The sequence below is a fragment of the Spea bombifrons genome, chromosome 1 (assembly GCF_027358695.1).
Source record: "Spea bombifrons isolate aSpeBom1 chromosome 1, aSpeBom1.2.pri, whole genome shotgun sequence".
Classification (NCBI taxonomy): Eukaryota; Metazoa; Chordata; class Amphibia; order Anura; family Pelobatidae; genus Spea; species Spea bombifrons.
Genome location: NC_071087.1, coordinates 61,249,367 through 61,319,090, shown reverse-complemented (window position 1 = coordinate 61,319,090; position 69,724 = coordinate 61,249,367). Strand labels below are relative to the sequence as shown.

At 39.2% G+C, this 69,724-nt stretch overlaps 3 protein-coding genes across 3 annotated transcripts; 2 read left to right on the top strand and 1 right to left on the bottom strand.

The window, feature by feature from the left end:
* Nucleotides 1-12,056: 12,056 nt before the first annotated feature.
* LMNB2 (lamin B2) lies at nucleotides 12,057-31,495 on the top strand. The gene is made up of 12 exons (XM_053462192.1): nucleotides 12,057-12,523; nucleotides 17,013-17,149; nucleotides 18,443-18,599; nucleotides 18,865-18,990; nucleotides 19,078-19,248; nucleotides 19,850-19,975; nucleotides 20,183-20,403; nucleotides 26,588-26,927; nucleotides 27,281-27,388; nucleotides 27,814-27,933; nucleotides 28,321-28,419; nucleotides 30,887-31,495. Exons 1-12 carry the CDS (start codon nucleotides 12,293-12,295, stop codon nucleotides 30,926-30,928), a joined length of 1,878 nt encoding a protein of 625 aa, XP_053318167.1. The 5' UTR covers nucleotides 12,057-12,292; the 3' UTR covers nucleotides 30,929-31,495.
* Nucleotides 31,496-36,797: 5,302 nt separating this feature from the next.
* Nucleotides 36,798-41,216, top strand: TIMM13 (translocase of inner mitochondrial membrane 13). Its single transcript, XM_053462179.1, has 3 exons — nucleotides 36,798-36,970; nucleotides 38,292-38,360; nucleotides 40,771-41,216. Exons 1-3 carry the CDS (start codon nucleotides 36,848-36,850, stop codon nucleotides 40,867-40,869), a joined length of 291 nt encoding a protein of 96 aa, XP_053318154.1. The 5' UTR covers nucleotides 36,798-36,847; the 3' UTR covers nucleotides 40,870-41,216.
* Nucleotides 41,217-42,129: 913 nt separating this feature from the next.
* Nucleotides 42,130-68,093, bottom strand: TMPRSS9 (transmembrane serine protease 9). The gene is made up of 20 exons (XM_053462167.1): nucleotides 67,993-68,093; nucleotides 61,280-61,434; nucleotides 60,465-60,592; nucleotides 59,654-59,721; nucleotides 57,382-57,554; nucleotides 56,454-56,495; nucleotides 55,601-55,714; nucleotides 55,095-55,266; nucleotides 53,963-54,237; nucleotides 53,603-53,739; nucleotides 52,800-53,139; nucleotides 50,539-50,710; nucleotides 49,365-49,636; nucleotides 48,724-48,860; nucleotides 47,502-47,931; nucleotides 46,138-46,251; nucleotides 44,872-45,043; nucleotides 43,674-43,939; nucleotides 42,964-43,100; nucleotides 42,130-42,737 (listed from the first exon to the last, which is right to left on the bottom strand). The coding sequence occupies exons 2-20, from the start codon at nucleotides 61,419-61,421 to the stop codon at nucleotides 42,576-42,578; spliced, it is 3,453 nt and encodes a 1,150-aa protein (XP_053318142.1). The 5' UTR covers nucleotides 61,422-61,434; nucleotides 67,993-68,093; the 3' UTR covers nucleotides 42,130-42,575.
* Between the last annotated feature and the right edge of the window lie 1,631 nt (nucleotides 68,094-69,724).

Sequence of the window (69,724 nt, the reverse complement as noted above, 5' to 3'; positions counted from 1 at the left end):
TACAAGACAAAGATCCAGATCCCCTGCAGCGCTGCCAGAGGATACTCCTCTCTGGCAGCTGGTGAACCTCTGCCCGATGCTGCCAGCACTTCTGCCGGGGCTCCACCATAGAAGCCCCAACGGAAGTCCCGGGTAGCAGCAGAGGTTGTCCGCGCGCATCGTGCAAACGTCCACCGGCTGCCCCACTTGACATCAGGGAGTCTGGAGCACGGAGGGCAAATCTAGGGATGCATCGGTAATTCGAGAGGGGGGCTGCACATAGGGGGGTATAAGGCATATTGGGAGGGCATATTGGCAAATAGGGGGTATAAGGCATATCTGGGGCAGAGTGGCATACAGGGGGTATAAGGCATATCAGGGGGGCAGAGTGGCATAAAGGGGGTATAAGACATATCTGGGGGCAGAGTGGCATAAAGGGGGTATAAGGCATATCAGGGGGGCAGAGTGGCATATAGGGGGTATAAGGCATATCTGAGAGGCAGAGTAGCAAGCCATGGGGCAGATGTGCAGAAATAGGGGCAGTTTTGTCCTTGAAAAAACAATATGTAATTTGTGTGTGCACGGAATATTAAAAAGTATAAAGGTGATACTATAGAATGATACTATGGTTTCTATTTTGGTTTCTGAACCTGCATGAAACAAATTTATCAATATTTCAATCTTACCAATAGATGGCGACATATTAGTGGAAGTGTGTAACATTTTTTTACGTCAGCAACTTACAATTCATGGCAGGGTTAGCCTAAAAAACAATCCACCGAAAAATTGTCTTCTGTACAGAAATACACCAACCATGAAAACCTTAGACACGCCAACCATCATATGGCAGCTGGCTGTGCATGACCATATTTAAGGTGTAGTAGCCAGGTGTCTGACTGTCACTATGACTAGATCAGGAGGCATCCAGCGACACCAAACACTTACCTTTAGGTGGGCTGTGACCGCTCCGGAGAGCGGTCACAGCCGCAGCTGCCGGTGATCTTCGCCATCAAGTAAGATGGCCGCCGCTCTGTAAAAAAAACAAACGAGAAAAAGTTTGCTAGATGGTCTCCAGACCCTCTAGAGAACTGGCTCCACTTGCTGGTTGAATACAGGTACTGCATTCAACCATGCAAGTCAATGGAGCCCAGCTTTCTAATCACTATGTGATTAGTAAAATATTCAAAAAAAAATAAAAAAAATGGGGAAAAAAAAAATGTGCTAACATTTAAAAATAATTATGCAGTGATGTCACTTTCAAATAGTTTAGAAGAGAAAACTTGTACCCACATCCCTCTGCCAGTGGTAGCTCCACTGATGTCCTCCTCTTCTCAGAATGTTTGATATTTACATCACAGGGCATATCACAGGGATGTATGCCCTAAAAGTCACAATAATGTGTAAAGGAATGAAAATAACTGTGTTTAGAAATAAAAATGTGTACATAAAATGCATTATTATTTTTAGCTACTGTCTTTGAAATGTGTTGAGATGTGTGGGTTCAAGCTTGTTAATAATCCTCCTAAAAGAATGTGAAGGACTGATCTTGGTGCCCTTTTAAACTTACAACTGAAGGGCTATACATGGCTATACAAGAAAGAGCCTGTGTTTCTTGATGGATCCAGTAGTTGAACTGCAGCTTTCATGTTGATCTCCCCTTTTTTTTTAATAAATACATTTACCATAGATGCATCGCATCCACCATCCACTCAGGTCATCGCTGCATAGTGTTCTTGTTTCTATTGGTCTCCTCTAACTGAATCTTGGGTATCATCATCGGACTGCTTCCCCTGCTGCTCTTTCCTGAGGTTGCCTTCATCTTTCTTTCCCAGACCTGGTGACAGAAAGAGTGGTGGTGTAGGCTTCGTACTTCTTCCAACATGCAACCTTAAACCTATGCCCCTTTCAACCCTCATTCTTTTTCACGTTGGAGATTCATGCTAAACAGCTATTCAAACCTCTATCATTACACATTGCTGTTGTGTACTGTCCCCATAGTCCTTTTAACCCCTTAAGGACAATGGGCGGTCCCTAAACCCATTGAAAACAATGCATTTTGAGCCTGTACATGTACGGGCTTTGTCATTAAGGGATTAACCCCTTCGCGACCTTTGCCGGTTCAGGACCGTCATGACAAGAAGGTCACTAAATGACCTTTGACGGTCCTGAACCGTCAAAAAGTTAAATAAGCTTAGAAAGTGATCAAGGATCACTTTCTTCGCTTAAACGGCCTTGCTGCAATGCCTCGATGTCGAGGCATTCAGCAAGGCCGAGATCGGCATCGGGGGCCATGTCTGGCCCCTCCCCGGGGCGTCAACAGCCGCCATACATTGTATGGCGGCGGACGCCCGTTTTAAAAGCGTTTAGGAGGCGATCAACGATCGCCTCCTAAACTTAAATGGTGTCGCTGGAATGCCTCGATCAGGAGGCATCCAGCGACACCAAACACTTACCTTTAGGTGGGCTGTGACCGCTCCGGAGAGCGGTCACAGCCGCAGCTGCCGGTGATCTTCGCCATCAAGTAAGATGGCCGCCGCTCTGTAAAAAAAACAAACGAGAAAAAGTTTGCTAGATGGTCTCCAGACCCTCTAGAGAACTGGCTCCACTTGCTGGTTGAATACAGGTACTGCATTCAACCATGCAAGTCAATGGAGCCCAGCTTTCTAATCACTATGTGATTAGTAAAATATTCAAAAAAAAAATAAAAAAAATGGGAAAAAAAAAAAATGTGCTAACATTTAAAAATAATTATGCAGTGATGTCACTAGATGAACCATCCAGTACCAGCAAAATGTGTAAAAAAATATAAAAAAAGTATTAAAAAAATTAAATAAAATAAAAAAATAAAGTTTATTATTTTGAGCAAGTGCTAAAATTTCTCAAAAATCTCAAAGAGTTAAAATAAAAGCACTTCAAATACCCAAGGGGTGTCTAATATATATAAAAAATGGCTGATGGGGTAAATTGGAGTGGCCTAGCTCACAGATAGGGCATAGGTACAGACTGACCAAAATGGAGAAAAAAAGCGCACTTCCCAAATGTGGCATTTTAAATCTGAAACAACCCGACAAACCCATGCATGTCGGGTATCACTTGCACTCAGGAGATGTTCCTGCACACATATTGGGGGGTTGTTTGACAGTGACATATACCAGAACCTGTATATCTATAACTAAAGTACAATTTGTGTGAAAAAAATTACTATTACAAAGTTTGACAAAGTGTAGTTCTATAATTGGTGCATGGAAAGGGTTAAAATAACAGCATTCGGAATACCCTGGGGTGTCTAGTTTTCCAAAATATATGGTTTGAATGGGTTAAATTGAGTTAACCGGCTTCAAAGATATTCCAAAGAGGAGATGGAGGCAGAATGACCAAATGACCACCTGGATTATGCATGCCCCAAAAGTAGCCTTTTACCAGCCAAACAATCTGACAAACCCATGCATGTGGGGTATCGCTGTACTCAGGAGATGTTCCTGAACACACATTGAGGTGTTGTTTGATAGTGACATATACCAGAACCTGTATATCTATAACTAAAGTACAATTTGTGTGGAAAAAAAAATAAAAAAAATTACTATTACAAAGTTTGACAAAGTGTAGTTGTATAATTGGTGCATGGAAAGGGTTAAAATAACAGCATTTGGAATACCCTGGGGTGTCTAGTTTTCAAAAATATATGGTTTGAATGGGTTAAATTGAGTTAACCGGCTTCAAAGATGTTCCAAAGAGGAGATGTAGGCAGACTGACCAGATTTGTTAAAAAAGATTTGGAAATCATAAAACGCTGCTTGTACTTATTGCCCTATAACGTACAAAAAACAGCAAAAAAACATAAAAACATTGGGTATCTCTAAACTCAGGACAAGTAGTAGAATCTATTTAGCTAGTTTTTTTACTTGCTTTTTTAGGTGAGTAAAAGATTTTTCAAATAAAAGTCATAAAATGTCTTTTTTTTCAATTTTCACCAGGTTTTTTTTTATTTTTTTTATAGTAAATAAGATGATACGATCAAAATAATGATATCTGAAGAAAGCCCATCTTGTCCTGAAAAAAACAATATATAACTTATGTGGGTACACTAAATAGGTGAGGAGAAAATTACACCTGAACACAAGCACCACAAAAGTGTCAAAACAGCCTCGGTCCCACAGGGTAGAAAACGAAAAATGAGCCCGGTCCTTAAGGGGTTAATATCTTTCTTGATCACTTCTCAGCATGGCTCACGCACTTCCTCTCTACTGTGTAGACGTCGGATTTTCCCCATGCCTACTAACTGGTACTAAATTCATCTCTATGACTGAAATGGGTAAATCACACTTTAACCGTTATGTTTCAATACATAAAATCAGTTTACATTAGTGTATCATGTTACCTAGCAACATTCTACACACAAAGGGGAAGTTTGCAACGCAAAAGAAGCTATACCACAAGCCATCCTCGTGATTAATGTCAACCACAGCAGTGTCAGACTTGTAAATTTGTGGTTTCATGACTAATCGAAACAAGAAATGTTTAATCTACACATAGATGTACACATTATGGGGGAACACCTTCAATGTAGATGCCTGTAACATTATACAGATTGAAATCACTACATTCATTTTACCAAACATATGACTGATGTCAGTTAATTTATTTCTCTAAATTCCAGTGTTTTTGAATGGTAATGAGGCTAAAGAAGATGGGAGTTGTTAATATATTGTAACGGGCATTAAAGAAGACCCTGAATCATCTGCAATATGGGGAGGCAAATCATGGGGCTTCTTAGAGCTGATACTAATTGTTTATCCTGCTACCGACTTCTGTAATTACTTCTTATCAGGTATGTGCAAGGTTTTTTTAATCATGTTACTGGCTAAGCAAAAGACAGGATATGTGATCAGGTAGGGGGTTGGTGGACTAAATTCACAATCATTGGTTCAGCTTAAAGGGCACACTGATGTCTAAATAGGTGTTAGGTTCTTCTAAATTTTCACTATATCCACTTTTCGCATGCATTTGCCCCTTTGCCCGCTAGCCAGCCATCTTACATGCAAGAAATGTGTTTGGCCTAAAACATCTCCTTGCACATAATAGACGTACCCCTCAGTAAGCTCCAGCACTGGCTCTGCAAAGATCACAGTGGGTAGAATGACTCCACCGTGCGCGTGAGTTGGAATCGCTCACATTTATTTTAATTGTGCAGCTTTTTCACGAGATAAGTACTTTGTTTTTTAAGTACTTTAATGTGTCCATTCTTCAAAGACACTAAACTGCCCCTTTAAGTGAGTTAATCCAAAGAAATATAAGACAAAGAATTCTCACGTAAAACACTTTTGTGAAACACCAAGACTCATGCAGGCCACAAATTCTGGATATCCCTGCTTCAGCACAGCTATCTCATATAAAATGACAACTCTCAATCTAGCAATTGAATAAAACAATGATAGTTTGCAAAAAAAGGGAACTGCTTCATTTTGGTTCTGCCTTGGATCCTATACAGAATAGATTGTTTTGTTCTGATAAACCAGTTATTTTATGTAGATTCCATTCTCAATAAGTATTTATTTTTCTCTGCTGTGAGTACGTTTACACTAGCAGTTTCAAACGTCTGAAAACATTAAAAACTGAAAGTGTTTTTTCTCCGTTCCTTAAGACAGTTTTGGTTGAACAAGTGCTTTGTGCCGAATACAGACTATATCCATCTGTTGAGCAGAAGACAGATGTCCAGGAATTCAGGGGCCCTTTTAGGGAGTACTGCCAGACAAAGTATACAATATCCATATTTCCTGTAGAAAAAAAAGCAGACCATGTTTAGAGGTCTACGGGGGTTTGAGTATACATATTTAATATTACCATGCAAGATGATCTTAAATACATCTGTATTTAAAGAAAAAAAAAGCGTCTTATGCCGTTTAGGGAAATGTGATGACACAAGAACAAATGACTCAAAATGTTTTCATTTTCTTGTGAGGCTTAATTGGCTACCATTGTAAGTGTTTGTTCTTTCCATTGAGTACAGCCCTGATAGCGATATATGAAGAGATATCACACACAGCACTCACTGTGTGTACTTTTCAAGACACAGAAAACATATACACTGCTGAGCCTGAGAAACCATATTAAACACAACAGGAAATGTAGTCTATGGTCAATGGTGATACCTTTTATGGTGTTAACTTTCAAATGTCGCTTCTACAGACAGAAGAACCATGTATTGTCTAAGTTCTCGATGTCTTGAAAAGAACATGCCCTGCAAGGTGGCCCTTGCCTCACCCAAACAATACTGAGGTGGGTGTGTTAGTGGGCAGCAACATACCTGCACACGGGTACTAACCCCTTAAGGACAATGGGTGGTCCCTGAACCCATTGAAAACAATGCATCATTAAGGGGTTAATATTAATATTTATTAGTGAGGTAAAATATAGCAATGGAATCTGGGGAGGTGACATAGCAGAGCCATAGCCCGGGGGTGCTACAAACCCAACCATTCTTCGTACACATAACATATAATAGAACTTGAACGCAGAGCTGCTCAAGCTGTGGTCTGGTCACACACGGTAAAGTGATCACATATCCCCTTTAACTATGGAAGCCATTTGGTGCTGAAATGGTTAAAACAAATTCCTGTGCACCACGCCCCCAATCCTGCAGCTGCTTGTTTATATCGTAACTGTGTAACCCGCCAAGATTCAAATTTCATGAGTGACACCCATCCACATGAGGCATCTCAAGAGTTTGAAAAGTCAGCTTTGCAAGAGGACGCTGGGATCTGTAGTTTTTTTTTTCCTGGAGCTGCGCCCACAGCAGAGGTGTGTCTTGATGTCCTGACATCAAACTGCATTTTTTAAACCCATGTGCTGGAATTCCTAAAGCCAGCCAATTGAAAGTTCCCAAAACATGCAGCTACAAAATAACAGAACATAACGTACAAGTATCTAATTTACTTAAAACAATTAGACGCTTTAAGGGAAATGTTTTGCTGCTTTGAGAAATTCCTTTTTATTGACGATGTTGTGAACTTTCTATAATGTTGCACTAAAGGAACTGAGAATACATGGATTTATCTACAAAAGCCTACTTTTTTTGTGGTGGAAAATATTAATATACAATCAACTATATTTTTGTAGCTGACAAAATTATGCATTCAATGAAAAATTGAATTGTTTCTAAAAAGATTTCGGAATGTCATGCATATATTGTTAACTAAAACGAATAATTTTAAACCCTAATATTAACAAATTTACTATGTAATGTATTACAGATTGCTCAATTTATGTTAAATGTATACATTTGACACAACAGTGTATTTAAAACATCTAAAAATAATCATCCACCGAATCGACGAGGGCCACACGTGATGAAGAGGAGATCTCTACTTTGCCTCTTTTTTGTTCTGCAGCCATCCCTTTGCCCTCACTTGTTTCAGCACCTTCATACACAGTGCTTTGTTCCCAAGAGTCAGGATTGATGTTAAACGCTTTGAGAGGAGGACCGCTGTCCTTGCTGCAACTGTCAAGATGGTGAAGATGCCTACTTGGGCAAGTACCTCATTGTCCAGGATCTTGTGCCTGCCACTTGATGTTGAGGATTTTCCTGAAGCTTGTTTTGTGGAATTGGTTTAGCATCTTGGCTGAACACAGCCCATGTTTCATTGGTATAGAGCAGGGGTAGGCAACCTTCGGCACTCCAGATGTTGTGAACTACATTTCCCTTGATGCTTTGCCAGCATTATGACTGTAAGAGCATTACGGGAGATGTAGTCCACAACATCAGGAGTGCTGAAGGTTGCCTACCCCTGGTATAGAGCAGTGTGGGAAGAACGACCAACCTTGGGAAAACTTGTCTACGCTGCATTGCATGTCAGCTTCTGGACCAGCATTGAGTATACAGTCATCAGCAAACAGGAAGTGTCTGATAGGATCTGTCATGACCTTGGTTTTCATATGGAGCTTCCTTGGGTTGAACAGTTGACCCATTAGAGATGCTGTGGAATGACTTCAAGAGAGCCATTCACAGGTACAGGTGAGAACACATGGCATCAGGATGCATCCATGGAGGCTCCACCTCTCAACTTGTCTTGGTGCCAGATACCGCAGTATACCTTCAGAGGTCTAGTGAAGTCCATGCCTCGATGGGTCGTGTCTGGTTTGGCGGCAAAAGAGAGACCTACACAATATTAGGCAGGTGGTCATAATGTTATGGCTGATTGGTGTGTGTGTGTATAGTGTTATAGTAAATGTCTGTTGTTGGGCAGCGTGTTTATGTATAAGTATATGGTGTTTGAGTGTGTGCATGTGTATTAGTGTGTTGTTAGCGTGTTGAGGGGGTGGTACTGTATGGCGTTAGCAAAGGTGTGTATGTCAGCATAGCCTATGCTATTGTAAGGTGTTAGTGTTTGGGAGCATATGGTGTTAGCATCTGTGTGTCTATTACTGTATGGTGTTAGATTGTGTTCTAGTGTATGGTGTAAGTGTGCTTAAGTGCAAGGATGAGCCTAAAGAGTTGTGCCACACAAACATGCTAACCTCATACACTCACCATACATTAACACATGCTGACAGCATACATTCATACATGCTAACACGTGACGGGTGGTATGGTTCTTCGGGAGACCCTTTTTTCATAGGAGTAGCACGTTTACTCCAAGAACCAGAGCAGCTAGCCATCTTGTAACTGGCTTTTGCTACAAGGAAGACAGTAATGACAGCTAGGGACATCCTGGTAAACCCAATTTCCAATTACAGATACATTTACAAATAAATACTGTGGCAAGGTAACGGAGTCTGTCTATATCAGTGGCAGGTTGGAGCGCTCTATACTCCCAGCATGAGGGGGTTAATTGCTGGAAGTCAGCAGGTGGATCCAATTAACCTGCACTGAGATGCTTAAAGGGCGGCCGTTAGAGCCATTAGTTGTCTGAAAACAGAGAGAGAGGCAGTTAAGCCGGAGGCCCTAAGACTTTATGAAAAAGGTACGGTCCAAACAAACAAACTTGTGTTGTGCAATAAACCACATTTTGCTTTTATTCTGCTGGTGTTTTGAGTTTCTTGTTTGTAACCAGGCCATCCTACCACAATACACACACCAACTCAAACACAATACACTCTTGCATACGTATATGCAACAACTCGAACATCACACGCTTACACATACATATATACACCTCTACTTGCCTCATGCACAGAAGCCCGGAGGTTTCTCCTATTCGTCTGATCCTTGTTAATGCACTCCTGCTCCCCTTTTTAGACCCCTGGCTATGTGACCCTTGGCTTGTTCTATGTGCCTGTGATACTTTCCTGCCTGCCCCGAACTTGGACCACTTGACCACGATTCAGCTTGACGCCTTTGGACGTTGTTGCCCTCTGCCATAGGTTTCCAGACCCATCTAGTGGAAGCAGTCCCTTACACCTGACACAGTTCACCCTCCCTCTTACCTTGCTGCTGCTGCCCTACCACAGGGTCACATAATGAATAGTCGATAGTAGTGTATGGTGTTAGCACAAGTAGGTGTGTCTGTTACTACTCAGTGTTAGCATGTGTGTATAGGTGTCAGTGTATGGTGTCTGAGTGCGAAGGAAGAGTCTTGGCACGATTATTGACAGTCCTGCTGAATGGAGACATCAATTAAATAGAACCTGTTTTGCAAAGTGAAGTAGGCTAAAAGGTCTCAAAAAGCAGCAGTGTTCTAGATTCTACAATAAGAAAATGGCATCAGTAGGAGAGTTGCAAGGTGAAAACCAATGCTGAACAAAAAGAACACAAAGACTTGTCTCACATTTGCCAAAAAACATCTTTTTTGTTCCCAAAGACTTTTGGGAAAATATTCTGTGGACTGATGAGTCAAAAGTGGAACTTTTTGGAAGACATGGGTCCCGTTATATCTGGTATAAAGCCAACACAGCATTTCACAATAAGAAAATACCAGCAGTCAAATGCATTAGAACTAGTGTTATGGTCTGGGGCTGCTTTGCTCCTTCATGGCCTGGGCATCTTACCATAATTAATGGAACCTTGACTTATGCTCTCTACCCAGAAATCCTGAAGGAGAATGTCTCTTGGAGCCTTTTTAATCTCATTGGTCCAGGACACTGCCATCTGGGTAAAGACATGCTGCCTTTCAAAATGGATATCGAGTTATTTCAGCAACACTGGTTGATCACTTCCCAAAGTCTTTCCAGCAGCGGGGGACATTGTAAAAACTGAAAAGAGAGCTTGAATAAATTAGGTTGGTTATGCAACTGTATATTAAATGTTATCTGAGGGCCAGATGGAGAAGGGAGACTGAATTGTAGTTAGATGGAGATCTAGGTACATTTCTTACTGGGTGATGGGTGGACATGATGATATCAGAAACCATGCCAGGACTGAAGCAGCTGAGGGTGGCAGATGGCAAAGAGAGGGATTGAGGCCCCATGTACATAACATTATTAGGGAGAATGGTATCCTTGATTCTGTTTGTTTTTTTTTAACTGGGTAGCAAGATCTTGATCAGAAAAGTTGTAAGTGGTGAGAGGAGATGGAAGATTGAGAAGGTTTTCAAAAGTAAGAAACATTTAAGGCATATTACGGTATATGGAAGATAATATTAAAACAAAGTAAATTTTGGAAGGTGGAGAGCAGAAATATAGGAACAGATCATGGATGTTTTCTCCACTGTTGAAGTTCATAAGTAGTGGTTTCAGGAATTAAAATATGTTTACATGATGTGGTAAGATGAGGAGGGCTGTTGATTATAGTGGGCTGTTGAGAGGGTAGGGGTAAACTGTAGCTTTAAGGGCCCTGGAAATCAACAGACAGCATAAAAGATGGTAATTTTGGTTTAGACATAATCGTATGGATCAACTGCTAATATTCTTTTTGCCTGTATTATGTGCTTATGGTGTGTTTATGAAACAGCCTCCACTGTCTCCCTGTAAAACAAGCAGCATGTCACCAGCTGCCTCCAAATGTCAGACAACATTGATGGGCTTGTGCGCACACACAATACATATACCTTTCCTCAACATCTGTTCAATACGCATGCTACCCTGACTGACGGGCAACAGGAGGGGCCAAGCAGTTCTTCATAGTGGCTTACAGAGAAACACTTAGCAGAGCAAAGAAGGGGGGCACTAGGGTAGGGGACTAGATAGCTCCATTTTTCATGGGGCAGCCCTTGATTGACACTTGGAATTGTGACCTGAAAAAACCTTAAGTCTAAATATAAATTGTATTTCAAAAGCAACTGTTTGCTCACAAAAACCTCGACACTGAATTTGATTTATGTTTCAATGAAAAAAAATTATTTATGATTACACTTGCTTTGTTACGAACGTATTTCTCTTTTTTAACCCACCAAACACTGTGTATCAATAAAGCATTAAAAATGTCTCCAAATATTCGAGTACACTAAGATGCTTGTGAACAATTTAATTATTCATATGTTCCTTTTAAATGTAGTACACCTTTAGAGGAATAGTGATTACAGTATTATTATGGATATTATTATTATTTATTGTTTTAAATAGCACCATCATATTACATAGCGCTGCACAATCTATGTATATTAAGCATTAATTTAAATTTGGTAGTCATAATTGAATGGTCCCATTATAAAATCCATTTTTGGCAATATAAACTTAAAATATATTTCCTAATATATATTAATTTACGGTCTCATTCCAAACAAAGATATTATAACATGATGCTGTTTAATGGATATTTTGTTTATAATCTAAATGCATTATGGTATTTATTCACATAACGTTGGCTGAGAAAATATAATTACCTCAGTGTCCACAGACAAAATGACAACAAAAAATATCACAATACTAATTAGGAAAACAGATTGTTCCCACAAGCTAGCAGCATGCCAACCCCAGACACTACAACTCCTTGAATCCCCCTCCCTGTCTATGGTTAATCACTGGACAGCTATAAGCTTGCCCGCCATTTTGTTATCGGGCACTGACTTAATTTGCAAAACTAAACAAAAATAAAAAAAAATAACAAATGCCCTTTATGAGCAACCACGAGAACGCAGCTATTTACTACAATATACGTTTGAAAACCCACGTGAACAAAATAACAGAGTAGGCTCTTCGAGGGTTAACGAGAGGACGGGAAAGACATAGGACAGCAGGACTGACTTGCCCAGAATGCACATGGCTGCTGAAGGCATTGTGATCGCTCAGTGGTGATGACGTCACCACGGCGCTCCTGTTCTATTGGTTGGCATAGGCGTCTCCCGCCGTTGAATGAAACTGACCGTTGCTCGAGGAGAAAGGCTCTGCTAGGCGTACTCTGTGTGTTATCTTTACTAGTGTTTATCGGAAACCTTACAACATGGCTACTTCTACCCCGAGTCGCTCAGCGGCCTCCGCTTTCCAGTCTCCGTCCAGGGGATCCTCCACTCCTCTCTCGCCAACTCGTATCACTCGTCTGCAGGAGAAGGAGGAGCTGCGGCACCTCAATGACCGCCTGGCCGTCTACATAGACCGGGTGCGATCCCTGGAGCTGGAGAATGACCGGCTGATGCTAAAGATCTCCGAAAAAGAGGAGGTCACCACTAAGGAGGTAAGAAGAGAGTTGAGGCTTAATAGAAAGCAGTCAGTGGGCAATACGGGGTCGGGGTGGTGTGGTAGGTTGTCTCAGATGTCTGTTGGCGAAGTTAGGGAAGAGTCGCGGCGGAGACCATCGGAGAGAGGATGTTGACAGGTACTGCTGCGGTCCTTTGTCTTATCACGTGACGGCCTTGGTACCGCAGGGGGTGAGCGGTGGTCGGCACACAGCCCCGGCACTCCGAGGGTTACGAGGAGGCTTGGGTCTGTCGTTGTGTTTCGTATTGTCTGGCCTGAGGTCAGTGTATACTTCAGCGGAAGGCTATAGTCTATTGATGCGATATGCGGGAAGGGGCGGCTTTTACCTAAACACTGCGATCTGTTCAGCGAGGGGCTATTTGAGGTAGTAATTGCCCCCGTTTTTATGCGCCCATTCAGACGTTTTAGGGACAATACGGTCGGATATTGGCTCATGTCATAATTGCCGCCTTATTAGGAACTGATTTGGGATTTGAAGTTGTTTTAAGCCATTCACTTTTATTCGTGAGGAAACATACTAAATGTTACAAGTGAAACGTCCACGTGGTTACAATGTGACAAGCAGCATAGTTTTTTGTAGCTGTCTCTTGTGTGGTAATTATAGTGCGAGTTGGTGTGAAAAGTGCTTTTTCAGCAGTCCAATTAAACAATGCATTATGCAGGGCCAACCTTAGTAACTTTTGGTTTCCTTTATGCTGGGGCGGGTGAGCCTTGTTAATGACTCGGTGAGGGGTCACTGGCTGCCATTCTCAGTGCAGAATAAAGTGAGGAAGCTGGGAATACAAACTCTTTAGGCTGATGTTGGTTACACATCCATTATGCATATTCTTCTATACCAAATAATTACACATAGATGACTAATCCGGTAAACCATGGCTCTGTCAATAAACCAGAAAAACTTTTTTTTTCTGATGTTCTCACCTCCTGTAATAGAGTGATAGTCTGGAATAGGCAGCGGTCTGTCAGGTACTGCTAGCCCCGGCATGACAAACATTTAAGGTCTTCTGTTCTTTTAAAGAACAAAGGAAGAACTAAAGCTCTTAATATATATGTTTTCCTTTTGTCTTTAATCTGTGTGGATTTTGCTTTTAACATAAGAATAGGATAGTTTAGAGATTCTGTTCTCCTGTCAGCTGTCATCCACTGTGTTTGTATCGCTTGCACAACCAATTTACTGTCAGGTTAAGTCTGTGTCACACTTTTGTTTCCAGTTTTCCACATAAACAGCATTCTGTCTCCATAAACATTTCTCAGATGTCTGGCTTTACCTAAATATTATCATTGGCCAAACCGAGGTCGTATACATTGTTTCGTATCAATTTTGAGAATTTTTATTTTACAGTTTTATAGCATGTTAACAGGACAGCCTCACCAACAAAGAATACATACTAAAGTACTTAAATATGCATTCTTTAACCTGTTTAAAAAAATAAATTAAATAAATAATAATAAAAAAAAAATAGTTACCTTTAGGAGAAGCTCCAGTCGCAGAAAAGCATAAACATCTCCTGCAAGCTAAAGGAAAAATGGCAAATGCATATGGGAGAGTTTCCAGAATCCCTCAATGCATTTGCAAAGAATAATATATATATCTATATATATCTATCTATCACACTCGGCTATTATTTGCATCCCTTTCTAAGTTTTATTCAGACTTCAAGCTCTTGCTGTAGAGGTTCACTGGAGTCTCTCCAGTCGGCTCCCTTTTTAGCGAGCCGAGTATCAGGAGACACTGGAAGGCAGGGTGACAGACGCCCTTGTTAATGTAATCCGAGAGATCCAAGAGAGGAAAGTAGTTTAAATATTTTTTTTTAACATCCGTTCTTCCACCTTATTATGTGATGACTACTTATTACTTAACTGCAGTCACATATCTTTCTAATCTTTCAAAACACCCCTATACTTGTGCCTATAGAACGGTTAAACTTGCCGCATATTCCCATTGTACAACTCTGCATACTATGACGGTGCTATATATAAAAAAGCCCATCTGAGCGTGTTTTGACATTATATTGTTATTTAACAATTTAACTATTCCACCTTCTTTCCTCGGATCAACACTTTTTTTTTACAAAAATCCTTACCAAGTATTGCCTTATTCTCCCCCCTCCCTCAGGGAATACTTATTTGGCATGTGACACACGTGTCTGATGTCTGGCTTTGCCTAAATGTTATCACTGGTGGGCCTTCGTAATGCAGATTGTTGAGAATGCAATCTCTGACTTTATTTTTTTACTAGTTACACAGTCATGCATTAGTGTATGCAACTTCCTATACATTAATTACTCTAAAGCCAAATATCTCTCCCTTTCATCGCCCATTTCATCTAAGCCTCTCACCCTTGTTTGAGTTATGTCCCAGTTCACAAGCATTTCTACTTTGCCTAAATTTAACTTCCCTCTTGTTACAATGTTTATCATCCTGTCTATCTTCTCTTTTTCAAGCCATACACATTGAAAAGCCTTACTTTTGAGACCCTTTGTAACTGTAACCACACAATTAAAAAAAAAAAAATTAAAAAAAATGTCATACGTTGGATCCCTTAGGTTATAGTTAATGGTGACAAGTGGAGCGCCTATCTCCTGTCAGTCAGACGCTTCAATTTTCAAATCTTGTGTGTTGTTTACGTTCACATACCCATAGGAACTGATTCTTTCCTCTGACATGTTTCCCCCACTGACAGTAAGACTTATTGTTCTTGCTGCTCTTTCATAACGGCCTGTGGAATGTTCCCGCTAACTTGCCTGGGAATTTGTATAATGTACCTAAATCCAAAACCTTTCCACTTTTTTACAATACAAATAATGGAGATACTATCAGACTTACTGTAAATCAGTTTAATTGCTCATTTATACAGAGTTAAGGGTGTCTCAGTAATTGGGCTGGTCTGTAGTTGGCCATTTGTGTGTTCTATAATATCAAACTAATTAACAAAAAGTTGACTATTTTTGGCCTAAATAGTACTCTAAACATAATTTCACTTGCATGGGTATACTTGGTTCCAAAAGAGTACGAAGAGGTTTACAGTAAAATAAGAGGTGATACAGTGCAGTACCATCATAAGCACAACAGTCGCACACCTGATGGACCAGATGTAATGGGTATAAATACATTGGGGAAAGAAGACCAGGCAGGATACAGGTGTGTGTGTAATATGTTTATTTATAACAGTTGTATAGAAAGCAATTCCATCATTTTTTTTTTCCATCAATTGATCTTATACTTTTTATTTCCAAATTGTGAGCTCTTTATAAAACAAAGGTTGTGGTTTCAGAACTGTTCAATGACAGCTTGTTCAGACCCATGCTGACACCTTTAGGGTTGTATATATGCTGACCAGGTGGTGGTTATATATATATCTATATATATTTATCTATCTCACACACACAGCATCTCCTGCCATCTGCTGTTGAGATTGAGAAATACATTTATTCTCCTTAATTGTTGTAGGCACATAACTTTTTACACGTTTCTTACTATTACAGCGGGTTACATTTACCCAGTCCGACAGAAACCAAATGTTGGAAACCTAAAAAAACATTCTTGTAGGAAAAAAAAAGTACTTTTGTATGATATGCACCAATAATTCTAGCTTCACAGTTAGCTTTGCGTACACACACACACACACACATGCTAACACTTACATATTCAAACTCTATGCATCACACATCTACATATAGGATCCCCTCTCAGCTTAACTACATTTGCAGGCTCAGGAGGAGATGCTTCCATTGTGGCCCAGCAGCAGGTGGCAGGCCTGCTTTCTCCCTCTTCTCTCACTCCTGCAGGCTTGCAGCTCTTCTCTCCTGACCACACTGTAGGATGTGATCAGTGGCAGAGAAACCTACTCGGAGACCTGTGTGAGGGGATCCCCCGTGATGTCATCACTGAAATTCTACAGCAGAAGTTTGGGCATTTAAAACCCCTTAATGTGAATCATTAAGCTTGAGGCCATAAATTCTTGCCCCGACTAGCAAGGGCATGGCCAGGCTGACCTTCATGCACCAGCAGCTTGCAAGCACTATCTTTGTGTCTCTGTTCTGTCTCTCTCCTTCTCACTGTGATCAAGAGACAGAATGTAAGAAACAGGGATTCACTCATCCCCAAGACCCTGGTTTATTTATTTTTTCTAATTTTAATATTTTTATGTTTATTTTTTTTATTATATACGTTTAAGTTACTATTTGGTAGTTTGTGTGGGTTAGTGGAGCATTAGATAAGATTAGGTAGGGGGATACAAAATGAAAACTATATACGCATATAGTGTGGTCTCTAAATCAGGGCTGGTTAATGAAAATGTAAATTTCTCATTTATTAGTTGTGTATAATTTACAAAAATGTTAATTTAATGTGCAGATGTAATTCAGGTATATTCTGATTGCCATTTTGTGAGTTGCCTGTTCATTCCCACCCTTCCTAATGTCAGTAAGAGAACTTGATTTACTATTATATCGAATGCATTTCAGGTTAGCGGCATTAAACATCTGTACGAGGCAGAACTTGCTGATGCTCGAAGAGTCTTGGATGAAACCGCAAGAGAGAGAGCCAAACTGCAGATTGAACTGGGGAAATACTGTTCAGACCTTGAAGAGTTAACCAAGAAGTAAGTCAGTTGTCACTTCATTTGTGTACATTTTATACTTAAGTTTTCTAGCTTTTTATTTTACCGAAATTTTTTCATAACTTCTGGCTTACACTATATAGATACAGCCGGTAGCTCTTCTTAATGACTACATTTTGTGTAAAAGTAAGATTAAAAGTTCATGTTTGGTGTTCATATTTTGTTCATTGCTTACCGTAAACCTTCATAATAAAGAATGGCTGTCTGATGTTTAGCTTGTCGTGACAACTGGAGAAAGATTGACAAGACAACTGAGAATTTTTAAAGTGGGCCTGCCTCATAAAGATAGAATTGTGTGAATGAATGGTGGCTTGTAGATCAACAAATGTAGTCTTGCGTTCAGCTGGCCCCGGTTTAATCAGAGATGCGTTGTATACGTTATGTGGTGGTTGTGCACCGTGCCTTTTTATTTTGTCACCATGTATTACTCGTAACTACCACCGCATCAGAGAAGCAAATTCCTCCCCGAGCCGGTGGACCTAGGAGTTTTACTTTGTTTGTTTTAGAAAAGAAAGACTTGTCATTGTTCTCAATATTTTGCCTGGAAGGGTTTGGTGTGTGTTTCGCCACCATAATTGATTCCTTTTCAGGAGTGGTTTCCTGGCAGGAAATAAGTTTGCATTTAAAAAAAAAAAATGTCTATTTTACACTGTGATACCTTATTTCACCGGCAATTATGGTATTTTTATGCAACAGCTTCTGTTATATATACAATACTGCAGTCTCTGTATACTTCACCATGATGTGTTTCTAATACATCAATACAAAATTAAAATAAGGAATTTAAAAAAATAACTGATTCAAGATAAGCCAGTCACCAGTAAATATGCATACAGCTGAACTACACTGTTAACAGTTAAATGTTTTGTCAATAGTATTTCCTGGCATTCTTTAAATACGAATTTACACTTTTTTGCTATGATGTGCCTCATCAAGGTATTGAAAATGTTAATAATACAAGAAAACAAAAACACCCTCACGTGTCTGAAAGTGAAAATAATAATATATATATACTCCCCACAGGTTCTGCAGCTCCCAAAACAACACTCCTCACAAGTGTATCACAACAGTATATCGACAAAAGGGGCGCATGGACATGTGGAGAAAAATATTTTCTCCACGTGTCCATGCGCCCCTTTTGTCGATATACAGGTATTGAAAATGTGTTAGATTCCCTTCCTGTGTGCTGAAAGATTTCTTATTGTGCCAATAGTTCTAAAACTGTTTTTTCGGCATCTGTTTTGGTGGTAACTGTATTTTAATTGAAATCTGCAGCTACAAGAAGAAAGATGCCGATCTGGCTGCTGCACAGGGGCGCATCAAGGACCTGGAAGGATTATTTCACCGGAGTGAGGCAGAACTTAGTGCAGCCCTCAGTGACAGGAGGAATCTGGAAGCAAATCTGGCAGACTTGCAGGCTCAGCTTGCAAAGGTATTAAATCAATAGTGAATTTTGCTAGGGACATGCTACTAACACGCATTTGGTCATGAATCTTTGGTGCAAGGTAGTGTTTTTGTGACCTTATAAGTTTATTGCTACTTTTATTAATGGTTACTGTGGCATACAGATGGTAACAGTTGGCTTCACTGATCTTAAAACGAAAAAAAAATCTTATTCTTCACTTATACTGCTTGTAGGACTTAGTCTGCAATAATTCTTATGTGGATGTTAATTACACACAACTTGTTGTTTCTAGGTTGAAGATGCTCACAGTGTTGCTAAAAAACAGCTGGAAAAAGAAACCCTGATGCGCGTTGATTTGGAGAATCGCTGCCAAAGTCTTCAGGAGGAGTTAGCCTTCAGGAAGAATGTATACGAGGAGGTATATCGACACTGTAATGTCATTACAGGTAGTGATGTGACCGACTGGGTTTATTTACTCACTCTTCGTGTTTCATTTGCCCCACAGGAGTCCCGGGAGACAAGGAAGCGACGTGAGCGTCGTGTAGTAGAAGTGGACAGGGGACAGCAGTATGAGTTTGAGTCAAAATTAGCCCAGGCCCTTGATGAGCTTAGAAAACAGCATGATGAACAAGTGAGGGTGTACAAGGAGGAACTGGAGCAAACATACCAGGCAAAGGTACTAAACTGTTCTAAGACTTTTCTGTGTCACCCTTGTGTGTGTGTGTGTGTGTGTGTGTATGTATATGTATGTATGTGTATATATATATTAGTATATAATCAAACTTGCTTGGGTTTGGAGCTGTTATTCATTCAATTTTAGATCAGTCAAAATAATATATATATAATATCTCTTTCCTACCTTTGTTCTCCTTATTAGCCCCCATGCCACCCCCCCCCCATTTCCACTGTGATATCTCTAGGCCCCCATATGGTTTATGATTTTACTCGATTTTGCTCGACAACAGTGATGTAACCTTTATGATGTTATTTCATAGGATAGCATTTATATATACCTATGTAATATACACTTCTATTTTCAGGCTGTTGGCTCAAGCATAAATGTGCTGACTGTTTAACCCATGCATGCAAGTTTCATTAGAATACTGAGACATTACCCAACTTCTTGGATGTGCCAGCCATCTCTTGGTTGTATTGTTTTATTTTAAAAGAGTAAACTCTTTTCAGCATGAAATCTTGTTAGATTGCTTGGTGTTACTCAAGTTTCTCTACATCTTTTTTACACATTTGTAACACCACCATTAATTTGGTCTTTGCAGTTGGACAACATCAGACTTTCCTCTGACCATAATGACAAAGCTGCCAACACTGCACGCGAGGAGCTTTCTGAAGCACGTATGAGGATTGAGACACTAAGTTACCAGCTGTCAGGCCTACAGAAACAGGTATGTTGAGCACCATAATCACTGCTGTTTAAACAGTGGCCTTCCTAAAAGTTTGATTTTAAAGTTTATTAATCAATTTGTTACAGTTAGTAAATGTCTGGCTCTTTTGTAAATATGTTGCTTATTAAAATAATGTTAAACCAGTGTACCTACTGAGAATACAACCCAGAACTACATTTTATTAAGAAATACATTGTTCTACTCTAGGCCAATGCTGCAGAGGAGCGTATGCGCGAGCTCGAGGACTTGCTAGCAAGTGACCGTGACAAGTTCAGGAAACTGTTGGACGCTAAAGAGCGAGAGATGGCAGACATGCGTGACCAGATGCAGCAGCAGTTGACTGAATATCAAGATCTGCTGGATGTCAAGCTTGCTTTGGACATGGAGATAAACGCATACCGTAAACTGCTGGAAGGCGAGGAGGAGCGGTAATGGTGTTTTAATTCAGTACAGTAAAGACAATTTTTTTTTTTCTTCTACACCAGCACACTAAATGAGCATTTGTTTTAGCATGAAAACAGGTATTGGTGTCACGGTCAGGACTACTTGCCAAGCCGTGACTGTGTGGAGGGCGTGGGCATGAAGGGGTTAATAGCACCAGGCCTCTGGATTTACTAACTTGACCCCTTAACAGGGCATAAGTTACACCAAATTAACCCCCAAATCCTGCCTGTATCCCCCCAGGTAGTCTGCCACCACTCACGATTTTGATACCGGATTCGTGAGAAATCCGAATTAGAACATCTATCACTATATATATATCAACCCACCCCGGGCAAACAACATATATATATCCTGTAGAACGTAATAACAATATGGTAACGTGTTATCCTCTCTTCGGGTTTGTGGATATCGATACTAGAGCCCAAAGACAGACTTGGATTATGAATATTTTAATAACAAAAAGACAAAGATTACACAGTGCCAGAATTACAAAAAACAAGACATACAAAAGAAAATAAAACAGCAAACAGTTCTTAAAAACAATAGGACTTAAACACAGGACCCTCACTCACGAGTTTCTCCAATAAGTAGGCCTGTGGGAACTCCTTAAGTCCAGATGGTTTCTTACGATGTTGTTCCGATCAGAGTATATCATGGAGTTCTGCTTTTCGGTCGCTGCCTTGTCCCTAAATCACACTTTGTTTCAAGAAAACCCCCTCTGATCACATGACCGATTATATGACACCTTCCCCAAGAATTGGTTCCCATCTTTGATCTGCCAATAAGTTATGGTGGGGTAAAGGTGATGGAAACCCCTCCACTTAAGATAGGAATGGAATTCCTATAACTCAGGGTCCTTATCTGTAAGGCCATGAATCACCACAGGGGTCCTTTGGGAAGATGACACCTCTAGCCAGAACAGATACAGAGGGCATGTACAAAGAAACACATTTAAATCAACATCAGATTAACTCATGGAATGCTTAAACAAAGAAACTAACCACCTCTGCTGGGTTACCATTCCATGCATCCACTACATTATATGGGTTAATCATGACACCTCCCCCTTTAAGATGGTGGACAGAGGAGGTCAGCACACGCTGATCTACTATGTCTGCCTAAATCCTAGTCTCCCCCTGACAAGACAAACTGTCAGCATTCCCATAGAAGCTGACTTGTCACACCAGCCAGTAGAACAATACTGCTGTAGCACCGGACTCCATCTGAGCAACTTGCTAAGCTTCCCATCTACTCTATCCGCCTGAAGAGAAGGGTTGTGATAGATTATAACAGTGAAGTCACAACCATACAAGCATGGCTGTAACTCCTGCAAAGCACACACCATAGCTAAGCACTCTCTGCCAACCCTTGAATAAGCCTCTTCCTTTGGCGATAAGTTACTCAGATGTTTTAAGGCCTCATCCATTTGTTTCTCTGCCCTGCTTAGGATTGCTAAACGCTGCCCATTCCCAAGCAAGACAGCAAACTGGTGTCCATTGTCCTGGGCATCCGGTGTGGATCCCAGGCTCTTGGCTTCACCTACACCCACAGGGCGAGGGGTTTCTTGCTGGCTGGTCAATGCAGCTGTCTTTTCATCAACCCATTCTATATTATCCTCTGTAGCTGTTACCCCAGCATCTTGCTGGTATGCCACTACAGCTACAGGGGAAATATTCTGCCCCTCACAGTGCCCACTCAGTGAACACACAAAAGGGATATCAAGGTGTGAATCTTCCTCCCCCTCCTCCTTATCTCCAGACTTTACAGCTTTAGGGGTCTTCTTAACCTCCAGCACTTTAAGAGTTAAAGAAAGCCTTTCCTCTGGAGCATTAAAGTTGAGTTTTGGCTGTTGACACACAGAAACATCACATTTCATATATCCCTTGTTTTCCCTTTGAGAAAATTCAGTAACGTGAATATCCGCAGACACCCCAACATCATGAATACTTTCTCCTGCACCCAAACCTAAATACTCAGGTGCTGTAGGCACGGTTGGGCACACATCCCCAGTCCCCTTTAGTTTTTCAGGGATAATACCTTCTGGGCATACAACTTCTGAAGACACTTTGGCCGAAGTATCCCCAGCATGCCCGAATCCCTTGGCTACCTGATCACCCATAGTAACACTATGCTTTTCCGTATCAGGGGGCATTGAACCAGAAGAGCCACCACAGACTCCCTGTTCCTGAAACTCTGCCCCTCCAAAGTTCAAACCACACTTTTCCCCTAGAGCTTGCTCCCTAAGTTTGGCCCCTTGGCACACATGCCCCTTTATCTCTTCAGGAGACAGGATCCTGGGTGCTGGTTCAGACAGGCATACCTCTGCCTTCTGGGTTCCCTCCCAGCTATCCACTACTCCCAAAGTTTCAGACAGTACCTTAGGTTGGACAGGGCTCTCTACCAGCCCTCCAGGTTTGCAGGTTTCCTCAACTGGTGCATACTGGCAAACAAGCCGACCCAGATCCTTGCCCAGCAAAACATTAACAGGAATATCCTCGGATATACCCACCTCCCGCAAACCCTTGCCCACACCCCAATCAAGGTACACACGTGCCACTGGCACTGCAGGGCGCACCCCGCCAATTCCATGGATGGACATGGTCTTCCCAGGGATATGATCCTCCAATTTTACCATCTCAGGCCGCACCAGAGTGCAAGCAGCCCCCGTATCCCTGAGTCCCATAGTCACACAGTCACCTACAGTCACTCTTTGTAGGTTCTCATCTTCATTCCCCTGAACCCTGGAAACAAACAAGACAGCTGGGTGTTCCCCAACTGCTACACACTGCAAATTGTCTCCTTGTGCCTCCTTTGGTCTAGCCACAAATAAAACAGGTGCAGCTCCCCCAGCTGTACCTCCATTTCCATTTGTCTGTGGAGATGGTCTCTTAGAAGGGCAGGTGGCACTCAAGTGCCCAATCTGGTTACACCGATAACACCGGCGGGTATCCCCCTGGCCCGATGTGGCCCCTGCTCTGTTGGCTAGAAAAACTGTTGGTGATAATCTCCCGGCTGGCTTAGGAGTTGGTGGCTGGTAGGCTGCTCTTTTCCAAGTAGATGGTCCTTGTGATGCTTGTACCCGCTTGGTTGTTGGAGTACGGTTGTTGGCATAATCGTTAGCAAGATCTGCCGCCTCTGCCGTGGTCTTAGGTTTTCTGTCCAGAATCCACTCTCGGGCCTCCGGACTTCGTGTGCTCAGGAACTGCTCCAGAATCATCAGATCCTCCAGGGCCTCATATGTAGTAACTTGTAGGCCTCCAGCCCATTGCCGGAAAACAGTCCGAAGCTGTCCCGCATATTCAGTGCAACTGTCCGATGTAGCTTGCTGCATCTCTCGAAACTTTTTCCTGTAGAATTCAGGGGTGAGGTTAAAACTTTTTAACAAGGCAGATTTTATGGCCTCATAGTCCTGATCAACTTCCATTGGCAAGGAAGCAAACACATCCAGTGCTTTCCCCTTCAGACGTGGGGTTAAATACTTTCCCCACTCTTCCTTGGGCAGCTGGTACTGCCGGCACACTTTCTCAAATCCTCTCAAAAACACATCCAAGTCAGTGTCCTTTTCCAGCATTGGAAAGTGTTCCAGGCGAGGTCGGTTAGCATATCCATCCCCGTTAACAATTCTTTGGGGAGACGGACTATATTGCTTTAACCGTAGAAGTTCCAGCTGATACCTCCGCTCAGCTTCTCGTTCAGCAGCTGCCCGCTCCGCAGCTCTCTCAGCAGCCTCCATCTCTCTCTCTCTCTCTCTCTCTCTTTCCGCAGCCTCCCTCTCTTTCTCTCTTTCCGCAGCCTCCCTCTCTCTCTCCTTGTACTGCAGAATCAGGTTGAACTTTAGCTGAGGATCCACGCTCCCCAGATCCTTTAGTAACACTTGTAACTCAGAGTCCATTACACTCAAGGCGTTAACTTTATCAGGAAAACATCCTTGATCCACAGGCTCTTCCAAAATCACATCTGCTCCAATGGCCTGCTCTGCACAGAGTTTATCATGTTCCAGGAGATCCAAAATCAGCTGCTCTTTACTTTTGCCAAAAATTTGTACATTCCTTTCTTGACAAACCAGCTCCAGAGATTCTTTTGGCTGTCGTCGATATGCCTCCATAATGCAGTATGGTAGAGAAAAATAAAAAGGAGAGGAACGAACTGTTTTGCACTGTATGTCTGTAATTAGGCACTGAGTAATGTCTTTGGGAAATTACACAAAACCCATGTAATTTCTTCTAGTACTAAAATCACCAAACCGGGCAATATAAATAGCACTAAAAAAACTCTAGATATCCCACCTAGCTGCCACCAAGTTTGTCACGGTCAGGACTACTTGCCAAGCCGTGACTGTGTGGAGGGCGTGGGCATGAAGGGGTTAATAGCACCAGGCCTCTGGATTTACTAACTTGACCCCTTAACAGGGCATAAGTTACACCAAATTAACCCCCAAATCCTGCCTGTATCCCCCCAGGTAGTCTGCCACCACTCACGATTTTGATACCGGATTCGTGAGAAATCCGAATTAGAACATCTATCACTATATATATATCAACCCACCCCGGGCAAACAACATATATATATCCTGTAGAACGTAATAACAATATGGTAACGTGTTATCCTCTCTTCGGGTTTGTGGATATCGATACTAGAGCCCAAAGACAGACTTGGATTATGAATATTTTAATAACAAAAAGACAAAGATTACACAGTGCCAGAATTACAAAAAACAAGACATACAAAAGAAAATAAAACAGCAAACAGTTCTTAAAAACAATAGGACTTAAACACAGGACCCTCACTCACGAGTTTCTCCAATAAGTAGGCCTGTGGGAACTCCTTAAGTCCAGATGGTTTCTTACGATGTTGTTCCGATCAGAGTATATCATGGAGTTCTGCTTTTCGGTCGCTGCCTTGTCCCTAAATCACACTTTGTTTCAAGAAAACCCCCTCTGATCACATGACCGATTATATGACACCTTCCCCAAGAATTGGTTCCCATCTTTGATCTGCCAATAAGTTATGGTGGGGTAAAGGTGATGGAAACCCCTCCACTTAAGATAGGAATGGAATTCCTATAACTCAGGGTCCTTATCTGTAAGGCCATGAATCACCACAGGGGTCCTTTGGGAAGATGACACCTCTAGCCAGAACAGATACAGAGGGCATGTACAAAGAAACACATTTAAATCAACATCAGATTAACTCATGGAATGCTTAAACAAAGAAACTAACCACCTCTGCTGGGTTACCATTCCATGCATCCACTACATTATATGGGTTAATCATGACAATTGGTGTAGAAATCCCTTTTACCAATTTTTCTTAGGAACCCATCAAATCTTTATTACTGCATTTTGGTCTGTAAGCCAGAGAAAGGACAGCCCTTGCCCCTAAATTTTGCAGTGCTGCTATTTTGGTCTTTTTTTTTTTCTTTTTTTTTTTATATACTGCACTTTAAAAGAACTGGCACCAAATGAATTAATTCTAAGTATCTGATTAAAATCTATATTTTAAACAGTTCTAGATTTCTGCTGCCCATTTACCTGTCATTTGTATGTCTTCTAGCTCTCTTATCTTGGACCAATGTACTTGACAAACACGTTTTTGTGCTCTAGTTGAAAAAAAATATCACTTTTGAAGAGAGTCTCAGCTACACTAATTTGAATCTAAATCAAATAACTCTACGTGTAGTGTTTGCTTCTTGTTTTTGCAATAGTTGGTATTGCTTTGGCGTTTGGTTTAACCTCGCTGCAAGTAATGTGACAGGCCCACCACAGAGATTGTTTAAAGACTGCAGCTTTATCTGTTTGTCTGTGCTGTAATCACACGAACAAGACTGCCTGACAGCCTGGGCTGCTTCCTAAGCAGGTTCCAGAATAATGGGAATTCTTTTTGTTGTCACAGCCCAATCCACATTGAGTAAACATCAAATTATTTAAAACTGATTATAAAACCTCTTTACAGCTTAATTTACTGTTCAATAGTATGAGCCAGTTTGAATTATGCTGGTCTGTGGTAATGATCTCTCTCATACAAACTAAACAAACATTGCATCATAATTTTAAAAACAAACAAAAAGACTACGGGTATTGTGCATTGAAATGATTTTGTTTAGAGAAGTCTAACAAGATACATCCTTTTTAAGCCGGTCCACTTGAGCATATGAATCTTGCCTTGTAGGTTGAAGCTATCGCCTAGTCCACAATCACGTGTTACAGTATCGCGAGCCACTTCCAGCAGCAGCTCCTCGGCAGCCCGGTCTTCTCGGAGCAAGAGAAAACGCATCGAAACAGAAGAAGTGGAAGAGGGTGCCGAGATTTACGGCTCTGCAGGCGGAGCAACCTTCAGAGCTACTGCCGGTGCTTCAGGCGCTGAGGGCTCCAGTAGCATAGTGACCAGTGGTGCTCGCAGCAGCAGCAGATTTCATTTGTCCCAGCAGGCAACAGCCACCGGAAACATCAGCATTGAGGAGGTTGACCTTGAGGGGAAGTTTGTCCACCTGAAAAATAATTCTGACAAGGTAGTTCTGGAAAATGATATTGTTGAGAAATCTGCAGCCTTCCTATGGAATATCTAGTGGTTACAATGAACCTCGTCGTGTTATGGTGACCGGTTTCAGAGAAACCAATACAATTTTGGTCGTGAAATGACGTGCATGTGCACATTTACATTCCCACTTAGTCCCACTTTAAATGGCTATAACCTTGTGTATAGTTTCATAATTTAGTTCACTAATGATTACTCTTACAGAAAATACATCAGTCATGTGGGTGAATTTTAACAAGCGTACCTTATGTCTAAATGTCACCTGTTTCCAGTGCTGCATAACCGGTTTATGTTAAATACCTAGTTTTATCTTTTTTGTTCCCCTAGGATCAGTCCCTAGGAAACTGGAGGCTAAAGAGCAAAATTGGAGATGAAGAAGAAATAGTTTACAAATTCACCCCAAAGTATGTGCTGAAAGCAGGTCAATCTGTTAAGGTTAGTTCTATAAACTCATACTTTTACTGAATGGTGGTAAATTAGAAAAGGTAGTTACACTTGATACTAAACGGTCAAACCCTCCCATGATGCTGTGATGCATAGATATGTGATGTCATTTTTCCTGTAATTCCACAACCCCTGGACAGCTGAACAACATGATGTGGCTTTACAGACTTAAAAGCTAAAATGGAGATTAACTGTATCTCGGTGGTTAGTGGTGTAAACCGAACCAAGAATTTGTGTGTGTGTGTGTATATATATGTATATGTATATGTGTATATATATATATATATATATATATATATATATTAAACTTTTTAATCTGCACTACATGTATTTTGTCCTAGGAAATTATCAGATGTGGAAGCTTGCACTGGTGCTAGGCATTTGCCTCTAATGGTATTTTCTTTTCTCTTATTTAGATCTATGGTGCTGATGCAGGTGTTTCTCATAGCCCTCCTGCGGTCTTGCTTTGGAAGACTCAGGGCTCCTGGGGAACGGGTAGCAACATCAGAACCTACTTGGTTAACACAGATGAGGAGGTTTGTTCACGTTTCTGACCATTCCTCAACACGAGGAATTTTTTTTTATGAACAATGATCTGTCTGAAAATGTATTGCATCTGGGGAGCACCATTTGAGTCTGAATAATGTAGCCAATGCAAAAGGTTCTCATACCATAAAGGATTTGAAGGAATGTTTGTTGTACGGTAGAAGCTGACATACTTTACTATACAGTTCTGAAAGCCATTGGAAAACCATCCTTTTGCACTATTTTACATGATGGATAACGATGCCACGACAGTAACCTTTTGCTTCTTAATAGCCTTCTCATATGCTATTTAGTGAACCATGCTATGTGGAACTTGAGTCAGAGTATCATCTTCTCTGGCATCAATTCAATCGGTCAACTTTTCATTGCACCCATAGGAAGTGGCAGTGAGAACAATCGCAAAGTCTGTATTGACAGATGTAGATGAAGAAGAGGAGGAAGCAGACTTTGGTGAGGAAGATCTTTTCCACCAGCAGGTAAATAACAACCAGACTGGACTGGATAGTAGGGCAAGTTGTCAAACCACTTTACCCAGGGCTATATAAAGAAGGATGATGATTGCAACAGGGACATTCATTGGATACTAAATATTTTATAGACCAGCTCTCACAATTTTTTATTACTATTTAAAATCCCAAAACAAATATTGTTGAGGATTTATTTTAACTCCTTTGTGACAATGGCTGTTTAAACATTTCTGTGTTGCTCGTGTTTAGGTGTAATTTTCTTTATCATTTACTGAACCCACAGAAGTTATATATAATCTCTTCAGGAAAAGAAGGGCTTTCTTTAGATGCCATTACTTTAATTGTATCGTATAACTTACTAAAAAGTATAAAATGGGGACAATTAAGAAAAAATGACTTTTACTCCTCTATAAAAGCTAATGAACAAACCCGCTAAATAGATTCTACTATTTGTCCTGATTTTTATTTTTTTGGGGTTTTTTTTGCAAATTGTAGGGCAATAAGTATAAGTAGCATTTTGCTATTTCAAAACCATTTTTCTTTTTAATCTGGTGATTCTGCCCCCATGTGTTTTTTGGGACAACTTTGAAACCGGCCAATGCTATTTACCCCATGAAACCATATACCACTAATTCTACCATCGGCCTTTGTCAAACTTTATGCTAGTAAAAAAAATTGGGGGGGGGTCCCTCCACACACATTTTACTTCAGGTATAAATCAACATCTGATTACGGTGATACGGTGTTGGGTTATTTGGGAGATAAAGGGCCACATTTGGGAAATGTGGGATTTTGACAGGTGGTCATCCTGCCCCATGTGTTAATTGGGCCAGTTCAGTTTACCCCATCACACCATATATGTTTGAAAACTAGACACCCCAAGGTATTTAAAATGTCAGTATTTTAACCCTTTCTATGCACTAATTTACCACCAGCATTTGTTGGTGGTATTTTTGTTCTCCGCATACACATTTTACTTCAGACAACACCCCAATATGTGTTCAGCAACATCTCGTGAGTACAGTTAAGTTAAGTCAGGTTATTTGGGAGGTAAAACAAATTTGGAATTTTGATATATGGTCAGTCCTATGTGTCCTATTTTGGGGACATATTTGAACCCAACCAATTCGATTTACCTTATCAAATGATACATTTTTAAAAAAAAAAAACTGACCAACCCTGGACAGAAATACAGGTTTCTGGATTTTCAGATGCAAATCACCCCAAAAATGCCCCAGAAGAGGTGTAGAGTTTGCTACAAAAGCAGGATAAGAAGTGATTCATCATACTGCTGCCCTGACTGCCCATCTAAGCCTGGCCTCTGTTTTGGGGAATGCTATATCCTATACCATACAACATACAAATACTGAGAAATCCTGTAATATGGGAATTTGTCTACTTTTGAAAAATATATACATGTGCGTAGTTTTTCAGGGGATTCATGACAGATATCAGTGTTAGGGTCGCAATCGCAAAAAAAAAAAAAAGGTTTTTGTAATGGTAATATGCTACTTGTACATAATGCCCTATAACTTGCAAAAAACAATGTTACAGAAAGACATGTGAACATTGGGTAGTTTAAAACTCAGGACAAATAGAATATATTTAGCAGGTTTTTTTATTAGTGTTTGTAGATGAGTAAAATATTTGAGTGTTTTGTTTTTCACTATATTTTATTTTTTTGAACACATTACATAATATGATCAATATAATCTAAAGAAAGCCCTTCATATCTTTGAGAAAAAAAACAATATATAATATGTGTGGGTCCAGTAAATGAGAAAAAAAAATGACAGCTAAACACAAACACAGCAGAAATGTAAGAACAGTCTGTGTCTTGAACGGTACAACATTCTAAAAACAGTCATGTCCTCAAAAGGTTAAAGCAGTGAAAAGGCATGTAACCGTCTAACGTGTGCATAATTATATACCATAGTTGCTCGATTATAAGACGACCCCTCCAAAATTTAAATATTCATTTAGGAAACAGAGACTGAATATAAGACTACCCTATAACAAGTCATATTTAATAAAAACTGATTGAGAAAAAATAATTTTTATTTCCTTTAATTTGCCAACCTGCCTCCCAGTTATGCCTTATGCCCCCAGATATGCCGCTCTGCCTCCCTGATATTCCTTTTAACCCCAGATATGCCACTCTGCCTCCCTGATATTCCTTTTAACCCCCTATATGCCACTCTTACCCTCCCCCGACTTAAAACTGCTTCCTTAGACTTCTCCTATGAATATATATATAATCTCACACATGTATAGTGCCACTGAAATGATTACTAATATGTAAATGTAGCCGAACTGATATTGCGTTATATAAAGGCCACCTTGGCATTTTCTTTGTGTGTAATTTGAGACACTAGTATGCATCACTATTGTGTGATTGTTTTTATGAATAGAGTGTGGAGACTATTTTACACAATCATCATTCCGCCATTACAATAACTATTTTCTTATTTTACAGGGTGATCCCAGGACAACATCTAGAGGCTGTTTAGTCATGTAGTGTGGGATCTCTTCGACTTCCTTTTATTTACTGCCAGAGCCACTGAAATCTATTTTTTATATACAGAATCGGGTTCTTTTGATTTTGTTAATGTAAACATTGCTTAGACACGCGGAAGACAAAAGCAATCCACTGCCAGAAATATATGCTAATGTTTTGTTTTTCAATACTACTGGAGTGTGTACTTTTAGGGCTTTAATGGCGCAAATATTAGTGTTCCCACTAGCCCCCTTTTCATAAATCTGGTGTAGTTGGTTTGCACATGGCTTGTTCCAATTTACACGCTACGTAAACCCATGTATATTCCTGTCAGAGAACCGAGACATATTTTAACTGTGCTAACTTTGATTTATAATGACAGGTTTTTTCCTTGGTTGTATTAAGGATTTTATTAAGGTTTTCACGATGTTTCTAGAATTTGCGGGGGGGGGGGAATAATGGCTCTAATTATTGGCCAATAACACTAAGGTTTGTTTTGGCATTGACATTTTAAAATGCAAAGCAAAACAGAGAGGTAGTGCCTCGGATGTCGTATAAAAATAGTACATATTTATTTTTCAAGAAAAACTAAGACTAATAGGAAGTTTTATAAAGCCAGCTGTATGATTGTGCCACCATGATAACGCATGAAATTCAAGTTGAGTAAACTATTCCTTGCAAGCGCTCTTCCCATGAGACAGGAATGCTACAGACGTCAGGTGAAAAGTGATTTTATTTATATATATATATATATATATATATATATATATATATATATATATATATTTGCATTTTATAGGTGGCCTGTGTAGGTTTTTTACCCCTATCCTTTGATTCTGGGGTTCACCTTAACATGATGATTTAATCACATAAATTGGGTGATCATAACTCTGTGCAGTGAAAATGTTAATATACATTAGAATCAAGAAATGTGCACCCTCTTCGCTTTACAATGAAAAGCACCTGTTAAGCTTCTAATAAGAACACATGGTGTTCATCTTTTGTTAGAAAACTATTTTTGATAATGTATATCTGGTGACTTGGCACCGCAGTACCAATAACTGACAGGAGCTTGTAAAAGACATACCACAAAGTGGTAGCAACAACTTGTGCGGTTTGCTTTTAATTTTCCTATAGTGTCTGAAATACTGACCGTACGTTTTTAACAATGTCAAATGGCCAGAAAAGCAGGGCCGCGTTGGCACCGTTCAGCACAGGGGCAACCCCAATCTAGAGGCCCAAGGAAAGTGTGCAACAACTTCTGGCTAATGATGGCAAGAACAGCAATGCTCGTTGCACACAGTCCAAATTTTCCAAAAGGATTGGTCACGGAATCGGTCATACTCTAGAATTTACAGTCTTAATCTTAATGCTTGATCCTTTGTAGTTTTTAATGCATATCCTCTTTATATCCACCTTATATATTATTGTTTATCAAGTAGTAGTAAGCTAATCAAAGACCAGGTGAAACTTGCATAGAACTTTGTCGAACATCTTTCAACAAATTTGTTCTGTGGCTTTGAATTTAGATTCCAAACGGACATTCACTTTTTACATAGAATCGGGTATTGGCATACTTTACTATTGTTATCAATCGGAGCATTTGTCAGAAATTGTGCAGGTCATCAATCGGCTGCAGTCTTAATGTAGTGAAAGTTGTGTACATCTTTCTGTAATAACCTATAAAAGCTGATGCAATAGCTCTAGAATATATAAAACACGTGGCGAGTTTTAATGTGAGATTTCAGTAGCGATAATTCATGTGATGAATTAAAGATGTATTTTATACCCCCAATATAGCACTTGCATAAACATTTAAAGCAATAATCTTTATTAAGGTAACTTAAGCAGTCACCTTAGACTCTATGGTGTCCGAATGGGAGATGTTTGATGCAGTTACAGTATAAATCAATCTGGTTTCTAAACATATATATTTGTATCTTAAACTACATATCTACATGAAAAGTGTACATAAACCTTCTGTTCTTAGTCTAACACGGATAACCACAATAGGACTATAAAGCATTTGCCATGGGCAAAAACAGTAGTTCCTTCTAGCTGTTAAGATAACCTATATTCAAATAAACTATGAAAAGGGTATTGTAAAAATATCGAAATGTAACCCAAATGGTAATGGAACAAGTGAAGCAGGAACAGACGCAGTTAACACCTTCAGTCCTGTATGGCAATGCAATTTTGAAACTGCATAGGATTCTATTCCGGTTTAAGTCAAAGTTCTATGTACGAGTTTTGGAGTGCTGTGCAGGGGCTCTTAACCTACCCTTCTCTTGTCCAGTAGACAAACTAGCAAAGCTGTGATTTGTTTTCCCCATATACTTCAACTTGGTTTCCATTAAAGGAGCAGTCATGTCACATTAATGTGAAGAAATAACTAATACGCAAACCCTGTCCACATATTCTCTCTGTGCACTGCATGGTGTTTCTGACTCCTCACTCCTGAGCCACAAGCCCTCCATAAGCACTGAGTATCTAGACAGGGTGTTGTGCCAATGCGCAGACCAGCCCAGAACCCACTGCCGGGCAAGTCTAAGGGGTTCCTTTTGAAATGCTCTCAATATAGAATGCCTAAGAATGTGACGTAAACTATTATCCAAAAAATAAATAAAATTGACTTGTCTGCCCCTCTTAAAGGAATACTGTTGTCTCAAGGATGGGTAAGAAAAACTGTTCTCACACTGGATTTTTATTTTTTTTATATATATTTGGCATTTTCATGTCTGCTTACTTCTGTGAATGAGAATTCCATTGTTATTTTTTTTAATTTATTAACAAAACCTCATCTTCCTAACTGTTCTAAACCTTAAGGCAATTTGAGATTTGGCAGTATGGCTTAGGCACATAATTGGAAAATAGCAGTTATTTTATTTAAATAAGTCGGATCCAAAACTGCGTTTAATGCTTGCGTGTGGGGTGGTCGCATCCAGGTCAGATGTGTTTTTATGCAGCTTCTTCACACTGTGAATAAAGCACAAACTGTGACTTTTATCTATGCATATTTTTATACACTTATATATTTTAATCAAATGTTAATAATGGGTACTTTGACTTAAGCTTGCTTTTTATCCAGCCATTCAGAAACTGAAGTTGAGGGTTATAAACTATTTAGAGGCACAATCTACTGTTCCGTACCGCTCCATCAATAATAACAACAATAATAATAATCATTACTATGCTTTTATATACATTATCACCTTTAGAAGGAGCTGCCGTGCATTGTCCCCTTTCGGCAGCTTGAAGCAGTGGTAGGAAAGCGCTCCCATCGAAATCAGTGGTCGTAGGGGAGAGATCTTAGTACTGGATAACTGTGTGTAGCTCAAATATGCTTTGAAAAACTTGATGTATTTAGCTGTACCTCTCCATGAATTTGCAAGGGAGAGTTAAAAAAAAAAAAAAAAAAAGACACTTCAGCCATCATATCCACTGTAATGCATGCGATAATTGAGTGTCCCATTTAAATGCAGTAAAGAAAAGGGCGGGAAAGGTATCCAAATTATGTGGTAGTTCACACCATTTTACCACCCAGATTAACCACACAAAAGTACAGCTCAGCACTGTGAAAATACAAGACCAAAGCACACTTTTTTTTTTGTCTTTGCTCCTATATTCCATCTATTTTATTTAGTACAGCAGCCACACACAATAGCTTTTAGTTGCAAACTCTTGATGGGGGGGGGATTCCCCCCCCCCATAAAAATGTTTTATCCGTGAATACAAATATATTGTCTTTTTAGAATGTTGGGTCTAATGACTGCAGTTGTTTTTTTTTTTTGAAGAGATGTATGCACAAATAATTACATTTAAAAGGTGCGAAGTGAAGGCACTTAAAGCTGCTGTTCCACCCACGTTGCTGAATGTAATGCTTTTATGATAAAGCTGGGGCAAAATTTTTCCTCCCTTATCATTTTTGCCAGTAACATTTGCCATGTTATATAAAGGCTGGTGCTGAAATCTTACCATAGAAACTAAATGCTTTTCATTTTTTTTTAAATAATGGATCCAATTTATTTAACATGCTAGAGAATATAATGCATGTTTTTTTGTGAGGGTGGGACAGTAGCTTTTCGATTTGCATATATAAAAGTAATTATCTAAAATTTAAAATCTACCAGCAATATAAGAAAATAAAAATGTGGAAAATAAAAATGTGGACATAATTAAGACATACCTGATTTCATCTAGATTTTTGATAAATGATTAAAAAAATACCTTTTTGTTTCTAGAAAATGTAAAACTTCTCGTGTTGCAATGCATTTTAATTCAGCTGAAATGTAGTGTATGAACTTTATCTAAACGTTATTATTACACGTGTTAAACGATATGTTATGCATGCCAAATGTTTTCAATATTTTGCTTTTCAGTTGTTTGTAATATACTTTGTAAGACTGGAAAAAAAAATTTTGTACTGCAAACACCAATAAACTTTTTTTTCAATTATGTTTGATCATTTGATGGGTTTTATTTTCCATACGTCCTAAAATACGAACTTGAAATTTGCTGATCCACAAATTTTTCAAGGGATCCATTCTTCACAACTTTTAGCACATAGAATAGACTTATTTAGTGAGCAGAACAGTAAAGCCAGGCTTGGCTAACCACAGGTCACTGTGGCGACTAGGAACTGTTTTGTTGCTCAGTCCTACAAGATATGTCTGAACCCTGCTGTAAAAAAATTATGTAGGATTTAAAAAAACAATACATATTGGTTATTAATATTGGGCAAAGTAAAAGCCAGCATTGTAGATGGCATAATACAAGATGTTCGTTGCAATACTCAAATTACCAAAACAATCATTAAGACAGTCCCCAAATTCCCTTTTATGCTAACATGCTTTAGTTTACGATATAATGTGCCAAAAAGAAGCATTTTATGTCAGTTCAGAATACTAGGTGATTGCTTCTTGACTTCCTTGGTGGGCACCATACAACCAAATGAACTGCAGGCCACTGAGTTAGAGGTACCGGACGCAATAAAAGGGGTTCTGGGTAAAGGCAACATATTAATTACTAGGCCTATTGAAAAGGTAATCCACAAACTGACACTGAGGTTCCTTTAGGCAATATTTACACCATGACTGTATCCTTTTTATACTCCATATATTGGGTCTCAAATGCACTTTTAGTGATAGTGTTGAATAGGACTGCATAATGCACATGAAATGTTATCTCAAATGTATTTTGAGCAACTGAATTTCACAAGCCCGTCTCTGCCAACTGATTAAACAAACAATACCATCTTTCTTCTTCCGTTGCCCCACTTTGCTCACCCACCAGACTTCACATAACCCCCACTGCTTTCTTTATTTCTTCTTTCACAGTATAGTCTTTAGTAAAGTGCTTTTGCTTGCAATAGTTTTCAAACACTCCTTTATCCTCCAACATTTCAAATGAGCAAAGATGGCCATTTCTTTTGGATTATGTCCGTGTGGGTCAGGGCTTTCTATGTGACTTTGTGACCTATAAAAGTTTCTACAATTTATAAAAGTAAAGAGCGTTTATTTTACGCCAACACACCCTCTATCACGCAATAATTCTGCGCTTTTATCAAAATGTCCTGTTCCTCAAGCGGGAGGTATCGCCGAGGGAGGATGACTTCAGCTTATTCCACTCTCTGTGTAAAAAGTGGAGGGAGAAGACTTGAAAGCACATAATACTTTTTCACTGTTACCTCAACCAACTGCAGCCGGGATTCTACGCTCCGAAAAAGCCAACAATTATTAGTTTTCGAACCAGCTATAAATGGTATTGACTAATCCACACCACATCCAAACACATTTCTCCGCTCAGAATTGCGCTCTCCAAGAGTAACTACATTTCCCACAATAACATGCGCTAGGGGTAATGCATTTCCTGTTCCTCCAGGCAACAGGAAGCCGGGCACACGTGTGTGACTTTGAGCTTACAGGTCAGGAAGCGGCAGAGATGGACGGGTACGGGTCGGACTTTTCCTCTGGATCCTCGGGCTCTGGCAAGGTTGATACCGGGGCTATCATGGAGCAAGTCAAAGTCCAGATTGCGGTGGCAAATGCACAAGAACTACTGCAGGTCAGCACCAACGCACAAACCATTATTCCATCAGATAGGCAGCCGCATCACGTGACCAGCAGCTACCTATAGTAATGACCTTGTCACTTGTCTTATGTATGCGTTAAATATACGTCGGCTGTTGATATTATTACTTGGTAGTGCACTAGATACGAAAAATAAACAAAAATGCCTTCAACGCCTGTACTGTGTTCTATACGACTATTTCCCCAGTGTGAAAGTGATTATTGTTTGGCATTACGTATAGTTCTGTTGTGTTTTGCGGTAGTGAACAATGTCAATCATAAAACTCAGTAAACATGGGCCGTAGACATTTGATTTCGTTGTCCGTCATGTAATGTTGTAGTTCTTTGCCCTGTTGCCTTTGCTGTCACCTTTTGCTATTTGCTTCTTAACTCGACCTGTGTACTCCCTGCTCTTCCCCAAATCCATCCATAGCAAAGTGTATAGTAGCTCTGTTTTTATATCTATCTTGAAGACTTGCCTTGTTTGTTAACCCCTTAATGACAAAGCCCGTACAAATGCATTGTTTTCAATGGGTTTACAGACCGCCCATTGTCCTTAAGGGGTTAAACTATCCATCCATACTGTAATATCTACAATTTCCACTGTTGTCATGGAAGCATCCACCAAGCCTGCCCACCCTGGATCCCCTGCAGCTTTGCCTTTTCAACCACCCCTTGTCATTCATAAATTGATCATTTCCGTTCAACCTGGATCAACATCTGCCAGCATCTAGATTTTACTATCCTGTTCTATATTCTGTTTTGACCACCTCCATGCGCTTGTCTTCAACGGCCCAGTGGTCATTACTTTGGTCTACTTGTTACATGGTACCCTTTGTTCAATTTACTACCTTATTCTGTTCTGGGGTTTGTAGTCATCTTACTAAGCAACTTCTGCATCAGTATGTGTCACAGGGATTGATTTGCTAAACAGGGAGTTAGTTGTCGCATAGCATGCCGGTTTAGCTCCCATTGATTTCAGTGGGAGCTCAACTCAGGAATGAAAGTCGAGCTGATGTATGCTAATTCTCATTTCCAACTCCAACTATGTAATAGATAATATAATTTAAAAAATTCCATTAAAAAACAGATATTATTCAGTAGATCGAACAAACATTCCCTGCCTGCAAATAGTATTCCTTTTAATCTGATCTTTATTGGTTTTAAAGATAAACAGATGCAGTCACCTTTGTATACATGGTAGATTAATGTTTTGTTTGTTTTTTAAGAATATAAGCATATAAGAATAATAGGTGTCCTGCTTTTATGTAGAGCCATTTCTACTGACACATTTTTAAATGTTCTTATCCCCACAGAGGATGACTGATAAGTGTTTTCGAAAATGTATCGGGAAACCTGGAAGCTCCCTGGACAATTCAGAACAGGTAGGTCTCATGCAGGCTGACCTTTAATGTTATAGAGCAGGGCTGCGCACCTCAAGGCTGGCTAAGAGACCACAGTTTTTGGACATCGTCGATTAACCCCTTCAGTGCCAGTGGTTTTTGGTACCTCAAGTCCCAGAGCAATTTTGCCATCTTTGCGGTATGCCGATTCAGCGATTGTTCCCCTTTCTTGCGAATAGTGTACCCATATAAACTATATATTGAAAATTTAGGATAAAACTAGCGGAAATTATATACCGTATTTGCTCGATTATAAGACGAGGTTTTTTCCAGAGCAAATGCTCTGAAAAATACCCCTCGTCTTATAATCGGGGTCGTCTTCTAATCAGACCCCAAAAAAATGGCTGGGGCCATGCTGCTTACCGGTCGCGAGCAGCGTCTCTTCCGTTAGAAGCAGGAGGACAGGAAGCTTGTAGCTTCCTCACAGAACTCTATCTCCCCCTCCCTCCTCTGGGGGCGGGGCCAGAGAAGTTGCTGGTACAGCCGGTCCCCTGCAGAAGTCTTCGAGTGAGAGATCTGCAGTTCAGGTAAGGGGGTGGGGGAGGGTTTTTGGGTAAGTATGTGTGATTAATGTGTGAAGTATGTGTGATTAATGGAATGAATGAGTATTTAAATGTTTGTGAATGTGTGTTTGTGTGTGATAGCATGGATGTGTAAGGGGGGTGGGGGTTGTAGCATGGCATAGGGAGGCTGTAATCCCACTACTATCATCCCCAGGTTCCAGCATGTACTGGCTGCCTTGGCTTGATAGGAGTGTGATTGCTGTTAGCAGCAATCACACTCCTATCAAGCCAAGGCAGCCAGTACATGCTGGGTTAAAAGGCATATCATGGGGCTGAGTGGCATATAGGGGGTTAAAATGCATTTCTGGACCTCCAGAAATGCATTTTAACCCCTTATGCCACTCAGCCCCATGATATGCATATATACCTCCAGAAATGCATTTTAACCCCCTATATGCCACTCAGCCCCATGATATGCCTTTTATCCCCCTATATGCCAGAGTGGCATATAGGGGTATAAGGCATATCATCGGGCAGAGTGGCAAATAGGGGGGGTATAAAGCATTTCTGGGGGCAGAGTGGCATAACTGGGGGGGCAGGTTGGCAAATAAAAGGAAATTTAAAAAATATATTTACATGAATTAATATTTACTGGTAAAACTTTTTTTCCTATAGGGTCGTCTTATATTCAGGCTTTTTGTTTTTTTCCTAAATTAATATTTTGATTTTGGGGGGTCGTCTTATAATCGGGGTCGTCTTATAATCGAGCAAATACGGTACTTTCCCCTCTGAATCCTCATTATCAGTGCAGTGTGGTTAGAGGTCCTCTTAGGGACCTCTTTAACACGTTATTAATGCCAGTCATGTGACAATGACATCACTTGGCTTAGATCAGAAAACCAGCCTGATCTCCCGTCTAGCGGCAAGGATGTGTCCCCGCTGCTGCAAGAAGTTCAGGACGTACTTGTACGTCCTAAAGGGGTGTAGTAGATGCATTTTTAGGACATACAGGTACGTCAATAGGGGACTGAAGGGTTAGACTCCTTAGTAGTTTAACAACTACAGTTAAACTGTAGTTGTGCAGCCATAATAAAGAATAACATTTTTATACTCAGTGTTTTAATATAGAATACTCTGTCTTGCTTTGCTAACTTGTGTAAACATTTTAATTTGTCCGTTGTAACTCTAACGCTGTAAAAATTCTCGATAATCAGTATTTTGTAATTGCTTGAATGAGCATTATTTTAGCTAAAAGAATAGAAACAAACAGTTAACAAAGAAATAAAGAATATTGTAGACTTAAACCTTAATCACATCTTAGTCTCTGTTCTGTGGTAGGGAGAATAAAAAATAGACCAACAAGGGAGAGAAGAGAAAAAATGCCTGTCATTTTACGTATGGGGACATATGCTAATGTCCAATTGGGTTCAGCTTTTCTAAGGCATCCTTATTGCCTGTCTTGTTTGCAGAACAAAGGTCATATTTTAACTGGAGGCATCAGCTCTCCAGGACCTTTTTCCAAAAGTTTGTTACACAAATAGGTTGATGGCAGGACCATCCAAGAACCCCCCAATAGTGCTATTTGATTTTGTTTGGTGAAATGTCTCCTGGTTGCGTTTGTTGCCCCTCACAACCAACACCCCTGATTATTAATCAGTCCTTCATAACCACTTCTACCCGATGATCTACCAGTTTCTTCATTACAAACTTACTGTTAGCACGCCGTTGCAGTGTCACCACCTCTATCAATTTGTCATTGGCCTGTAATTGCGTCCGTACTGTGGTTATATAAATTACATCCAGCTTGATGCAATTCCTTACAGATAGAAATCCACAGTAGTATTTGTCTTTTAGGCATTTCTAACGATACACCCTCTTCTCTTTGTCAGAAATGCATTGCAATGTGTATGGACAGATACATGGACGCTTGGAACACTGTCTCTCGAGCATACAACTCCAGATTGCAGCGTGAGAGTGCAAAGATGTGACATGGACCAGGGCAACATACCTTTCAGGATGATGAACCTACCCCAACTGGGAGTAAACACTTTAATTGCCAAGGTGCTGTCAAATAGAAATCTAACTTAGAAACCTGGAAATGTAAAAGTGTTTTGGCAGCAAAAAGACTTTGGTTGTCAGATAATTGATAATGTTACTTATCCCCCCAAGCTTGTCACTTATTTCATATTAAATTTGTTTGTTTTTTCTTTGTCCGCCTCAAGTTGCTCACTGATCCCAAGTGTATTGTTACCTCATTTCTCAGCGTTATTAATACGTAGTGAGATTGAGTTCATTTCCAACAAAAAAAAAAATAAAACACTTGGTGGAATTCTTAGTTCTTTTTCTATGTGCCATTTCATGTCCCCAGGGAAACTTTAATCTTTTCTCCAAGTATAACTCAGGACATGAATGGATGAGTGGTTCATTGATTACATTTTGGTCTTTTGCAAATGGTCATTTAAATATGTACACTGCTATCGTAAAGGGGGGTAGATTCATTACTTTATGCCATGAAATAATTTCTGTTCACGTGGGTTTTTCCGTGCCATTCTCTGACCTCATAAAAGTGACAAACTGAGCCTATCCGTTGTACAAGTGGAAAGAAGACACCCGTTTCGTATGTCTTTTTTTAAAATTTTTATTCTTTTTGGACGTAAGGAAAAGGAAAAATAAACATTTTTATTCAGTTGTGTTTTGTTCTATGTAAATAAATAATTTTTCTTTTTTTGGGGATGTCTGCAAAATCATTACATTTCACACTACTAATGTCAAGAAGAATATTTATTTTGTTGTCGTTCATCATGCTGTTGGATCATCTCACAAAAGATTATCATATCCTAAAGTCTGAACAGTTATTGTGCAAGGAACCAAAGTTTGTTTCACTGTCAATTGGTGTCGCTTTAGCTGTAAGCAACGCTCTTTGATGGCAGTGTTAGACTAAGTCCCTGGTAGAGGTTGTCTTAAAATTTTAGCACAGCATATTTATTTTGCCCAGTGTAAATAGTATGATGCATCTAAACACTCCCTTCAAAGGAAGCAGTTACATCGCTGGATGGTGAGATGATAAAATATTAACTTGGAGTCTTCTATCACATTAATTTGGTGGGTTATTTAAATTTATTGTAGTGTAATAACTACTATGTATTGTCCTCCGTTTTTTTTTTTTTTTAGTTTCACGTATAAAAAGTTGCATTCCCATCTAGGAAAATAAGATTCTGTACTACTCACCCTATAACCAAGTAAACAGGTTTTCCCATGTGTGGGTAAATATTTCTTTAATGGGCCATGAAGTCTATGTAATCACTTACACATTTGTCCCATCGCACATCTCTGGCAGTCACTTTTATATTACATGCCGATAGCCCTGTTTACCTTTAAACACACAACCTATTACATGACATTGTTCCTACCCGTGACTACCTGTTTAAACATCGCTTTCTGGTTTTGAACCCGCTTAGTTATATACATCCACAGCGGAAAGCTAATAATCACTTTCAACCCGTGCGTACGTCTAAGTCAAAGTTCTGTATTATCTTCTTGTAATAATAACAGGATACCTTTTATTTATAGAAAATATACTCTAATTTTTCTTCTTGGAAAGCATACAAAAGTCCACCTTCTTTCCACGGCCATGGTTTTAAAGTTCCTTCTGCCAAGTGGGTTTCTAATCCTTCCCATCCCTGAGTAGGATCCTTCACAACCGTAGAGTCTGTCCAATCCAGTTGCGGACAGATGTTATCCTGGTATAAACGCCTGGGAAGTAGGGTCTCGCACAGCCGTAACCCCAGCTGGTTATTCCTGCAAGAAACCAGCGGCCAGATGGTTCTCTACATGCCAAGGGGCCACCTGCATCTCCCTAAGAACGATACATTGTTTTTCAATTGATTTTCGTACTAGAATACACTGTAGAAAATGTTTTTTTTCTGCTAAAGCTGTATTGAGTACTGACAGGTTTTACTAAACTAGTGCATTTATGGAAAAAGTAGCTTTAGGAAGGAAAAATAAGAAACTGTATAAAGAATTAGCTATGCAGTGGACTAAATATATACCAAAGTGCTCAGCCTGCTTAAAGTAATACTTACAGAACAACTATCAACACCTCCCTGCATGAAACCAGCACACAGCATTCTGGGACTGATCTGAATTGGGTAGAATTTTTTGCAGGTCTGATCTCCAACAATGTTAACTGCAGCTTTCTGGAGTTGTCTGGACATGGGACCTGAAACAAAGATGTATGCATTTAGGATTTTTTCTGGATCTATCTGTACTTCTGATATGGCAGTGTAGTGACCTACTAACATGCAACTGGCACTTGTAGGCGATATGGCAAGAGAAGAAATTTCACCTCACTGCCTTAACTCACTGCGATTGACCCTCAAGTCATAGGTTAGTCGAGAAACTGAAAACTTACTAATTAATAATATTTGCAATCATGAACCATCACTCAGCTAGTTGCATTGCCATGCTCAATTTGCCCGACGGTCTCAACTCCCAGAACATTAAACCTGTTATAATGTTAACCTGCAGATTCCAAGGAATTAAGTGCACAATAGGTGAGGTTTATTAATAAACACAAGCCTATGCTTTTGACCCAATGACCCAGGACTGACTGATACCAAAGCAGCATCCTGAAGGCTGATTATTATATCAGATTTGTGCAGTTTTTGCACACTAAGACTAAGAACTTTATAAATCATCTGATTTTTTTGATAGTCCTGCTTGGTTGGTAGTGCTTGACATCTAGTGACAGAAGACATCATTAGTCTGTGTTGAATGCATAAAGCACATTTACCTCCTTCCTTGGTTGATCCCCAGCCTGTGATGAAACATCTTGTGCCCTCCGGAAAGATATGACTGGTGTCTGGGAGGCAGATTGGCTTGATTAGATTGGTATAGGTGAGGGGAGATGGCAGTTCCAGTAGAGCCACGTCATTGTCCAGTGTATATACATTGTAGAAGGGGTGCTTGTGGATACGGAAGATCTTCTCCACCCTTCCCTCTACCCCATTAAGGAAAGGGGTGCCCAAGTATGCTGCCCATAGCTTTGGGTCACTATATCTTTGAAGAAAAAAAATGTCATTAATCACGTTATGGAGGAGCCATAAAAATATGATTGTCTCTGTATATTTCCCATGTCCTTATTTGTTTCCTTTATATTCCTCTCGTTATTCTGCAAATACAGAATTGAAATTGAAGAAATTTCTCCAGTGAGAAAAAAATCATGTTATTTCTGCCTTTTTTTTTTTCCAAAGATGTATTGAGTATTTTTCATACATAAAAAACAGCCAGTTGGGAGAGTTGTCACCCTGCAAGACTTCTCTTGCCTTGATATTTGCAGGCCACACAATTAAAAAGTGTGAAACTAATTTTGCAGCATAACAACATTTAGGCAAATCTAGACATAGTTTTTCCTCACATGCCACTTAATTTTTTTTCATTTTACTCATACTTGTCCAGCAATCAATCTCAGGCAAGATCAGGGCCGGCCCGACAATGGAGCCGAGTGGGGCAACCTCTCCAGGTTTTTTTTTTTAAGCCGAGAAGAGAGAGAGGGGCGCTGAGTGGTTTTATCCTACCAAGCTGTCAGTACCCGCTCAGCGCCCCCCTCTCTCTCTCCTCTGCAAGCCCTCTAGCTCGGTCTCGGTGCCGGCTTGTAATGTTGAGCGCCGGAAGATGACGTCATTTCCGGCGCTCAGCATTACAACCCGGCACCGAGAGCGAGCAGGGAGACTCACCGCAGGACTGCTGAAAGGTAAGTACGGGGGGAAGAGGAAGGGTAGATAATGGGGAGGGGGCGGCAGGGAGAGGAAGGGTAGATAATGGGGGGGCGGCAGGGAGAGGAAGGGTAGATAATGGGGGGGTGGCATATTAAACTTCGCCCCAGGAGGCATTTTGTCTTGGGCTGGCCCTGGGCAAGATTATAAATAATATGCAACACAATTAATCAAGATTCATTGATTAATTGAGGGCACAAGATGTACAATACTTACATATCAAAGCAGTGAGCAGCAGAGAGCAGCCAGCGGTCTGAGATCAGCACTGCGCCACACTTGTGCTCCTTCCTTCGCAGCCACAGACTGACTTGCCATGGCCATTCTCCACGAAGGGAACCACTGCCCCCCACTATCTTGTTAAAGGGAATCACTGGGGTTGAGCCACAGTCTGCCAGAAAATGATGGATACATGCTTGAAATTGCCAATAGTTAAACCAGATGTGTCAATTTACTCAAATCCTACATTTCAAAGTTCAGTAAATTCCTATTCTAAGCATAATGATGATAGTTTTTGTGTTAACTTACCGAACAGAATAGATCTACCTAATTGTGTTTACAGCCTGGGGTCGTTTAGCTGTTTTCATGGAAAACAAGGAAATGTCTAGCTGTGCTAACATGGCAAAAAGGTTTTCTAAAGCTCAATTAGCCTTTTAAACATAGACTTGTATTAGCTAGCACAACGTGCCACTGGAGCACAGGAGTGATGGTTGCTGATAAAGGGCCTCTATACGGCTATGAAGATTTTCCATTAAAAATCAGCCATTTCCAGCTGCAATAGCCATTTACAACATGAACTATGTGTAGACTGTATTTCTGATCCATTAAATGTTTTTTAATGGACAAAATTAGCTTTTCTTTCTATGTGACTCTTCAACAGTAGTATATAAATACAGTTCAGTACTACAGTATTGCAAAAGTTTAGGCAAAAAATTATTTTCTTTTGACTAAGAAGACTAGATGTCCTGTTTTCAGGGGACAGTCCCCTAAGACTCCTTCCCAGGTTTGTCTGCTAAAACCTATTTGAAATTGAAAGGTAAAGTATATTTGGAAAACAAATGTTTTTTTTTATTTTATTTTTTATTTTTTATTCTTGAAATGGCATTACAAAACAGTTACCATAGATAGTAGTACATTAGAGATATTAAACGTGATTAAAAAAATGTTTATGTATTTACTATTATATTTGCTATTAGCGTATTTCTTTTTCTAACTTTGTATGAATAAAGTCTAAAATACATCTCTGGATTTCATATTAAAAAAAAGCTTACTATTAGGTATATATTATCTCCTCGTTATTTAGAAAGTTGTAAATTATCTCCTAGATTCCATTGTAGCATGTATAATAGCACTTTGACTTCTAACTCTTTTGCAAATAAGGGTTTTTTAAATGTTCTTGTAGCAAAGTATCTCTACTCTGGTAGGTAAACATATTCTAACTACACAATGGACATGGTCTCTAAACCAGAAGGTAAATGAACTCACCGCAGCTCTGCTCATCAGAACCATTGCTGCAGTCTGGGATTCCATCACACTCGGGATTAGCTTTGCTGATGCAGACTCTGTTGGAGCACTTGTATGTTGAAGCTGTGCATGGTACTAAAAGAACATTCTAATAAGTGTGAATACCGTATTTTGGCAGAATTTTAACTTCCTTGAGCTTGTAAGTTGGTGGAGAGAATCTGCCCCAACTCCGCATACAAAAAGGTTATGGCAGCCTCCACTCCATGGTAACATTCAAATAAAACACATCAAGCACTTTTAGAGTGAGATGTAAGGAAGAAGTACAGTAAATGGGGTCTGTCGACTGCACACCCAATCTTGGTGGGAGAAGGCTAGCAGTTGATGACACCTCTTCCATAAACTCATAGTTTCTAACTCTGTTACAATAGGGATTAGCGTTGAGAACTGGAAATAGGTGAATTGGACAAAATGATGAAACAGCTTCACAATAAACCTATACATATGAGTTGTCAGAAAAGGAAAAGGAACTACGTACTGTATAGTTGTGGGAACACACCATACTTTATTTTACATATGCATATATAAACAAGGCAAAGTGTAATTGAAAGGCTAATGGAACCAATTGGTGCCTATAGGGCACTTAGTAAATTGTATTAGACAGACCGCCAGTTGTAGGCTACATTAAATAAACATTATGGTCATGTGGGAAGGGGGCGGACTAGGCCCCTAAGGCTGGTCAACATTCTTAAACAGGGCTGGCCCAACTTTGACTGGCCCACATGTGGAGCAAGGAACACAGTCACATTACATGAGCCTCATATAATGTGCGAGTAGCTGGAAAAGAGGGCTCTGGTGAAGGTACGCATGTGATGATGGTGTGATTTTTGTAATAGGGAAAGTGTTAGTATATACGTGTGTATCTCCATGAGTGTGTGTTTTAGCATGAGTCTATGTGTATGTTAGCATATGTGTTAGTGTGAGTGTGTATATGTTGGCATGAGCGTGTATTTTAGTATGAGTGTGGAGGGGGAGTAGCATGTGTGTGTATGTGCGTGTGTTAGCATGAATGTGTGTAAATGTCCTAGTGTGTATGTATTATGTAAGTGTCCTAGTGTGTATGTATTATAAATTAGGGGGAGGGTTCAAGGGGCCAGAAGGTGTTAGCCCACCCCCTGCATGTGGGTAGAATCCAGCCCCAAACTGTGCCAGGGGAAAGTACTTAGCCCATTAAATTATTTTCTTAAGTGATTTTTTAAATTATTAGATGCAGTTTTTAATATATTACAGATCAATTCGAAATACACAGATTTGAGTATGTAGAAGTGGGACGAAGTGTTTGCCTAAGTAAAACAGACATAAGCCAAGTCAAATATATGATTTCTTACCTGGCTTTTGAGTGGGTCGGGGTGGCTCAGTGATCCGTGATGTTGTGGTGCTGACCTTGGAAGTAGTTGTCTTTTTAGTGGTCCCTTTGGTTGTAGAAGACTTTGGAGTACTTCTTGTGCTTTTGGTTTGAGAGATTGTAGTCCTGGAAAGAGTAGTTGTTCTGTGGCCAGTAGAGGTTGGTGGTCTAAGAGTAAATGGCCATGTACTGCTAGTGCTTGGCTGTACAGACGATTTGGGAAGGTTCATGCCACTGTCTGTGGTTCTCAGAACAGGGGCCACTGTGTCCAATATCCAGTCTTTAAGTTTGGTAACCCGACTGTAAACACCAGGTTTCTTCGCCTGAGCACATCCTATTCCCCAACTAACAATACCAGCTAAGAAGAAGATACCTGGGCTTTCTTCACATGCTAAAGGTCCCCCGGAGTCACCCTTCACACATATTCAGATATTGAAGTAAACATGGTAGGTAATTTATAACATTAATAATTATAATTTATTTTATTTTATTAGAATATACACTACAAGAACTTTCTTTTGTATCCTCCTGCTTACTGCTGAAAGCTGCATGTCATAACTAAACAGTGTTGGATTAAGGAATTTGTGAAGGTAAAAATGTTAGAACAGAAGGCAGAAAACACTTATTTAAAATAAGATGGGAGCAGAATTCACCTAGCAGTGTGTCGTCATCATGTACAGCAACAAAGTGGTCAGGGGGACATTGAGGAGCCAGCCTACCAAACCATCTCTCCTCCAAAATTACCCACCTACCCACCTCAGTCTTACAAAAACCTTCTACCATAAAGTACTGCTAATATTTTACTTCTGCTGCTGTGTGCTAATAACCATTCTAAAAGGCACTGGCCTGAGCTTGGAACACAGGTGTTCCAAACTTGGGAGCAGTCTGCTCAAAGGTGGACTTTATTCATCAAATGGTGAGCTGGCAGAAATCTGAAGGCGTGGACGCCATGGTATCTTTGGAGGATTGGGGTGGAGGATTGTGCAATGGTCAGGGCACAGACTAGTCTGGAGCTTTGGCTGTACCCTTACTGTTTGCCGAACCAATAAATAAACCTTTAACTGGAAAAAATGCATGGGCCTGGAGCTTCAGTTCCATCAGCCCCTATATTTATCGGGTCCTCTAAATAAAACTGTTGCACTCACAAGCTGTGTCAATGCATACTCACAGTGCAAAGCATGCAAAGTTCTATATCTCATCCTCACCTGGCAAGAGTCCACCTTCCCATCAAGGAATCCTGCACAAATCATTCGTTCTGTAATGGAAAAGTTGTACAGGACACTGCAGATCTTCTGGTCAATGATACCAACAGACGCTTTCTGCAGCACCTCAGGTTTGGACACTGTACAAATAACAAAAAAAAAAGAACAGTTATGATCATCCAAACTCTTCATTGAGTATGGGCAGCATACCCAGCTATAATATGGGAAGATTAAGCAACAGTTCAGAGATCCTATTAAAGGATAGAAGAGGGATACATTGTCTATGCAATGATACCTATCGGAGTAATATAAGGGAAAATGTACAAGGAAATAAATGTTGATATTCAGTATGTGTTGTGTCCTTGTGTATAATGAAATCATGTACTTATGTTACAGATGGCCATCCTTTTCACTTATGAATTCTAAAAACCAGGAGCCCTGTAATATGTGGGAAGTTAGCAATTCATGAAAACTTTGAAACATTAATAATTTTATGATCAAGACTAACCACAAAAACGTACAGCATTAACTGTAAGAGCAAACACAAAACAGTCAAACAAATTGCATGTAAACACTCATACCAGAAGAGCTTATCTGTTGTCTCACAAAGCTTTGAGCTCAGCTTATACACATGAGACTCCTACCATTGCCTTCTTTGATGTTGCCCCATCCAGAGATCATGCACTTCCATCCGGCAGGAAATTTCTGAAGGGCGGAGGGAAGGCATACAGGCTGGACATATTTATTAAAGGTCAGGGGGCTGGCAAGCTCCAGCACAGCCACATCAAAATCTAGGGTGAGAGGATTGAAGTGAGGGTGCTGGACGACCTTCTTTAAACTGATCTTCACGGCCACAGAGTCAGCTCCACTTAGTGCTGTGGATCCCATATGAGCCGTCACATGCTCTAATTTGGTTCTGAAGATACAAGACAATGATCCTATCAACTATTCTGTTAGCTCGTACATTCTAATGGAAAACAAATGTATTATAATAATGCTGCAAACAAGCTTATTAACTAAAATAATGTGTCACTTTGGAATTGCAGTAAACTATAAAAATGTCAACCATGGGCCATATCCTAACCATATACTTAAACATTACTTTAAAGAGTGCTTTAAATCCTTAAGGAACAAGGTTTCTTGGCACTACAGGACAGTAGCATTTTTTGCATTTGTCTCTGTTTAACTGTAATGCTGCTCTTTCTCAGTTAGTAAACTTACCCGTGCTGGGCCTCTAACTGCAATACTGGTCACAGTTATCAACACTATCCATTAAAACCATATGTTTGAAATAGGTATGAAATGAAGACACCCCAACGTATTTTAGTAAAGCCATCCAAAGTCCTTGGACAGTTTCCTGCCAGTTTTAAAAAAGTCCATGGCATAGGGGATACCTCGTTGGTCCTATAGGACCATTTTTTTGTGATGTATCCCCACTTCCTTGATCCCGAAGGTGTTAAAGAAGTTGAAAGCCTCTATGACAAATCCTATCAGTATTTGATTTTGGGTCAGGTGGCAATAAAGTATTCCTTGAAACTACGAATGATACAAAATGTTAGATTAAAGAATTATTTCTGGGAAACATTATTAGACATAATGTTTATAATAGTGTGCTTAGTTACAAAAGTTTGAAATTAACACCATTAAGACATTCAAAAAACTGGAACAAAAAAGTTTGAGACAGAGTGGAAAAACGGGTTAGAGATTACAAGAATGAGAAGTAGAAAACGGATGAATGGAGTAGAGAATAGACTCTCATCGGGTAGCATGTTGACTGACGGTCATGCAGTTACACAATGTGACAGAAGGACTACTCACTGATTGAAGCAGTGAGCTGCAGAAACCAGCCATCTGTCACCAATTATCGTTGCCCCACAGAAATGGCGTGGGCCCTCCTTGAGGCTTGCTTGCCATGGCACTTCTCCTCTGACAGCATCCAGTCCCCCGACTATTTTGTTCGGTTTTGTTAGCCCAGGGCGGCTGCCACATTCTGAAATCATAATATTTTGTTTCTACATATTGCTATCAGAGACAGAAAACATTTTTTTTTATTTCTTATCTATTAGTGACCAACCCCAAACAACATCATTGCTAATAGCTGATCCATATAGCATCTTAAAAACCCACCTCTGCCAGTACATGTAATAGTCAACATTGCCAAGTCATTTTCAGTAGGAGAAAGATAACTATTCAGTCATTTCAGACTATCACTCTGCGTTTGTATCACTGTAAATAGCGTCTCACTTTTCTATGGAAAAAACTAAAACTATTATATTTATAACCTTCCAACGTGTGTTATAAAATCTCTTCATCCATAGATAGATAACCCATTAGGCCAACTAAGCATGTGTCAACAGTGCCACTTTATAGGTGTTTTGATGCAGTCCCGAGATGTCAACTTATGCCCCTGCCATAACCGAGCCTCCACTGTCCACGTTTGCCTATTTTTGTTTTTTTGGTTTATAATTGTTTTTGTTTTGTTTGTCTTTTTTTATTATAGTGTCGGTGTGAGTAGAATTTATACTTAGATATGTTTTCTCTTGCAGTCTCTTTATTTAATCATGTGATTTTTAAAGCATTTACATGTATATTATAAAATAGCTGAGCCTACTCTCTGTGTCCCCTATTTCGCAATGTAGAAGATCAAACATGTGTGTATGTGGAGGTCCTGCTCAGTGCATATACGCAGCACCACACTACCATTGGAGCCTCCTTTGTGAGTTTGACCATTATTATTTGTACCTGGACACTTTTTTTTACATCATTATAAAATGTCTCGTTTTTATGTTCACTATCATTTTATGACTGTGAGAAGGTTTTATGTGTCATCCCGCGCTGCAAGATTTCACATTCTGTTTTGGCCACCACTTATTTGACAGTTGTGTATGTGCCCAAGTCATAACATGAGAGGAATATAATATTAAAAGATGGCACTACTGAGAGCTTTTCAGTAAAGGAAGAAATGACTAAAGACTAGGAGTCTTTCCACTGATCTAGGATTGTAGGATAGTCTAGGTCCCTACTGAATGAGATCTTGGTAATGATTGCCATTGCTGTGTTTGCAGGGATACTGGCAGCGTAATTTTAACATGATCATGCTCATAAACTAATAAACTGGACCAAATTGGCCTTCACAACTCTCAGGGGTAGAAGCTTCTGCATCATGATTTATTGCTTCATTTAAAGCCTTCCTTAATACCAAATATCACCAAAAATCATAGTTTGAGTCATAGTTTGCTCTTAAACTCAGCTTATAATTCCCAGAGGCCTATATTACAAAATTGATCATTTCTACATAAACTTTCTCCATTAACATTGGGTATTGGTCCATATACAGTAACACACTTGTCAATGTTCCACATTAATGATCTCTAAAATTCCTTATGTTATAGTTGCTATATAGTTGCTTCAGTTAAAATAAATAAGAACACATTGAAATAAGTGAATATTTATGTTTATTGAAAACTAAAGCTGTTGTAGGCAGCCTCTGTGTCATGGTCATGTGAGTGACTACTAGAAACTAGTCATATTTCAGGGTCTAGCTTTTTCTTCAATAAAAGATAAAACAATAAATATATTACAAATATTTAGCCATTATTAGGAGTAATACAATGGGAGAAATCCTCCTGAAAATGGCAACATAAAAATGTACAATGCTTTTACAGACATGTTTGGGTGAGAAATGCATATAAGAATACTGGACTTTTTATTATCTAGTATTCTTGCTAAGCCCTAATCTTCGTTAGTCTGCTTTTGGATGAAGCCACTTCTTGTGGTGTGAAGTAACAAGATAACCGTCTTAACAGTGGGGTAAATTAGATAAATTCCAAACCAAAAATTGATTTCCACCTAGTAAATGTAGCTTACATTGTGCTAAATGCTTTTAATTACATGATCATGTCATCAAAAGTGAGATCCTCTTCCATTGTGCATGTATATGTGGCAATGCAAAACAGAACCTTACATTTTTTACCTTTCAGGTCAATGGTTGCTTACCACTGTTCTAGCTCACAGACAGATACTGTACAAAAAGGTAATTATGCAAACGTTCAGCCATCACCTCGTCTGGAACACTGTACCTTGAGGCTTGGAGGTGCTGGGAGGTTTGTTGGTCGGTTTAGACAACATGGTACTACTAGGTGGTTTCACCTTAGTAGTTGAATATTTGGTCAGTGGCCGTGCAGTGGTAGATTTGGAGTTTGTGGTTTTCTTCATACTTGTAGTAGTGGTTGAGCTTGTAAATGGATCGAGGGGCACAGATGTTGAGATGATGTCTAGGATCCAGTTTCTGACTTTGCTCACTCTGACATAGACACCAGGCCTCCTGGCCTCTGCACAGCCTACGCCCCAGCTCACAATGCCAGCCAAGAAAAACTTGCCAGATGGTTCTTCACACACCAGTGGACCTCCTGAATCCCCCTGCAGGAAGAATAACTAATGTCTTTATTTCTGTTTTTATTTCTGTACAACCATAGCCACAAGATGCAACACATGGAGATTTTAAATAAAAAAAAATGCAGACTAAGGGGCAGTATTCTTTAAGTGGGATTCTTTACAGCTGTTTTAACATATTTACAATTCGTAAGGTTACTATTATACAAAGCGATGAATCCAAGACTTAATGATTCATTATTATTTTTTTTAATGAATATATTACCCAAGCAGAGTGACATAGAGACAACCCTTCAGCCTAATCTGAACAGGCTTCTCAGTTTCTTGCATGATAAATATAATGATAAAAAAAAGTAACTTTTCCGGTGCAGTAGCAGAACTTTAATGTCACCTCACATGAAGTACGCTGAAACAGTATGTTTCACACGCTCTATAACACCTGTATGGCAGTTTGCTTCATTATACAAATTTCAAGGTGGTTTCCATTTACCTGGCATGAATCGATTCTGCCCTCCAGGTAGCCAGCACACAACATCCTGTCTGTCACAACATTGCTGTACAGGCTATTACATAGTGTCTGATCTATTAGGGCCACTGTAGCTTTTTGGAGAACTTCAGGCTTTATCACTAAAATAAGTAAAAGGAAAAAAAAGGCAATTTGTACTAAAACTGTAGGAACACGTAGACATATCGCAGTCCATAACACCCACAGGAACGAGCAAACTCAGTAGAAATGCCATTTTTTGTGTTAAAGAAGCAAAGCAGTTTCATTGGCAAAATCTTGTGAAATTACACTCATGATGCCTATTAATTATGAGACCCGAATTTTCAAAAGTAGGACAAATCTTACGGTTGTCCTCTTTAAGGTATCCCCATCCAGTGATGATGCATTTCTTGCCCACAGGAAATGTGTGCGTGGAGGCCGGGAGGCAGATTGATTGGGTGTACTTGTTGAACCTCAATGGGGATTCCAGTTCTAGTACGGCAACATCGTAGTCTGCTGTATCAGGATCATAGGAGGGATGTTTAACGATGGTTTTGATGGACGCTTTGACCGTGCCACTGTCAGTACCACTCAGAAATATCGATCCGATGTAAGCCAGCCACACAGCCGGATCCTGGAAGCTAAGTAAAAAATACCCATAATGAAACATGAACAGGTAACAATCCCAGGTATTGTGGTTGACACAAAACATATCAGGAGTGACATGCAACAAGACTGGAATAAATCTACTATACTGAAATGTTGGACATTTAGCTTTGATTTAGAAATGTAAATGTGATAATGACAAGTGCATAGGTGATTTTCGGTATTGCATTACATGTTTGTATTAGGTAGCAGCATCTGAAGATTGCTATCTCTGCATGAGTGTGTGGGGTTTGTTTGTTTTTTTTTGTTTTGTTTTTTTTTAACCTAAAAACCTTTAAGTTGTATTGTATTTCTCAGATACTTTGTGCAACTCAGTCCACTATATTACACAAAACAAATGGCCTATACGCCCAGATACTACAGCTCACAAAGCAAATTATATAGTCATAAGTATATGACTTGTTTTAGGAGTTGCATTAGAGTTTAGGTGAGTTGACTTCCAAATCCCATGCCATAAAAGGGTAGCCTTACAATGAGGTATAGTGCCTGGTCATATCACCATATTATCTCGTACCCAATAGGAAGGGGGAATTAAAATTTAAATAAAATGTTTAAAAATACATCTGTACCCTCGGAAGTGTAGGGTCCATTAAGTGAACTCTTTCCTACAGATGGTACTTAGCAGCAGGGGGTAGGTAGGTTTTGTTGTGTGTGTTAAGCAACTCCATTCGCAGCATATGTCAAGTCTCTCTGTAAGCTGAGTGTAAATGTGAGTAGGCTTTAGTGAATATGCAAGTTGCTACTGCAAACTCACCCCTACTGTCAAACTCAAAATAACTATATACATGATTCAAGAGATCCATGGATGTATGACATGCTGTTTGATACTTACTCATTGAAGCAATGGGCTGCCGACACCAGCCACTTATCACTGATGATGGTAGCTCCACAGAAGTGCTCATTGTTTTCTCTTAGGCTAACCTGCCATGGGAACTCTCCCTTGGTAGCATCTGATCCTCCTACGATTCTGTTAGCTTTTTGCATGGCAGGTCGAACCCCACAGTCTGATAGATACAAGTAGAGAAAATCAAAGGCAGGCAAGGGAAACAAATATGGATATGGTTTATTTACTTTTATTTGTTGTAATAAGGTGATAATCTCCCTTCAATCAATGACAATTTTTTTTTGTAAATTTCGATAAAGCTTGAAATTTATAACCTATATCCTTCACAAAACGCAGTAACGTGCACACTGTAATGTAAAAAGTGAGTCACACTTTTTTGGGCTGTATTTTAAATCCCAGCATTGTTTAACAAGTGCGTTTCCCAAAATATGTCTTGAACTATTTATGCTATGTTTATTCAATGTCATTGAAGTTTTGGTGCTTTGTATACATACTGCAATTTTTTTCGTCCGAGCCATCCTTACAATCCCGAATGTTATCACACTCTGGGTTCTGCTTTACAATGCATTGTGTGTTCTTGCAGGCAAATACATGAGCTGGGCAGCTACCTACGGAAAGGGAGAAAATAGAGTGTGTTATAGTAACAACAGAATATAAAGCAGAATCAGTAATTGTTTTATTAATATATAATGGGGTTTGAAGGCTAGTGAACAGTGAGCTAGTGGCCTAAGATTTCATAGTTCCTTAAAAAGTACACTGTTCCAATATTCTAAACTATCACTTATTCTTAATATTACTTATTACTTATTCTTAATATGCTCATGTCTCAAACTGCATTCCAAATGGTGGCAGGCTATTATGGTGCCCATTATGGTGCCCATATGCCCATATCCCAGAAAATTTAAGAGCAAAACAGAAATAATCTAAATATGCTTGTAAAATACAGAAAAAAATATCTACTGTTTTGGATACGATCATTGAGTTCTTATTTTGGGTGATCTCACAGTTCTCCCTTTAGCTATCCTGCAGCAAAATGTTATAGACTACATTATATACAGATATCATTGGTTACAGGCCTAACAGAGGGTAAAAAAGGATTGTGAGAACAGTCAGCATTTGCAGCAGGCAGCAAAATGCTAATCTCTTTCAATTGAGAGGCAAAGATAAAATATATTTTGCTTACGGCTTCTAATATTGATATAAAATATTTGTCACTATAATATGGAATTTAAATTGCCAAGGTTTTATTAAAACAATTTTATACATTAAATATAATTAAAAACATTTTGGGAAAGTATAGAGAATAACGTGAATGCCTCATCATCCCGTGTCATAAAGAAAGCTTACCTGACTTAAGACCAATAGAGTAGAAGGACATTCCTTGGTTATCTGGTATAAAATGGAAAAACACATGCATAAGCACTGTATTGTAGAAAGTAGTTGCTATTACATTATACATGATTTAACATGGCCCATTGTTTGATTCTAGTGCAACCTACTACAAAGTGTATACATAAAAGATTATAGGCCACACAAGACAGGTGCATAGATGCCTAATGTAGAAGACTATTTTGAGCCCAGCCATGCAAACACAAGAGATTAAGTAAAGGGAGGATCAAGAGACGGTCTAACCGGCAATATTAGTTTTCCACATGTTGGCCTCTTGAATATGCTGCTGGTATATTATTATTTTTATTACTGTGAAACTTTATTTTAATAGTGTTTACCGCAATACCTGCCCATTTCAGGGCACAGTCATTTTACTGAGGTTAAGATCTCTAGATGCCAAATACACAGCTTGTGGCTGTTCTTAGAAAGAGATCTATTGTCTCTCTTTAAAAAATGCCAAATGCAGTCCCTTGTTTAATCATCTGCCTGTAATCCTCCACCACCCCTACCTTTTTTTTAATAATTTTTCATTTACTTCAATCGTTCTTGGCATCCATAAAAAGCGCCTGGTCCCCTCTGTCATCGCTCAGATTACAGGGCAATTTTGGCAGACATTCAACATTTCTGGTACTCTTGTACCGGTACTGCATTTTTTTTAAGCTCTGTTCATGTGATACATCAGTGTTTTACAACAATTAAAAAGTGTGGTACTCTATAAAACGGTAAGGACAAACTATCAGAACTTCTACATGGAAGGGTGTATTCAGCTAAATGCACCAATGAAAGTTGTTCTTTGTCCACAAAACTGAACACTCAATAACTGTCATTATTACTTTATATTTCTAAAACAAGAAGAAAAAAAAACATAATTGCAAGGTGAACATACCAGCAAGTAGAGCAGAAGAGATATTCCCGTAAATTGATACTGGAACAGTATGTGCACCTAATAACGTTGCCAGTCCTTGTCTGAGAATGTCTTCAATCTGCTCACGACTCTCATGATGAGCAGAAGCTAAAAACTTCATCCTGAGATGCGCTATGACACTTTTATTCCCCCTGCTGTGGTAGATATCACCGAAACAATTAGCAATGGTAGAGTTTTTTTCCTATTATTGGTAAAAGGCATATTGGCACATACAATATCATCAATATACAATATCAATATACAATAACAACAACAATTCTTCCGTGTATAATCCTTGAAGGTTAGTAAAATATTCCACTGATATTTTGAAAAGACTTGCCTGTACATCAGCTACTTAAAAATGAGAACAATTCATTTACATATTCATTAACAACAACATATCTTGGTAAATATTTTTTTTTTGTTGGTACTTGCTATTTTTTTTATAACCATATCAGACCTATGGAGAATTAATGTCAGGTTTTAAAAGTCATGTTTTTGTTGTTTAAAATTAGTATCATATATCACAGATACATATATTAATGTGTGTGTGTGTATATATATATATATACACGCATATATAGCCAGGTAACCCAGGATAACCCATTGTAGCAGGTATGGGAACACTTACTGAACAAATATCTGGCCTAATAGAAAACAGCCCCTAGTTATCAACATTGAGAGCTTTATACAGGATACCACAATGTTTCTCAAGAAACTGAGCCAGTTCCCAGAACTACCTGTTAATACTATACTTGAAACTATGGATGTGGAGTCTTTATATAGCAACATCCTCCATAACAATGGTATTGAGTCCTGCATCAAACTCCTCTCCTCCCACAAATATGAAACTATCGTCAAGCTCATAGAAATCATACTTATGCACAACTATTTCAATTTCAATAACAACTCAAAATGTGTGAGCTTCCTGGACTGTGCCATAGCTGTCACCAATGGCTCACTTCATTCTTCTGTGTACCGAAAACCCACAGACAGGTACAGCTACCTCCACAATTCCAGATTTCATCCCAGTCACACAAGGTGTCATCTACAGCCACATTTCTACCACACACCAGTCAGAGAAAAGGCTTTAGGGAACAAAAACTATTTTGTAAAAAAAATTAAATCTGCCCTACGAACACCACAGGAAAGGCTACAACAGTACAAAGGAGAAAAAAAAGGATTCCCTGGCAGTTACCTACAACCCAACTCATCCAGTACTCTCAGAGAACCCCATACTTAAAGAAATATTCCCTCACCCTGCGATACTGACAGCAGCAAACTGACCCCAGAACAGGAGTTTACACAGAATGGTACCGTACGATGCAAAATACCGCGGCAAACTTTGCCATGAACATGCATCTCGATGTCCAATGCATGTCTAATTTTTATACCCACCTCTGATGTGTTTATTGGTTATCCTATGTATATTTGTTCTGGCCTTGTTATCTCTCAACCACAATGCAGTTTTTACTCTCAGGCCCTTTTGCCACCAAAACAGCCCTGATCCGTCAAGGCATGGACTCCACTAGGCCTCTGAAGGTGTGCTCTGGTATCTGGCACCAAGACGTCGAGCTATGGTAGCTCGCCTGTTGGATTTGACCACACGGGCCAGCTTTGAGCCTTGGTCGCCATGACCTTGTTGCCGGTTCACCCCTTTTCCTTCCTTGGACCACTTTCTATAAGTATATATATATATATATATATATATATATATATATATATATATACATTATGAATGTCTAATAAGTCTGCTAGAGAGCTACATGTTTGATTTACTAACTGCATGATGATGTTCTAACACAATTGGGCTTCTCCTGAAAGAAGAGCATAATTGACCTTGTATTCTGGATACTTAATATGGTGTAATTTTTTACGCCTCATCTTCTGAATTTAGCATTTTATAGGGCCAGTCCATCCCTTCTTTAGGAAGTAACTCATGCTTAGCATTTCAAAATGCATAGTCGAGTCATGGAGTTGAAACTCGAGGTCTGTGGCAAATACCGACAAATTCATGTTTTAGTGAATAAACCCTTCCCTGTTAATATTGCTATTCTTTAATACAAACTGAAAACATCCTTGCTGTCCCAGATAAAGCCTGTAATAGACGTCAGAGACCAGCCACCTGAGGACTATATATTTCTAGTTTGCAGCAACCTAAGGTAAAGGATAATTTATGTCTAGCACACCACTGCATATATATTGTAGTCAAATGGCAAAAAAATGACTTTACATGATTTTCTGAGATGCTCACCTGTAGTGTAGAACTTTAACTGCTGCATAACTGTCTTCAAGAAGTGTATCTTCAAAACTGGATTTTAACTAAAGAGGGAAGAAAATAGACTAATATAACTATTTCCTGCTATAAGATTGATAATTCAGTTTATTCCAGATATAGCCACGATGATTTATGAAGTAATTACTTTAAATGGCATTTCTGTGAAGATGGTATCTTGTTTTCAGCATGTTTTATACGTTTTAAACACAATCATTTTCTGTAAATGTATTTTGAACAAGTTGCAAAAGTTTCTAACACAAGCTCGGCACACACAAAATGACCTGTCCTCTGTAGCATCACTCAATAGAGTTTCAAATTGGCTCTGGAGGCAACATCAACACAAGCAATGTGTGTTGGGAGATTCACAATATAGATTTTCGTGGCCAAGATCACTATGCACAATGCCAAGCTTCGGCAGGAGTGGCACACCCTGCCAGGAGGGGCAACTTCTTATTAAAGCCTGTGGTTTTGGAATGGGATGTTCAACACGCTTATATAAGCTTAATTGTCAGGTATCCACATAGTGTGTGTATATGGGTGTTTATATATATATATATATATATAAACATCCAAAAGCTCTGCACTTGTGCAGGTGCCTAGGTGCAGTGACGTCAATAGCTATCAGTCCAAAATAGTTATGCACTCACAGGCCTTTGCAAATAATTACATTATTGTTATAGGTAGGTTATTCACAAAAACATCAGCGTTTCGGTCTGTACACTGGACCTTTGTCAAGATAAACAGCCAGATAATAATCACTAGGCAAACATTCATTATTAATATTTACCAATCTCTGTAGTGTACTGGTTAAAGATCTGTAATACGCAGAGGTGCTGTTCTGTAAACTAGGATCATACTGAAGTCCTTGTAACTCCAACGTATGTAGAACAGTGAGGCTTTGAGTTGTTAAATACACTGTAAATACAAATAGCAGTAACAAGTTAGAATGCATATAGAAGTAGACTTAATCAACTGAGAGTTTGCATGTTAGCTGACGATTTGAAATTGCTGACTTCCCTGTGCAGTATGGAGGGTTAAATTGGACTGAAATAAATATGGTACTTTGATTCTGCCCTGGAGGCTACATGTATGGCAGATGAGTGTTGGGTTTCTGGGCAGCCTTTTGAATTCCACATTGGTGGGGTGATGCCTATACTTTGGCAAAACCTAAATGGTTCAGGTCACATTCCTAACATTTTGGGATTTTGTGGAAGGTAGAACTCTTAGTTTAAAAGGGAATTCCCACTATAGTGCTTTTTTATATATTAATATCACTTATAAATGCAGACATTTTTTAGGTTTATTTTGTCTTGTGTTCGACAATAGAATCCCAGTTTTAATCACCCAGCAGCACATTATTAGTATTGCCATAAAGAATTAGCTTAGTGTGGTTTATGAGTTTGGAATGTAACCAAAATATCACATGACTGAATTTTTGATTGGGTTTTTCGCTAGTTAAAAATCCAGAATTAAAATTGTGAATCGATGAGGGTCATAAATATAGTGTTTTCACAATAAGCATTAAAGACACTTTATTCTGGCTAAGAAAATCAAAACATACTGGTAATACACAGACTGATTAAGAATAGTAAAAAAACATACTTATTAATAATCCTGTTGCAATGCTGACGGTAATAGATCCAAGGAGCAGCGAGACCACCATCCACCTGCAGCATGCTGTATCGCTAAACTTCACCTTGTGTATGTCCAACACAGGTTCTGTATCCATACCACCGTGAACCATGGTAAAAGAAGAACTGAAGAAAAACACCATAGAATTTGGGGGATAAGTACTTGCTAATGCTAATATATACACAACTCCAATCTATATATATATATATATATATATATATATATATATATATATATATATACACACACACCGGTATATAGATTTATATATATATATATATATTTATATATATATATATATATATATATATATATATATATATGAAATTTAATTGAACATTAATACTATTATATTGCCAGTTCTGGGGCTATAATGTATATTCAATGAATCAACTTTTTGTTATTTATATACAAAATGGAAAATAAGTTGATACAAATCCAGGGAAATGGTACAAGATGAATGTCAATTCCACAATTAACCCAGGAATTCCCCCCCTACTCAACTGTGCATGTATTAAGGTTTAAAAAAAATAATATTTAACAATTTTTAACGCTTTTTCATTGTTTGGTTTAAAACTTACTATAGATTTTGCACTGATGTATTTAATTCCAATGAAAATTACTTAGGAACATTACTTTGGCTGCTACACCGATAAGATACCTTTTAACTTACTCAGAAACAAACAGAAACAAACGGCTATTACTGTATTTTAATGCGACGAGTAAGCAATAGCACCGTTGGTATTTTTTCCACTATTGGTGTCAACCATGTTCACAGTTGGAGCAGCGGTATTCATATTTTTTTACTCACTCAGAATTATAGCACTTAATAACAAAATTTACTTTATTACTCATCACCGGTCCACTACAGAAGTGTTTTGTGCATGTGAAGAAGGCCTGTCCCCATTTAACTCTAAAATTGCACAGCTTTGCCATTTCAGACTCTAAACAGAGAGGCCGAAAATAGGGGCACAAAAGGGTCTTTGTTACAGTTTGACTCTACCTTTGCTGTCCGGTGGAAATACTTAAATTCCAGACATCTCCTCCCTCAGCTGCTGATTTTATCACAGGCTGAGAAAATAAGAGGAATTATAGCAGATTCACCTATTATCAGGTTCCAAGAAACCTCAGGTAGCCATCACACGTAGTATTGACATTTCTGGTCATCTCACGCATTTTTATACAGGATGAAGAATGTTTTGCACTCTCATTTTCCGTGTTTTGGTTGTTTAAGTTGTTTAAGAGCTTAGAAAACCATGCTAGATGTGTCGTTCTTATAAACGATGGTATAATACAGAATTTACCACTGTACCAATAGGTACCAGCAACCAGATCAGGGTCTGTACTATAACAGTACCAGGTACACAAAAAAAGGAGTACTTTTTTTTCCATTTGCTACATTCACAAAGTGCAATAGATGTCAGGAGACTGCAGGTCGCTGTTACAAAAAGACTAAACTCTAACAAAGACAGAATGAACACACTATGCTCTGTGCACCATTTATAATAAACCCCCCTTTGAAACCTGAATTCCCTCCTACCCGCGGAGGGAGGGAGAGGTGTATGCAGATTGGGAGAGAAACACAAACTGTCACCAAATGCACATGCTTCTGTGAATGGACGGTCACCTCATGACTTCAGTATGGTTAAAGGTTCAATTCCATGTATAAACAAAGTAACTTAATGATACACCTGTACGTGACCTCAAGATTGTCTCTAAAGCTGACAAGTTTGAACTTCTAGGGTCAGTGGACATCAGACGTTATTTATCAAATGAAGAAGAAACGCTAGAATTTGAATCATTTAAGATCTCCAGAGAATCAGAACCTTAATAATTTGAAAGAGTTGCACTCAACATTGTCACTGAAACCCCTGTTGCCTACCAAAGGCCAACTAACCCATAGGTGTACACCTGAGCTTATTCACTTCCAACGGGTAAAGAGTTCATGGCTACCATGAGATTTAGGGATTTGGTCCAAGCTATATAGCTTCAGCTTCATAGAGCTATCCCCTACTCCCATGTGTCTAATTTAATAACCATTTAACTATACAATATGGTCCATTTAATTGGAAGGGATTGTGCATTCATACAGTGAACAAAAGCAAATCCCTTATGAAGGAACCCTTGTAGGCTTCCTCTGAAAGAATGGCCAAGGTGGCTGTGCATAATACACAGTTGTACGTGTTTTGGTTTTGTAGGCCTTGTCACCAATTTAATTATATATAATTTGTGGCTAACAAAAACCTTCTTAATAACAGAAATATATAGAACAAAGGCCTTTATCATAATGATGGTATGAATGATTTCAACACGTGTGGATTCATGGTTTTGTGTAGAAACTTCAAATGACATTGATATCGATTATCACATAAAGTTACCTGTTTAAAAGGTAGATGGCATTAAAAAGGACCACTGTCCTTTGATCCCTAACCCTTTTTATTTCCTCAGGATAGGACACTGCTCCTGTGTGCCTGCAGTGTCTCAGTTATATGGGAGGGAGTGTGAAATAAAAGCTATTTTAAGATAAAAAAAGACCTTGAAGCCTAAATATCATCTGACAAAAGGATGAGGCAGGATCTGTTGCTACCATATTATAATCCTGATCCTTTCAGCGGCAAATGCTTTTGTCTGAGAACAGACAGAGAACTGAACACCCATGGGAACCTCTCTTTAACGGGATGGTTTAACACTTTCAGCTCACAAGACATTTAAATCTCAAATGGCATTTGAAAGTGGGCACTTTACAAAGCTGTATAAAATGCGACGAAGGGTTTTCGAGCATTGGGTTTTCTTTGTTGTGTTAGCCTAACTTCCTATGTTGTTACTGTTATTGTTTCCTTGGTAGGATCAACTCTGTCTATTCAGCATAAAGTTATGCCAACTAAGGTAAAGCCAAGTTGGACTTACACAATAGTTACCCTTTCTTATATACATACGCTTTTAGTATTGGGAAACCTAGATTTCATGAGGTAATTGAAAAATAATCTTATAGCATTTCTAGCGTGCAGTGTACAGAATGACATCATTTTAGCAAAGCGCATTTTATCAACCACCATATATGATTTTTTTTGATTGTACTGCCAACTGTAAATAAATATGACATGCCATACACTGTGGCTGTATGATTAAAAATGATTTTGACCGAAACAATATACATTATTGCTGACAGAAAATAATTTTGTTGACTAAAGTGATGTGATTGACAGCCCTACACTGGAAGTGATACTCATCAACCATACATTTGTCAGTCACATAATTATCCAACTGCTATAATTTATTTTGTTTTGATTAATACCATGTAAAAAATAGTAGGCTATAGTTGATATGCTGTTGACACAATATTTTCTTTCTAGAAAGTAGTTTTATAAAATAGGAACTACCTATGTGAGGTATACATTGTATTGTTGGTTTTTCCTATGAATTAATTGGGGTGGCGCTAATAAAAAAAACTATAGACCTGGCTGTAGGTTTTCTAGCGGGGTCTTTTCCAAAATGGAGACTTGACACAATAGGTTGCAGGGGAGTTTCAACTCTTTGACTTTTCTGTCCATTATGGAAGGCCAACCCCAGTAAGCTTCTGATGTAGGAAAGTCTCCTAACCCTTTGATTTATTTATTATGGTGGGGCAAGTTTAGCCCTTTTTGCTGGGGAAACTTGCCCGTTTCAAAATTCATAGTAAAGCGAAATCACCACTCTTGGAAACGACCAGCCCTGTCTTTAGGGTACAAACCCCTATATCTTTGATATCTACATCCTACCTGTATTAGCTTGGCACATAAAAAAAGAACCACTGGTATAATTTCCTAGCGCTCCGCAGCAGGCAGCACACAAACTGCAAAGGAAGCATTATGGGAGAAGAGTATGATTGGGCTAGGGCAGTGTTTTTCAAAATGGCCATGAATCGTAGTAGCATCAATGATTTCCTAATTTGTGTATATTGCTAGAAGTAATATCACCGCAACTATTCCCTTTGAGGTCAGATTGGTGCTGCCTAAAGTTTTGTTCAGTCTTTTTGCCTATTAGACAAAGTCAACAACGTAAAATGGTGGTGGGACAAACTAGATGTCTTTTCAAGGTACTGAAAATACACTTAGAAGCTAGACTTTCTATATATTGGATGTAAACATCAATTAAATAATAACACTTCAATGTTATTGGTAACATCTGACTACAGGTAACAGCAAGAAATATTGGGCCTTTATGAACCCGAGCAATATGAATATGCTACATCGGTCCATGGACCTTGACTAGGATGTACATGGAACACACTAAAACCTGGCCTTGACTGTATTATGTGACTGTTTTCCTGAAACCTCTTTTTTAATGCTGCACCCATGAATCTTTATGTCATACAAACTTTTATTAAATGGCTCTTCTCAGATGGTGGCATAAGCTAATAATAAAGTCAATTCACCATAATACTTGTATTATTGCTAGCCCTAAGACAATTTTTGTAACTGAGCCAATCAACCCTTTACATGTTCATGTGACCCCCCCCCCCACAAATACATAGAGGAATTCTGCAGAATCTCTCCCATGTCCATTTGCCTCTTTCCCTGTCTCCCAGCTGCTTTGCTTGCAGGATATTTGTTCATCCAAGGATGGCTCAGCCATGTTTCTTGGGAGGTTTCTGGGAAGACCACTGTGTGCATGGAAAGTACTCCCCCCCTAATGCTCTTGTTACTTGTTTCAAAATATGTTTAAAAAATATTGTGTTGTTTCCTCTTTTAGAATTAGTTCTAGATTTTGCTTAATATGTTTTCAGGACCTGATGCTTGGTGTTTTGTATGTGTTCTGTTTTAGCCTTGACGCCTTATCATACTGCCTATGGTAAACAATAAAAGGACTCACCCAGGCAACTCTGACTAATAAAAGTCTGTATTAAAATGGACTTCATTGGCACTGCCATAAAGAATCAGCTCAGTGTGGTGTTGCAGCACGTAAAGTCACACAAAATATCACATCAGCAGCCTCCAAATAATAGTAAGTTTAAAGGAACAAAAAAAGAGAACCAAAAAACACGTTTTTGTCAATGCTAACCGACATTACTTAATACAGCACCATATTTCATTCTCAAAATGTTATACATCCTTTAATGTGTTTTCTTTGTTGTGGAAACTAGAGTGTCCCTTTAAGTACCTTGTTAGTAACCGACTACCCTTATGGTACTTTTTATTACTTTTACTCTCTCCCTTATGTAAGGTCTGAGGAGTGAACGGGTTAATTCACATGACATTTGTTTTATAACAGTTGCATGCACCCTGAAATTTTGAATGGCCAAAGAGGCACACATTTTTAGGGGCTTAGAGGCTATTTACATGGCAAGGTAGGGAATTTTAAATAAACATTATCTATTTTATTTAGGAATAGAGAACACTGTGATACACTCATAGCCTGGCAAACATTTTGTAGTTCCATGCACTAAATAAATATATCTAAATTTAAATACACAGTATATATATGTTCAAACCCTATTTTATATGTATACCAAAAAAAGGTTCTTATTCTCTGTGATCTGTATGTTTATTCCTCCCCATTACATTATATCTGCAATTTTGTTAAGTTGCTGATTGTTTTATTTATTTTCTTTTTTTTTTACTCTTCAGACAGCCTTTTTAAGGTGGAATGAGGAGAAGGAAGAGAGCTTCAGGACAGGAAACTCATTAGATAACGTTGGCTCTGAAAGGCTGCTGCTAATCTCTTTTTCTTTAAGGCTGACATTTGAGCTAAATATCTGCAGAACAATTACACTCGATACAAACAAAAAGCAGCAACAAGCTACAGCTTAATAAACAATTCAAATTATTGTAAAGGCTGTGACAAATACCCCTCAATGCAAAAGAGTACAAGAGTTCTGAAATACACTTCACTTCTAGACTTAAGTGGGATTCAGGGGGGACAAAAACATTCGGGTATAGAAATATCAATCAGGGGACTCTTCCTTGAAAGCAGATATATTTTGTCACGCTCTATTACATTATTACTATATTCTACAGTGTCAAAATCATTCATATGTAAATACCCCTGTTATGATTATAACACATACACATAGTTTACTTAGGGGCGGTCTATTGCAATATCAATAAAGAACCTCTAAAAATGCAACAAAAATCTATTCAGTGCTATAATTTTAAATAAAAAATGTACAATGTGCTTTAATTAGGTCCATCCAATAACACAATTTGATTGCATATGTATGTATTATTGATAGTCGTGGTAGGAACTATATTAAAAAATAAATATATACTTCAGTCAACACTACAATTCATGTGTCTACAAACACACAAAGTCTTTTTCAAAAAGAAAAATGGGAGGTTTATTTACTAAACAGTTAGTTGCGGGTGTGTTTCCATTCCTTTCGCAACATTAACTATGTATGCCAGGTCAACTCAGCCCTTCCTTCAGAAGAAATGTGCCACGGTTGGCGCTTCATAACGTTAGTCTGCTGAGATTCCAACCAATAAAAACTTTTTTTTGCGAATAAACCTGTGAGACTCAATAACTTTGGAAATGAAGAAGTTCCTAGCGAAACACCTGAATATTTTCCTAATATTCTCAACACACATAAAGCATGCAACATCTCTCCCCATTCTCAGATTTAAATATATTTTAGTGAATGCGTTAAACAGCAAAAAAAAATGATAAACCCACTAATGACAGCAAAACGGTAACAACATCCTTACCTATCCTACGAGTACCTGTACCTGCGCTCTGTCCTGCAGTGTCCTTCTGTATCCTTAGAGGACCGTTCTCTCTTTCAGAGCTATGTCCCATAAAATTCCCGTGCTGCATTGACTGGCTCTGTTACCTGAGTAGGTCCTTTTTGTCCTAAGAGGGAAGGGAGGGGAGAGGATGAGGGACTTCAAAGTTTATGAATATTCAAGAATCAAGACATACTTCTATTGGCCGGTGATGTGAACAAATGTTTTGGAGGGGTGGAGTTGTGATGGGAAAGGGCTACTGGAACGAGGGTTGGAAGTGTCTAAAGTCACAGCAGTAGTAATTTTGTATTTCCATGAACAAAACGCCATTGTTCTGTATTCTGCAGCATATACATATCCGCTGATACTGGAATATGTACATAAATACAGATGTGAGTGGCCACGTGTTTGGGTTTCTCAATCAAGGAATCATTTATCACAGCAAAATTTGGCCAGTTTATGTCAACTGCAGCAAGTGCTCAATATGGAGAAACCCATGCGGAAGATTTGAGATACCCGTTTTCTTTTATAAAAATGCACCTCATCTAGCTTTGTTACTTGGACAATGTAGCCTTGGGTTTCAATCAAAGGAGTTTACTCACTAAACTGATATTTACAGATAAGCAGATGCCACATGTATTGTTTCAGATTAAATGTTCAGGTCTATCAAGTTTATTTTACAAGAAGGGCTGCATCCTTGCGACTTCCAAAACTGGGGTACACTACAATGTGTTATATTGCACGATTTTCAAGCACTTCAGCTGTTACAGGAAGCTTTGCCAAGGGAAGGCCCACCCCAGTGTCTTCTACAGATGTAGAGAGCCCAATCCAGGCATTGCCTATCCAAACTGCCGTAAGACCCAACTAATAAACCACTTCCTTGGTCAACCTACGTCCAGGACATAGGTCCAGCTGTCAAGACTGTCTCAGGAAATCCAGGACTATGGGTAGTTTTGGGGTCAGGATAATAGCCTTACATAAATGAATACATAATACATACTAGCTTCACTATGTTTTGATACAGGGTCATCTTCACTCTTTTTCCAGGAAAAACTCATTTAATAATCAAGACCTGGAAGGCATTCTTTACAGCTAATGCTGTTTATTACATATTCTTTCCCGATAAGGCAGGATGCATTTTTAACATTTGTAATCGGTAATACTTTGCATATTTTTTTGGTAAGACGCAAGTGTCAACTAAGTGTCCTAGGTTTGTCTATAATGGTTTAGAAAGAGACGTGACCGAAACTGTAGAACAAAGCTTTATGAAGTGTACACCTTGCTATTTATGCACCATGCATTTAACACTACATCACAATGAGAGGTGTCTGCCGATTATAGGTGGCACATCCTGGATAGGGTAATAGTGGTAGAAAGCATACATCTTGATGTATGGACATAAGAAAATGTGATTTTTAAGTTATAACATCAAGTCAAGACTAGACTTGGGCGCTAGCGGGAAAAAAGTGTTCATTTTCGGGGTGAAAATTGTTCTTTGTATTCAACGTAGCTTTTCTGTTTCCGCCTTCTGTTCAGAAGAAATTCGTCCAACATTTTCAGAAATCCCTTTTGTCCGTTCAGGCTGCCATGGAAACAAAAATAAACGTGTGGAAGAAGTTGAATTAAAATGGCGTGATTCTCCTCCTCTTAGTGTAGTTAAAAAAACAAATGAATTTTGTATCGCGCACATTCGTTTCTTTTGTCCAATGTTGCA

What these genes read in the sequence shown, in the direction of transcription:
- TMPRSS9 (XM_053462167.1), bottom strand. Translation starts at nt 61,421, where the DNA reads ATGGTTCACGGTGGTATGGATACAGAACCTGTGTTGGACATACACAAG. An exon ending in TTCTGATGAGCAGAGCTGCG is followed by an intron (nt 45,044 to 46,137) that starts GTGAGTTCATTT and finishes ATTTTCTGGCAG; the next exon opens with ACTGTGGCTCAACCCCAGTG. An exon ending in GGGATCAACCAAGGAAGGAG is followed by an intron (nt 43,101 to 43,673) that starts GTAAATGTGCTT and finishes TCTTTGTTTCAG; the next exon opens with GTCCCATGTCCAGACAACTC.
- TIMM13 (XM_053462179.1), top strand. Translation starts at nt 36,848, where the DNA reads ATGGACGGGTACGGGTCGGACTTTTCCTCTGGATCCTCGGGCTCTGGC. An exon ending in ATGCACAAGAACTACTGCAG is followed by an intron (nt 36,971 to 38,291) that starts GTCAGCACCAAC and finishes TTATCCCCACAG; the next exon opens with AGGATGACTGATAAGTGTTT. An exon ending in CCCTGGACAATTCAGAACAG is followed by an intron (nt 38,361 to 40,770) that starts GTAGGTCTCATG and finishes TCTCTTTGTCAG; the next exon opens with AAATGCATTGCAATGTGTAT.
- LMNB2 (XM_053462192.1), top strand. Translation starts at nt 12,293, where the DNA reads ATGGCTACTTCTACCCCGAGTCGCTCAGCGGCCTCCGCTTTCCAGTCT. An exon ending in AAGCAGGTCAATCTGTTAAG is followed by an intron (nt 27,389 to 27,813) that starts GTTAGTTCTATA and finishes TCTCTTATTTAG; the next exon opens with ATCTATGGTGCTGATGCAGG. An exon ending in TGGTTAACACAGATGAGGAG is followed by an intron (nt 27,934 to 28,320) that starts GTTTGTTCACGT and finishes TTGCACCCATAG; the next exon opens with GAAGTGGCAGTGAGAACAAT.